At 44.2% G+C, this 72089-nt stretch overlaps 1 protein-coding gene across 3 annotated transcripts; it reads left to right on the forward strand.

Annotated features, from left to right (window-relative positions):
* The first annotated feature begins 13468 nt into the window (after positions 1-13468).
* Positions 13469-31561, forward strand: LOC140690717 (trafficking protein particle complex subunit 9-like). Of its 3 annotated transcripts, XM_072952641.1 has the most exons (4): positions 13469-13644; positions 13948-14074; positions 17789-17859; positions 31034-31561. In XM_072952641.1, exons 3-4 carry the CDS (start codon positions 17812-17814, stop codon positions 31280-31282), a joined length of 297 nt encoding a protein of 98 aa, XP_072808742.1. In that variant the 5' UTR covers positions 13469-13644; positions 13948-14074; positions 17789-17811; the 3' UTR covers positions 31283-31561. The 3 variants fall into 3 exon arrangements, 2 of the variants coding, with proteins under 2 accessions (XP_072808742.1, XP_072808741.1); XR_012065992.1 differs by lacking the exon at positions 13469-13644 and having other exon boundaries at positions 13897-14074; positions 17789-17993; positions 31034-31147; XM_072952640.1 differs by lacking the exons at positions 13469-13644; positions 13948-14074 and having other exon boundaries at positions 17540-17859.
* Positions 31562-72089: the final 40528 nt, after the last annotated feature.

Raw genomic sequence — 72089 nt, forward strand, 5'->3', positions numbered from 1 at the left:
CTGAGGAAAAGAGTGACACTCCCTCTCCTCCTGGTTGAAATTGATAAACAAAGAAATCAATTAAGTATATCGATATTTGACCAAAAGGAGTTAGCGTGCCCAAACTGGCTAGAAATGCACAATGGAAGTTACTGAATTCAGCTTCAGAATGAGGTGCTTTACCAAGTAGAAGCAGCTTAGAGCAATCAGAAAATCAGTAATATGATGAGATATAAATGGAATATTATATCTTTTATTGCTGAAACTTTTCTACGTTAAGTTGTGTAGAGCTAAAATTAAGTTTCAATCACCAGGAGTTAAGAGAGTGAGTGGTACTGTAGGATCGTTATTCACGGATGTGCCTAGACCCTGATAGAGTGGCTGAAGATGGCAGGAAAAGACCCACATCCAGGATTTTCATCCTAGGGTGTCCTCCATAATGGTTCCATGTGGAAGCAGATGATTGGGTTAACAAATTGTAACACACCCCAGTCGCCTCTGAATTTTAAGAAGAAAAAATATGCTTTGATACTGCTTTACAAGCAAGTTCCTGTGCATCCTCACTCCAGACTCCTTGCCTTAAAAAGCAGAGACAATGCTTTGCTTGTGTAGTTGAGGTTTTAGATAGCACTCTGCTGGTTGTAAAGCAAAGACCGAGACCCTCAGCTATAAACGCTGGGCTTGTGTGTTGTTAGATAATGTATTATCCCCAAAACAAGGACCTGGCTGGTCTGGTGGTCTGCTTTTTAATGAACATATCTAAAAATGTATCTTGTTCCCCTCACCCCATGACTTCCCTAAAGATACACTAATCCTTTGTACTCATTGTGTATTCTACAATCTCTGCCTCATCCTGTCTTTCCCAAATTTCCTCCTTACTATCTCACAACTGTTAACGAAGATTTCCTTTGATTATACCCTATAAATATGGGAGCATTTGAGAGGCTCATGGAGATGGCTCCCTAATCCCTCTTGATTTCTTGACTTTTTCCACAGAGCCTTGAATAATCATTCCTTGTCAGTAAGACTTCTTCCAGCCAGAACCCACAGTTCCAGGTGAGAAGGATGCAGGCTTTATCTCTCCTACCGGAGGCAGAGACAGAAGAGAATTGAGATATGCTCCCCCGTGATCCCTTCCTGCCCCAGGTCTACTGCAGTTCACCTGCAGCCTTCTGGCCTCTGCTCAGAGGGCCTCTGTCCCAGGACTGACCTCAGCGTTTTCTTCCCTTGTCAATATTTACTGTGCCTTTCAGAACTTGGTCTCTTCTCTGCAATTCAAACCTGGCAGATGTGATGGTGGTCAGCGTGCTGGTGGGCAGTCCTTTGGGGACCCCCAGGAGCCATGCTGATTCTCCTTAGTCTCTCAATCGGGGTTACAGAACAGTCGAGCACCGAAGGAAGCCCATTCTCGAGATGTCAACAGAGCATTTCATCACTTTCATTTTATTTTTCAATTTTTGGTGGAGAAATTATTTGTAGTGAACTGTTCCAGATATTTGCCGCCTGCTTTCCTCATCACCATTCCTTGTTGTCTCTGGTGCTAGTTTTATAAACCAGGTTTCTTCTCTGGTCATTTCTGGCAGCTGGGCTTGCCGAATCCTTGATCTGTATTTGAAACAGAATGCTTCCTCGTGATGTCAAGGTGATTTTCCTATTTCTGAATATTTCGTGTACACTCAGCAACTGTTTCAAGTGAAATGCTCTTGTCCAATTTCGGTTAACTCACATTTGCTGATCTCCTGCTTTCATGCTGAGAGCAGTTTCTTTTTCCTCTAATAAAAGTTAGCAATTTGCATTTACTATGGAAGATACTGGCCCAAGGTCCTTTTGTTCTTAAGAGTTTTAATACAATTCACCCATTAAAATGTACATCGGTTTTTACTCTATGCCCAGAATTGTGCATCCCATTCAATCTTAGAATATTTTCATCCCCCCAACAGGAAGCCCTGTACGCATAAACAGACATTCCCATCTTCCCCATCCTCCCCCAGCCCCAAGGAGCCACTTTTCTCTCTGTGGATTTGCCTGTGCTGGACATTTCATGTAAATCGAGTCACTTCATATAAGTGGAAACGTCTATTGTGACTGACTTCTTTCACACTGAGTAACGTTTTCAATATTTGCTCATGTTGTGGCCTTAGTCACTATTCTATGCTATGCTATTGCTGAATAACATTCCACTCTATGGCTGGGCCCCACTGTTTACCCATTCATCAGGTGATACGCATTTGGGTTGTTTCTGTTTTTGGCTGTGATGAGTAATGTCGCCGTGAACACTCATGTGGTATTATTTATGTGGATATTTGTTTTCAGTTCTCTTACGTGTGTGCCCAGAGAGCAGAATTGCTGGGTAAGTCAGAAACGAAATGTTCAACTCTCTGAGGCCCTGCCAGGCTGTTTTCCAAAGTGGCCACGCTGTGTTACATCCTCACCAGCAAGGGCTGCGTGCTCCGCTTCCTCTGTGTCCTCTTTAGTGCTTGTTACGTTTTTTTTTATTATACCCTATTGTAGTGAGTGTGAAGCGGTTTCTCCTAGTGGTTTTGACTTGATTTCCCTTACAGCTAATGCTATTGAACATCATTACATTGTGCTTTATGGACATTTGTATATTTTCCTTGAAAAATACCTTTTCAGATACTTTATTAACCTTTTAATTGAGTTGCCTTTTTATTGTTGAGTTGTAGGGTGTTTTTTTCTTCATTTTGAGATACAAATTCCTTACCAGATAAGTGATTTGAAAAAATTTTCTCCTCTGTGTTGTTGTTTCACTTTCTGGATGGTGCCCTTTGAAGCAAAGTTTTAAATTTTGATGAACTGCAATTTGTCTCTGTTTTCTTTGTTTCTTGTGCTTTGGGGGTATTATTTAAACTCTGAGGTATTTTATTTAAGCTTTTATATATAAAATAACTTAATTCTTAGGACCATTATAGGAGATGGGTGCAGTTGTTGTCCCCAGTCTATGGATAGGAGACTGAAATGCAGAAAATTTCACTGAAATGTCAGTGTCACATCTACCTAGTGCTGTGGGATTTCAGACCCTCATGTTTGTCCCCAGCATTTGTGATCTTCACCACCATGCTCCACTACTGCCTGGAATCGTTAATGAAAATGACTTTCATTTTTTGATTTCTTGTTAGTTTGTTTTCTCATTGGGGACCTCATCTCCTTATTTTCCTTTCGGATATCAGTGTAGATTTATTTTAGGTCTCATGTTGGCAGAAGCATTGCTATCAGTTAACTTCTTTATTACTCACTCTCCAGTGATGATTGTTGCTAGTTGACCTAACCAAGTCATGCTTAAGTCTTTCCTGCTAATGACACTAAAAACAGTCATGACTTATAGAATGCTCAAAGAAAGTACTTGATTGATTTTATTTTGCTACCCAATCAAACCAATCAAGTAAAAACCCTAGTGTTGACACAGACTAAAAGCCCTCCAGAATAGGGTCACTGTCTTCCTTGTGTTTCATTTATTTGGTCACAGTGTCTGGATAGTGCTTTGCTGTCCAGCAGTTTTGTGAGGATACTGTGCTCGTGAATATTTGTAAGCACAGAATTTTGACAACAGACTGTGTTGTTCATTTCACAAGGGAAAAGATAATATAGAAATACTGCTCAGATCTATTTTAAAATTAAGCTTGGAATTTTGAGAAGAATTCAAGAAACCATACAAAGCTCTTTTTCACTAATTTTAGATCTATCTTAGACACATATGGTTACATAGCAGAGTAAGTTATCAAGTACATTTGACAATAGGAGTGTAATATTCATTGTTTGTTTTAGTTGAAATATTCTACCTGGGATAAAGTAATCAGTGCCCATAAATGAACAAATATGTTTGTATTTCTATGCAACATGGGAGCAGACTACATATGTTTCTATATAATATATATGACTGTGTGTTTTAATCTGCCTGTCAGTGTTTTTTATAGTTTTTCAGCAATGTTATAACTTCAGAATTCTTCTAAGTTATTCACTCCCGATATTACTGCAGTTTGTACTGTGTATTCTATCTTATGGATGGGATTCCACTGTCCCCTCAGTGAGGAATTTCCTCTACTATTCCGTTAGTAGCAGAGTTAAAGGAACTGTGATTTCTAGGCCTTTGCTTTCCATGTGTTTGCAGTTGGCTGTAAATCACGAATTTCCCTTTCTTGAGTTTTCATTTTTCAATAAGAATTTTTAAAATAATTGTTAATATGTTTCACCAGTCTCCCTAGAAACTTGATGTGTTTGTGCTTTTCAGTTTTCAATTTATGAAAATTGTAAATGCACACTTGTTTTTAAGTAGTCCTTTTTCACTAGATATTTGTTTACCTCTTTATAGTTAAAATAATTTTCCCCAATGAATGAATCGGTGTGCATGTTTTAAAAGATACTTTAGTTTTTATTTTTCTTATTCTAACAGGTATATTCGTTGTACAGAATTTAGAAAATAAGGATAAACACAATAATACCTTAAAAATGGCCTCTAATCTCACTTGTAGATACAGTTGTAATGTTTGAAATTGAGAATTACATGTCCTCTCACTTTGTTCTACTCTTTCAGGTACGTTTTGGTTACTGAGACCCTCGAATTCCCATATGAATTGTAGCAGAAGCTAGTCAGTTATTGATGAGGAGCCTGCTGGGATTGTGATCAAGACCACGTTGTATGTGTGCTTCACTCTGGGGAGCACTGCCATCCCAAGAATATTGTCATGTGATCCAGGAATTTGCGTGGTTTGTCTTTCCAGGTATTTAGGTCTTCTTTAATTTATTTCAGCAATGTGTATGGTTTACATAGTATTATTTTACTTTAATTTTTGCCTTTATACTGAGGACAATTGTGCAAGGTACCAAGATTAGAATTGTATTATAGCCCCGCAACTTGCTGCCACCATGGACGCTGTGGTCACTCTTTGCCCTTTGTAAAATCTCGCACAAAATAGGACCTAAGTAACTCTCTCTTGAAAGAATGATTATATGATTGCTGGATGACGCTTGAGAGTCCTTGTGATGATGTCTTTTTCCCAGACTTTCCCCTCTTCTTAAATATGCCCTTTCTCTTCCTTTCCTCCAGCCTGGGTTTCAGCCTGCCTGTGGCATTGATTTTCCTTGTCTGTGGACTCTTCTTTTCACTAGTTCATGATAATGTTACATGTCGGCTGTGGAAACTTGCTAGATGTCAAGAAAGAGCAAATCCATTGCATGCTAGTATTTTTAGAGTGTGTTATTGAATTATCAATTGAAATTAAATCAGGCTGACCCATTGAGCCATCCCCTGAGCTCTTTTTGCCTTCCTACATGTGATACTGCTCTCGTTGCTGCATGTGCCCTTCCCCCAGACTTAGTTTTGGAGTTGAGTAAATCACCATCACTGGAGCCCTCTCTTTAAAAGATGAAGAGAACATTTGCTCCTTCTCCCTGCTTGGGGACTTGGATGAGATGAGGTAACAGATAAAGAATGAAGCCCCACCTCATTCTGACCACTGCTCTTTCCGTTCATTTCTCCAGGGGAAGAGTACAATTCAAAAATATAAAGATTGTGAGCTAATGAAATATACAAGACAACCGATCATTTATTAAATACACTTTCATGCCAGAAACAAATGTATTATACACACAAAAAGCACATAAATTACGGTAGTACTGTGGTTACAAACGTGGGCCGAGTTCGAGTCCTGCTCTGGAGTGACAAGTCCTGTGAAATGGAGAACTTGTAGGTCGGCTTAGCCTCTCCCAGACTTTTTTCTTTCCTGCAGAGACAGGGCTCGCTAGTCATCCCTCCCCCGTAGAGGTGCTGTGGGTTGTAAACGACGCGCGTGGGCAGGCCAAGCACAGCTGCTCGTTCCTCGTAAGTGCAGGATAGCACAGCTTTTGCGGTTACGGCTTTATGATCGCACCGTGTAGACCCTCAGTGCTCCGAAGGGATGTCTTGCGGATTGGAGATGGGATTCTCACTTCTGTAAATACCCAAAGATTGTGTTATTGAGCCTTGCTGATATAAATCTATTCTTTAGAAAGTACATAATGTAGATATATTTTTCAAACATGCATGCTTTTTTTCTTTTATTATTTATACTTCTACCCTCTCATCACGTGGTGTGACTTTTGATGGAATCCAGGAAACAGTCCTAAGCCACCTGCCTCTTCACACTTCTTCGTGATGGTTTTCTTCCTTGACTAGAAGAGGGTTTTGCATAGGAAATTTTGTTTGCTCCCCTTCTCTTGGAGTCTCCCTGTTTGTCTGCCCATCTCTCACCTGTCCAACTGTCCATTTCTCTACCCACTCATTCTTCTGACTTTTTCCAAGAAGCACTTCAGGCAGCTTACAGAAGAACAGATACCAAATAAACAGGTGAGAAAATGGGGCCAAGTTCACAAATTGAGGCTCGGAGTTGAGCCTGTGTGAGAGTTGCAGGCGTGAGACACACGCCTCTGCCTTGTGACTTATAAGATAGACAGCATCAATGTGCCTGAGGCTCCCAGCACACACAGGGAAGCAGGGTTTGTGGGAGATGCTCACTGGCTGTGAAATAAATAAGTGGCTTAGGAGAAGCCCAGCCTTTCCAAATACTAAGACTTAGGAGAATATTTTGAGTGTCTTCCAAAATCTGAGTATTGCATCTTTTCTTTTTCAGAGTTTTATGTATAGTTGGTTAACATTCTATAACTGGAAATTTCTCCAAAACTGCTGCCCACGTGAGTCCCATGACTCGGGAATGGGGTGGTTCTGCTCATTGACGGGTGTTGGCCAGAAACGGAAAATGACAGCCTCAAAGGAGCCTGGGATTAAGCAGTTATGTTTTGTCAGTGCTGTAGATTTCAGAAAATGCTTTTACCGTTTCTCTCCATCTGAGGAAGCAGCGTGCTCTCTTCCCAGCATCAGGAGTTCAGGGTCTCGGGATGGTGGGGGCTGACTGCACTGCCGTAAAGACAGCTGAGCTAGTCACTGCATGTGTGGTGCTTTCACGTAGTGCATTTCATGTTTTTTTAAAAGGTTTCAACATGTAGTTAATTAACTGAGTTAATTAACATTTAATAAATATGAGGCTTTTTTGAAAAGACAGTTATAGGCAGAATATAAGTTGTGAACACTTGAAAAATGGCTTCATTACTGAAATTTCAGTAAGGAAGATTTAGTTTATCTTATTTACGCCTCTCTTTAAAAGTAACAAAGAAACAAGACAGAAAAAGCAGAGGATTACTTCTGTTCTTCCTCTCGGCTTGCAGGTGCCCTCACCTCCAGTGGCATCCATCCAGACACCAGCACTGACACTGGCCGTGCTCAGAAATGCCTCAGCCCTGAAGACACAACTGACAAATGGAAGGGAGCCGCGTCCTGTTACAGCGGGTGCTCTCACTTTGTGGGTCCTTATGTAACTGCGTGGTGTTATTCAGGATCGCCCTTTCTACACTGTGTGACGGTGCTGCGGTGTCTCCTAGTTATTTGTTTCTGTAACTACTCATGTATTTTTTCCAATGTGTGGTACTAGACATCTAAAAATGCATTTTTCAGATGAAAAATAATGTGTATTTAATATAAAAGTCTGAAAAAAGAGTCAAAAGTGTCTATCCTGGTCCCAGTACTCAAAGATAATAATTAACACTTTAACATCTATTTTCTGTTCTTTTCATCAGTGTGTATCAGCTCTGTCATAAAAACCAGCGAGCACTGTGTGCCTGTTTACTGTGTGGAGACCTCCATTTTCCATTCGGCTTATTACACATTTTTCTACAATATTCTATCTCCCCTGACATGATTTTTAATGACCAGTATAGCATTCTGTTTTGTGGAGGCATCGTCCATTTTACTTTGTACTTAAGTAAATTCCAAGTATACTTAATTGAAATTCTGAAAAGAGAACTGTGGTGGTACCGAAAGTCCCCTACTTCCCTTCCCCTTTTTTCCTGAGAGTAAAAGCTGCTGACAATATGGAGTATATATTTCATGACCTTTATGTCTTTGTCATATATATATACACACATACATACACGTATATGAGAAATCTATGTATATGTGTGTGTATATATGCTTTATTGAAAAATAAGGCCATACTATATGTTTTCTGTAGCTCGGTTTATTCACTAACGTATATATCATAGACCTCCTCCCACTCCAGACTCACCCGGTCCTTTCAGATAGAGTAAAGGGGTCTCCTGATGTGCAGGTTTGGTCTCTTGTGTAACGACACCTTTCGTGGGAGAGTACTGTGGACAAGGCCTTGGACCACGCTGAAACGCTGCAACTTTAGTGCCCACAGCTCTCCGTGATTTACCGCATCCTTGTCTTGATGGTGAACACTTAAGTTTTCTCCATTTTCCACTGTCAGAAAGGGTGTTTGACTGGCATCCTTCTTGTACAAACATTCCTGTGATCTTGTATGAGTATTCCTTTAGCTAAGGTTTCTGGAAATTTAGTCCTTGGATGTGACAACTTCATACATCACAGGATGCTTTCAAGTGAATCTTGAAATTCCTTCTCCTGTGGGGAATGAAAAGATGTAGAATAACTTATGTAACCAATTCTCTATCGCTGGATATGATTTCACTTCAGCATTTCTTCCCACCATTGTAAACAGTGCTGTGCAAATGTTCTGATGAGTACATCTTTTTGAACTGATTTTTTCTAAATGTAACGATTCCTAAAAGTGGAGTTCAGCCTGTGTGCACACACGTTTTTCAGAGTTTACATATCCATTGACATGTCATCCTCCAAAAGATCGCTCACAGTTTGTTGTCTCAAAGATGGACACTAGCTATAATATCTTTTAAACATATTTGCCAATATGAAGAGCAAAATGATTTTCATTATTTTAGTTTGCACTTGATGACCAGTGAGGTTTTGAGCATTTTTCACTCATTAGCCATCTGACTTTTAAAAAGTGAATGATCCCTTTTGTCCTTTGCAAACATTTAAGTGGGGGAGCTTCTTGCTGCTTTGTGACAGCTCAATGTGTATTATGAACATTAACACCTTGTCTTCATCAACATGTATCAGAGAGCTTTTACTTGTCATTTCTTGCCTTTCATTTTGTTCAGTAGGTTCATTATTGTTGTGGCCCAAAATAATCTTAAGATAGTAAATGTCTTCTTTTTGGGTTTTATTCTTAGAAATGATTTCTTATAATGGTATAAATTTCTTCTGTAGGTTTTTTTAATCTCTAAGATGGAGATGATAATGGTACTTGTTACAGTGAGGAGAAGCTGAATTGATATGAGCAAAGAGTTGTATTTGCTCTTATTAGTACTTTCTAATATTTACATCATTTTCTGTAATTTTTCTTGTGGTCATTTTGACGGGAATAGAATTTGTTTTTTCCAGGTATTCTCTGATTGTAACAAGACAATTATTAAATTCATACTTTGCTTTTTAATTTGAAATCCCACCTGTAAAAAATACTTATGTATACTAGAGTCTCTTTTTGAGCTCATGATTTATTTCTGTCAATCTTACTTTCTTACTCTAGCACTATATCTTACATATTGTAAAAATTTATTTAATATATTACAGTGCGAATTTTTTGATTTGCTTTTCGATCCCTAAATTTCTTGGCTTGTATTATGACTTTATTATTCCTGAAGAATTCTAATATAATTTTTTCAAGTTAAAAAAAAACTGATAAGTGTTGTCATGGGATTTTTTAGTAATTTTGAATTATCTTTAGGAGAACGTACATCTTTAAAACTGCTTTCCTCCATACAAAAGTTTGATGTCTCTACTTTCACACTTTTACTTTACCCCTCAGTACAGTCCTGTACTTTCTCCATGTACAACATGGGCATTGTTTTTGAGTTTATTCCAGATTATTGTTGATGTTTTTGTTAATTTTTTAAGTGAGAAATTTTTGCTATTATATTTTTTAACTGTTAAAACTGACACCTAGGAAGGCAGATTCGGTTTGTAAATACTCACTTTGTAACTTCTCATTTAAAATTGTAAGTATTAAGTACTTGTTACAGAATCCTTTCTTTTCTGTTTTTAAAAATTTGTTTCCAAGATTCTCAAAATGGTCATAGCTAAGTAGTATAGGTGGGGAGACAGATGGAGAGAGGTAGTGTGGCTCATGTACAAACTGTGAGCACTTTCATGGCTGCCTTTATGCTGGAAAAGCTGATAAACAGTCCAGCTTAAACCAGGGTGGCTTTGTATGCACTTGAAATCCAGCTTTCCTGCCTGTATGGTGAAGCCTGGTAGGCGTGGCAGGTAGATGATCAAGGTCGAATGGAGGTTATTGGCTGCACAGAGCACTGTGTCTGAGAATTGGAGACCATCGCCATGGGAAATGCTTGGTGCCAGGAACAATGCAGAGGAGCTGGGGAACCTTGTGTTAAGGATTTTCCAGCCCTGGGAGTGGGAATATCAGACTCTGCATTCAGATCTGAGTTTGAATTCATCCTCTTTAGTTTTCTTGTCCTCTGACTTTTGTCAAGCTATATACCGTCTTTAACTTCCTGTTTTCTTGTCTCTCAAATTAGGAGAATTACATCCTGCTGCTAGAGTGTTTGATCAGGTTAAATAATTTGTGTCTATAAGATGTCACATACAGTCACAAGCTCAGTGAGAAATGGGCTGTCGCCTGTTCTTCTGCAGCTCAGTGCTTGACAAGACATGGGGGAAAGCCAGTCCCTAATTTGTGTGTGATGCAAGTAGGAACAAAATTAATGTCTTGCCTTTCCCTAGCAGTATTCTTACAGCTTTGCTTCATTTACTTATTTCCTCCTTTCCTTTCCCCTTTCCCATCCTCCACCAAAAGAGCCTCTCAGAAAAATAGATTCAAATTACTTTAAAGGTTGGCTCATCCTCATGAAATGATAGTATCATAAAAAAACTGTGCAAATCCCAGAATATATTTTATATGATTTACACACACAGATTTGCGTGCAAACACACACACACACAAAATCAGTCTACCTCCCACTTGCAGAGGGAGAAGGTCCACTTTTTCTGAGTTTTCATTCACAGAGAGTGAGAACAATGTCTCTTACACAGACTTTCACCAGGCTTCGTGCATGGTGTTTTTAATTGAATTTCTGTTTGTGGCCATAGATATAGTCTCCTAATAGAAGAGAGAAAGTGGAGACATAGACATTCCGCTGAGATATTGGTGTCATCATATTTTAGTTGTAAAGGACTTAAGACAGCATAGAGTCGCAACATTTTATGGGTGAGAATCCATGCTGTTGTAACTTAGACAAGAACCTGGGTCTTCTGCCATCTTGTCCACGCGGGTGAAGAGGCAACTGTGCAGGGGATAGTAGGGATCCTTCCTGCTTCACTTCCATGTTCTTGCTAGTTTTCATTTCAGCTGCATTTAGTTTATGTTCATGAGGCCACTCATGGGAAGGTCACTCTGTCCTGATAGATTGAGTTTCTTATCAGCGAAAAGCTCTGGACCCACTCATATTTCCCAGAGTTTTCTGCTGACCTGCTGACACTTTATATAATTGAGACCTAAGAAACTACTGAATATAAAATCCTTATTGTTATCGTTTCCCCTCGAGTTCCATAGGAATGGGGTGCTGTCTCAGGCTGTCTAAAGCCAGATCTGAACAAAGATAGGGTGATGGGCTGTGCTGCTGGACCTCCAAAGTCAAAGGGGATTTCCACCTTAGCTTTATATTCAGGCAGATTAGTTCAAATCTTGCCTTTACCAATTATTATCTTTGTGTCTTGGGGGAGAAACTGTACTTTTTTTGTGTCCAAATTTGTTTATCTGTAAATAAGTTCAGTATTTATTTTAAGGTTTCTGTTTTAGAATTGAATGAGCTAATTCATTCATTTATACCTAAAATAGCGATCGCATGGTTCTATGCTGGTGCCTTGGTAGTTGATTACTAAGGGACTCCGCAGTGAGAATGGGGGTGGGGGACCCCTGGATAATAGAGCTTATATTCCAGGATATGCTTGTAAAAGACTGGATGTGCAGTAGATTTTTAGTAAATATCTACTCCTTTCCTAATCTGCATTGATTGTTTATATATCTTTATACAAATATATTAACAATTTTTATTGCAATTTAAATATTTTTGTAGTATTTACATTATGTAGCTATAAAAATACATGAAATAAAATGATTTGACTTTTATTTTCTTTTCAATAAGCAAAACAAAATAAAATAGAAAAGAAAAAAGTCTTGAGGGAGTAGAAATAATTTTATTTCTGTGGAATCAATTCCGTATAATAGGTCTTTGTCATGTTGTTAAACAGCATATAAAATTGATAGGTTGTGACATACTGGAAATGAGGAAACAGTGGAGACATACTACCCCTAATGCAGTCATTTTGTTACCAAGTCCAAACTCGTTCTGCTTGCTGCATGACAGGCCAATAAATGGGGAGATGAGATGTTGGAGTAAGGAATAGTGACTTCATTTGAAAATCTGGCAGACCCAGAAAATGGCATATTGATATCCAGTAGAACTCTCTTCCCCAAAGCAGAATTCAGTCTCCTTTTATACTAAAAAGCGGCGGGGATGTGGTTGGTTGTTGCAAACTTCTCGCTGTACGAATTGTTTGTCCTTGGAATCCTTTGTTCCTGCAGCTGTCCATGGTGGGTCAAATTAAGGTGCCCCCGTAAAACCTCCAAATAAAAGAAAGGTTATTATCTATTTTGCAACTTGCCATCTGTACATAAGTGTAGAAGAGCTAATATCCTTAAAGATCAGAGCCCGGAGAATAGGCTGTCCTGGATATTTCACGCTAAAGGCAACTTTTTTTTACAAAAGGTGCAGAGATAGCAAGTCGGAGCCTAGAAAACAAGGTACAGGTTTAAAGCCAAACGAACACATCTAACATGGAGTCAAATTTGTTCTTTTCTTTTACAATTTCTTTTTCTAACTCATAAATAATTTTAGTAAGAAACATGAGAATTTTTTTTATTTTTGCTTCTTAATAACGGATTACAACTACACTTTAGTGAGCAGGGATGCTGTGCGTGCCTTGGGGTCACAGCAAACTCTTGTTGGGGGTGGTCGACCCTGTAACATACCCGATGTCCCATGAGTGTTGGTGAGGGTCCCCCTAACCAGGGGCTCTCTTCAGGAACCACCATATGGGCATTGACCTCTGGAGACCTCTTTTTCAGCTGCAGGAAATTTTTTCAGATTTTGTGATGGAAAAATCTCTCCAGCTGCAGATAATCAGGGAATAAAGGAAGAGGAAAAGGGCTTGAAGTAGAGTAGAAGAGAAGGACAGAATATCAGGGAGCGTGGGGGCTTGGCAGCGGGGCCTCGGGAGAGAGAGGAGCAGAGGTGTGGAGGGTCCCGGCTACGGAACTAGCTCCTGCACCTTTCCCCGCACCCAAGCCACACAGCTTTTAATAGGGCCCAGGACTCCCTCCTGTCTGGATGTCACCCTGGGCAGAACTTTGAGAATCGAAGCTAAGGGGTGGTCAACACTCACCTAGGGGGTCACTGAGGACTTTGCTCAAGTCCACATTGACTTTTCCAGTCATGTGCCTTCACCTGTTCTTTATCTCAGGATCTGAGAAGCAGGAGCAAGGAACTCATGGAGGGATCCAGGAAGATATCTGACTGTGTTAAGAGACGACAGTCACAGTGACACGTGGAGCGAAGACACTTGCAGTAAAGTAAAATAACTTCACAACTATTGCATCAGAGCTGCAAGTGTGAGAGAACCTAAGCCTGTCTCAGAGTGCAGGGGACAAGAGAAAAGGAATGGTAAAATTATCACTGACATTTGAAATTTTGTTAAAAAGAATGCTACTGTTAATTGTATCACTTGAATGTATGCAGGTGTTTTTCTATGGGCATTCATAGGTTCACAAAACCCCACCAGCCACTCTTGCTCCCATCTGGTGTGGGCTTTCGCAAGCACAGTGCCCTTCCTGCTTGGGTGGGCCACGCTGCTGGTCCTCGCCTGGGGCCGGACTGCTACAGGACACTGAATCCCCGAGGCACGACCTGGGATACATGACAGGAACATCTCTGCTCTTGGCTGAGGGCCTCCGTTTCCCCCTGCAGGGTAAGAATGCCGGTGACTCAGTTAGAAGCATGCATCCAAGCCATCCTTCCGTGTCATCACCATCTAGAAGCGGTGCCTGAATCTTCTGAATTTCTGCAGAATGTTGTTTACAATCACCTTGAACAAGTGAGTGTGTGTCCTCTTTCAAGTGGAGGAATTACTGCCGTTTTCCTGGAACTTACTCACCAGTAGTCCATCTGATTTTTCTGTGCTAGGATTCAGTATAGCCTGCTAATAACTCTGCAGTCAGATCTTGAAACCCTGATGAAGAGGATTATTTATTTTCTTTCCTTATATGATAGTATTCTACTTTCAAAATTCTGAGTTTTCTGTTCTTGGAGGAATTTTTTCGGGGTTGGAGAAACAACTTTGCTCTTACCATCTTTGTGACCTGTTGCTATATGCATCTCACCTGTCTTCTGTCACTTGTGAGGCGGTTCCATTTGTGACCCTGTCCGGGTTATTCATGTTATAAAACATAAAATCTGTAAAAGTACAGAACCCTTTTACTCCGAAGACATTCCACAAATACTCCTTTAATCTGGGTGTGGTTTTAACAAGACACAAACATTAGAACATATACTTGCAGGTTGCCAGTGCAAAATCCCCAAATGAATAGTCAAGCTCAACATCTAAAATCTTTCTTATCTACCTTGGATATGTATGGATAAGTGAAGCAGTTTGCTAAGAACCCAAGACCAGGTTTAGGATACAAACTGATGTAGCTCAGCGGGTCCTCCCAAGCTGATGCTCTGCCAGAGAGTGGGGTTGAGGGGAGAGGGCGTGCCCTGCCCTCCATGAGCTGACAGTTTCATGGCAAACACCTTCACAAGGTGAAGAAATTGGAGTTTCTTCTATGAACAGTGGGTCTGAAAAGAGCCCAAAAAGCATGGGAGTGACACAATCCCATTTGTCTCAAGTAGGGGAGAGTGGCTGTGGGGCCACTTGGGAGACTCGTGAGTCCAGGTGGGCAGTGTTGGTGGCTTCCACTTGAGTGGTAGGATTGTGGGTAAAAGCGAACAGATTGAAGGCATGTTTAGGTGGTAAAAAGAAAGATTTAAAGCTGTCTGTGAAGGTAGGATGGAGTAAGGCCCAGGTTTCTGGGTGGATTAATGAGTTAAATGATGGTCCTGCTGTGTTCTGAGGAGGGAAAGCTGCAGAGGGATTTCTGGGGGAAAACTGATGAGTTCAGCTGTGGGTAAAGTGAAAGGTTGTTAGATGTGTGGTCTGGGATCTCAGGTGAGAACCAGTAGTGAGTAGGGAGAGGGGAGAGAGACTTTCAAATATTTTATCTTGTGAACATACATATAAGGATGAGTAATGACACACTTAACCCCTCTATATTCTGTATTTAAAACCCAGTAACATTTTGCTATATTGGTTGCAGGGGTTCTTAATTTTTTAATACAAATAAAATAAATAGAAACAAAATAGTGGAGTTAATGAATATCTTAGAGTTGATGTGTGTCCTTGTATGTATTTTGATTTCTCATCTTTATAAACATAATCTACAAAAAGTTAACTTGCTTAGAATAAGAGTTAAACACAGGGACATGACACACTCTGTTGGGGGTTGAAGGTGATATCTTTGGCAAATTATATAGCCTCTCTTTGCCTTTGTTGCATCTTCTGTGAATGCCCCCGTGCCCCTCATCACAGCTGATTTCCTAGACTAGAAGTTGGGAGGGAGGCTGCTGAAGAGAGTAAGAGGTGGCAACTGCTAGGAACAAAGAAGACAAAGACAAAAACAGATTAAAGCCGAGAAACTGAGTCCTAATACCCTCAAAGGAAAAATAATCCCGCAGTGTTTTGAGCCACTTATCGTAAGGGAAACAAAATCACGTGGATCCAAATCTCTTGAGCATATGTGTATTGTGGGTGGGAGGGTATCATCAGAAAAGGGTTGAGAAGAGGCTTTTTGGTTTCCCTTAACGTTTTCAGTAAGAATGGGGTGCAGAAGCAAAAACCACCCGCTACACAGTAGAAGGTGTTGTTTTGTGTGAAACTGACCAAAGTTTGGAAACCAGTCATCAGTGGTGCTGGGAAATGAAGAGGCTTCTGGATTGGGTGGGGCACTTGCTGTGACTTCCAGGTGACCTGCTGGCTGGGGTCTGTGAGGCGGGCAGTAGGTTTGCAGTGTGACCTGGGCATAATCCCTGGCTCTGAGGCTGCTGGTCTGACTAGCAGACCTGGGCAGATGCAGTCCTATTGGGGCATCTCGCGATGTGGCCTGGGACACCTGCCATGCTGAGGCGAGAGGAGGGATCCCCTAAGGGGGTGTCCCTGTGAAGAGTAGAAACGTCCTCCTGCAGGGGAGGAAGAGCCTCTGAGCAGCGGGCCGGATGCACAGGCAAGAGCAGCCTGAGCACGGAGATTTCGGGGACCTGGAAGTCATAAAGTGGCCCGAACAGCCTTGTTCCTGAGAAACTGGAGGGAAAAGATGCTGCAAATGCAGGCTAATTTCAGACCCTGTGGTGGGTCATGAGTGATAGGAAAGAACTGGTCAGGCAGGCACGAAAGAACCCTGTGGTTGTCCCAGTTGGGGCGTCACACCAGAGGGAGGAGCAGAGTTATAGACTTTGTCACTTTTTATCTGTGTGACTTTGAACAATAACACCCCACCTCTCTATATATATATCTTCATCTGTAAAGTGACAGAGTGACAACTCGTGTCATCAGAAGGCTTAGTTTAGCTCTGATCCTCATTGTCCAGTCCTGTCAGTGCTGCCCTGCAAGGTTCTGCAGTGGGTGCTCTTACCCTGAGATGGGAGGGCGTAGAAGGGCATTGTAGCACCCGAGGGCAGGAAGGGGTTGCTTTAAAAGCAGACATGTAGCCTCCTGCAGCTGCAGACCTACAGGCAGTTTGGTTTATGGTCTTGGAGAGGACTTTGGAGGTCTTAGCATCGTCTTAAGACTTGTTTTCCCTTGGGGACCTGATTTGCCTTTGCAGATTAATGTTGAAGATTTGGGCTTCTGGCAAAGCTGTTTTCAGAGATGGGTATATATGTAACATATAGTATAAAATGAAAGGTTTTATTTAATATTTGGGACTTTGTAGCTGTAGGGAACAGCTCTGTTGGCCTGGTTTCCACGGAGGACACTAGCAGTCGTCAGAGCGTGCGGGAGGGCAGGCAGCCTGCAGTGCTGCTGCGGGGGTTCTCCCCAGCAGGACGCTCTGCTGAGTTGACCCTTCTCTGAGTTTAGTTGCCAGAGGAGCAGACAGCAAAGTAATGAGTTCTGGTGGGATTGTATAATGACAGGAAGAAAGAGGGAGCCGTAGTTCTTCGGGACTACTACACTCTTTTGGTTCCTGATCCAGTGTGTCCCATTACACAATTGATGAGTTGTGTCTATTCTGGGACTTGATTGAAATAAACATGCAGCCTGAATATTAAGAGTTATGTTTTATTTGTCAGAAGGACTCGAGCCAGGATGACCGCCTCTCAGAACACTCTGAGGGACTGCTCGCAAGAGTAGGGGAGAAGCTAGGATTATATAGGAGCTTTACAACAAAGACCAGGTAGTCAGAACAATAAAACATTGCTTGTTATCTAAAGAAAGTCAGGTATCTCAAGTTCATGAATTTAATGCTTTTCAATATATGGGAGGAAGCCAACATTTGGGCTGACTGAATATATACTTTAGACAAGCACCTAGCTATCTAGGGCCAGTAATCTTCCTTTCTTATTCTGAGTCTGCTCAGAGGGCACCATTGTGAATGGCTGCAGGCCTGTCTTCACTGGGGGGTGGCGGCAGCCGCTGATGACTTGTTTTCAGCATTCTTTGTTTAGTGACATGGTTGCAATATTTTCATTCAATTTGTAGTGTTTTCATTCACAGAAAATTATGGTATTACCCTGATTATGGATAATCTGGAAGCTTGGAATGGAACCGAGATGGAATTACTGCAGGTAACTTCTACTTTAATAAGCCATGTGTAAACATGAACACGGAGGAAGCATACAAAAGGATTCGGTGGTGAATGGGAAGGGTTTCTGCACGTTACAGGAGAAGGCAAGGCAGAATTCTTCTTCTTTGTGGGCAGGTATGTGAGTCCAACTTTCCTTTCTGAAGTGCTTTCTGAGAACTGTTTATGGTAATGAACCAACATTGACAAACGGTGACACACATTGCATTTAAGAGCTGGCTGGCTTCAACTTGGGTATTGGACAGGTGGAATTCATAGGCAGTGGTCAGGTGGATGGGACAGAGTTGGAGCCCAGGCCTGGGCCCATATTCAGGTTGAAATCGCCATTTACTCACCATAGCGCCTTGGACTTGAATGTAACCTCTCTTAAACTGATGGTGAGTCTGTGAAATGGGCATGATAATATTCGTTACTTCCTGGGCTTGTTGTAAGTTCTGAAGATTATTATAGCACACATGAAGCACTTAACACACTGACACTTAGCAGTGTACACTTTGTTCGACCACCACGCTTGGTGTGTGTCAGAGCCTTAAAGGCAGCATGTGTCTGTTTAGGATGCACTGGTAGCCCTTTGGCTACTTTGTGAATTTGGTGATTTCCTTTAATACTTGTAACTCTGTGTGCCATGGGCAGTTATTTTTATGGACAGATGAGGAATCTCAGGGTAAAAAAGACTGTGTAATTTGCCCAAAGTCAGACCATAATTTTGTGTGCAGGGGCCTCGGTTCAGCATGGGCTCCTGGGCCTTCTGCTCTCTCCGTTCAGCACCAGAGCCAGATGTGGGCTCGGCTGTTTCCCAGCCCAGAATATCCGGCAGGCCACAAGACACACCTGGTCCTGTGCTGCTTGAGCAAAATCTCCGGAGGAGAGGCAGTTACAAAAGGGATAAACATAAAAACAGACGACAGCAAATTGTGATCAGCTCTGAGAAGGAAAGGAACACGTCTGGCCGTGCAGAGCTGGGAGCTTTCCCGTCGGGGCTGCTCTGGGGGCGCTCATCTCAGCTAAACAAGCTGTGCTGCTGCACCAAGGCAGGAAGGCAGGGCGCGTGTGGCCAGGTAGACAGGGCCTCGTTGATCGTACTCATTCCCTATTAAGTGGCAGGTGTCACAGGCACTTAACTAATAAACAGATGTTGGCCAGAATCATCACGCATTTTGCTTGGTAGTTTTATTGGCGCCAACTTTGAGAGGAGGTCATTGAAGCTGGGGAGTTTGCTGCATGCCCGTGATTACCATGGAAATACCCCCACTGGTCTTTCAACCTAGACTGGTGTGGCTGTCATGTCCCAGCCCTGTGAATGGCATCGTGCAGCTTCTCCCAAGTGGCCCAAATGACTGACATTGATATGCTTAATTCGTAGGAAATGGTATGTGGCAATAAGAGAAAAAGGTAGTAAGAAATTGGAAAACTAGAAAATAACCAATTCTTCCCCTGCTGGGGGACCGTACCCTGTGTCTCTCACCCCACTCACTGCCTGTCACCTCCTCCCTGCCGACTCCGTGTTCAGAAGCCACTCTGAGCCTTTGAAGAACATTTTGCCTCATGACACTGTTGACTAGGACCTGCGACCTCTCTGTCCCTGGTTAACTCTCTCTTCAAAGCCATTTAAATTTCTTGCAGGCTCCTCCACTCAAATGTAAGAATAGCCCCTTTAAACTTCTTGATGCAGCTCCTTAATGAAGATCTTGGGAAGGAAACCTAGCCAAAACCTGGGAGGTATTCACAGAGTGAATGTAACCTGAGCATTTTTTGACGTTCAGAATCAGAGCGGTGGGAGACACAGGAAGGCCTTTTTAAGTTAGAAAGTGGAAAGAGAAAGGACTCAGGATGTTTGAGACTGAAACATCTCGGTCCCAGCCAGCAAGGCACCTGCGTTCAGGATGGTGTGTGGGGAGTGCAGAGTTCTCAAAAAGAAAGAAGTGGTGGGATGGCAGGGAGGACATTTAGGTACTTAACTGGGGAAGGAAAAAGTTGGCTGAACAATTCATGGTTGAACAAGAGGATTGTGACATGATGTGCTTGTATTTTGGAGAGAAGGGTTTTGTGGAGCCAGGCCTAAGGAGAAATCTCTCTGACTGGGGAGTCAGCACAACAAAAAAACACAGAGAACCAGGCAGACCCCATGGTCCCTGATGGGGGAGAGGCTGCCCACCAATTGGAGACCTGGAGGCTGCTTCTGTCCCTTAGCTGGGGTCTCAGACCTCACTTCACATCCCAGTCCTGTTGATACAAGAAAAAATATGTGGGGCATGAGAAGGGCTGTGTCCCAGGCTTCCGTTGAGCCCCTGGAATGTGCCCCACCAGATTTTGTTCCTTGGCTTCATGCAGTAAAGAATTCAAGAACAAGCCAGTGTTGAGTAAAGGTAGATTTATTCAGAGAGATACATTGACAGGCATGAGAAACGTCACGAAGTATGGGGGTTTGATGCTCAGATTAAAAGTTGGCACACACTCCACAGAAATAGTGTGGGCCTTCTCCGAAGAGGTAGAGAGAGGGGTTCCTGGGTTGTGGCTCTGTGTTGCTCCTTTTCTTGGGCTTCGTGGTTTCATATGCTAATAAGTAGAAGGACCAGCCTTAGGGCAAGGGGCTGGGATTCCAGGGAGTTGGCCATTTTCCACCCTTTGACCTTTTGTGGCTAGCCTTGTGACTGCCATGGTGCCTGGGGCCGTGTTATTCACCATGTTACTATTACAATGGGTGTATAATGAAGCTCAGGATCTACTAGAAGTTAAATCTCTTCATCCTGAGCCTCAAGACCTATTGGGGGTTGAATTCTTCACCATTTTGATGTTAATTGCTGTGGTCTTTCTTGAATGGCTTGCTCTGCCCCCTTCCATCCTGTCTCACTGTGATGACACAGAGAGAGCAAAGGCCGGGCCCTGCGTGTGTTCCTGCATTTAACAGCGGGAGATGTGCGGTGGGCTGAGGATGACTCTGAGTGGTGAGAAATATGTTTCAGATTTTCCCACATGAGACATGGGGACCTGCCAGCAGCCATCGCAGATTTATCTCACGGGCATTATCGCTTGTGTTGTTACGGAAACAACAGGCCAGCCAAGAAATAAGCAGCACTCAGAGGGTGGGAGTACTGAGATTTATTATGCCAGCGGGCTCAGAGGGGCTTCTGTTCCCAAGCCCTGAGCACATCCAAGACGTGCACATGAGGTTTTATAGGGTTAATTACAAGTATGGGGCTTTTAGCCAATAAGGCTCAAACAACAAAAAGCAAGGAATCAGTACACTGAAGCTTATCAATTTGGAACAGATCACGTTACTGACAATTGTTGACCTTGGATTTACGAGTTAGCTTGTTAGCCCAGTAAACTGACACTGAACTTCAGATTTACGAGTTAGCCCAGCAAAACTTAGATCAGTAAACCGACACTTATCACACTTAGATTTGTGACTTAGCTTGTTAGCCCAGCTGGGGTTTTTGTTCACAGTGTCACTCATCTTTTCTATTTTCCTTTTATTTTTAAAGTATTTAATCCAAATTTAATATCAGGATTTTTTTGGAAAGAAATTTCTCTTTTTCTTTTCTTTGGGGCTCTTTTGGGGGGTAGGAAATTAGGTATATTTATCTGTTAGTGGAGGCCCTGGGGCTTGAACCCAGGACCCTGTGCACACTAAGCACACGCTCTACCACCCGCCCCATCATCTTTTTCTTTTTGCTTTAGCTGCCAAGAATCTTACAGCTGAATTTCTAGTCGGCCTTTAACACTTGCCCTGACTTCATGGAATCCATTTTTATGAGTTTACCTCCCCCTGGTTTCATTTAAGTATTGAATCTCCATTTTCTCTTCACTCTCAGTTTTGCCTTTTTGTTGTTATGGTTGTTAAGCTGTGTTTAAAAAATTGTTTAATTTCTCTTTTAGCAGGAGGCTGAAGTAAATATATATGTAAACAAACATCACACTTAAATGCTTTTATATATTCTAAGCTGTTTATTAGTTAATTAAAAACCAAATTGAATATTAAAGGGATAACATTTTTAAATTATTTTTTAATTTTTTATAAAGACATAGCTGATTTAAAATATATGTTTCAGGTGTACAATAGATGCTCCATTTATAGTTACTGTAAAACATTGTCTGTATTCCCTGTGTTGTAAGATACATCCCTCTAGAGTGTTTACATTACATGTTGCAGTTTGTATAAGAAAGTTGGGTAACGCAGAGTCTGGGACGTGGCTGTGGCTGACCCAGGTTCACGCAAACCCTGCCTGTCAAAGCTCAGGCCTTCACTCCTGTCTGCAGGGGAGCGAGTGGAGGCAGCTCTCATCAGCGCTGGCACCACACTCTGAGTGGCAGTGACAGCAGTGACTGTGTGTGGACGTGAAAATTGTTGTTCCAAGAGTTTTACATGCTTTTCTGCATTTAATAATTAAAGCCCTCCTGTGAGGAAGGGTTTTAAGTTTTTAATGAATAATACATTTTATTTTGATATTGATAGACTTCAAAACTCCGGAAAATTTACAGGAGTAGTACAATAAATGCTTAGATACAATTCACCTTAAAGGGCACTATTTGCCCTTTTGTGATGGGCTTATTTTAGCATAAATTTTCAAAGTTCATTCATATTGTAGCCTGAATCAGTACATTATTCTTTTTGTTTGATAATATCCTTTTCCTTTTTTTTCGTTTTTGGTCTATTTAAAAATATTTTCATTGAAGTCTAGTCAGTTTATAGTGTTGCATCAGTTTCTTGTGTACAGCACAAAACTTCAGTTAAATAGGAACATACCTGCATTCATTTTCATATTCTTTTTAAACATAAGTTACTATAAGTTATTAAATATATTCTCCTGTGCTATACAGTATATACTTGCTGTTTATTGTATACATACTCAGCATCTGCAAATCTTGAACTCCCAATTTATTCATTCCACACCCTCTCCCCTCTGGTAACCATAGTTTGGTTTCTATGTCTCTGTGTCTGTTTCTGTTCTGTAGATAAGTTGATCTTTTTGTTCCTTTGTTTTTGTTTTTGTTTTTTTTTTTTGTTTTAGATTCCACATGTGGGCGATCTCATATGGTATTTTTCTTTCTCTTTCTGGCTTATTTCACTTAGAATGTCATTCTCCTGGTCCATTCATATTGCTGCAAATGGCATTATTTTATTATTATTTTATTGCTGAATAGTAGTCTATTGGACATATATACTACAACCTCTTTATCCAGTCGTCTGTCAGTGGACATTTAGGTTGTTTCCATGTCTTGATATTGTAAATAATGCTGCTGTGAACATTGGGGTGAAAGTGTCTTTTTGAATTACGTTTCCTTTCGGATATATGCCCTGGAGTGGGATTGCTGTGTCATCTGGGCCCCCAAGGTTTTGTCTTTTGAGGAACCTCTATACAGTTTTCCACAATGGCTCCACCAAACTGCATTCCCACCACAGTGTAGGAGTGTTCCCAATTCTCCACAGCCTCTCCAGCATTTAGTGTCTATGAACTTCTGAATGATGGCTATTCTGACTGGTGAAAGGTGATACTTGTTTGCAGTTTTGATTTGCATTTCTCTGATAATGATATTGAGCATTTTTTCATGTGCCTATTGGCCATTTGTATGTCTTCATTGGAGAAATGTTTCTTTAGGTCTTCTGCCCATTTTTGGATTGAATTGTTTGTTTTTCTTCTTTATCAAGTGTAAAAGCTGTTTACATATTCTGGGAATTAAGCCCTTGTCACTTTCATTTAATGCAACTATTTTCTCCCACTCCATAGGTTGTCTTTTTGCTTTAATTTTTGTTTTCTTTTCTGTGCAAAAGCTTGTAAGTTTAATTAGAACCCACTTGTATATTTTTGCTTGTATTTCTATTGCTTGAGTAGACTGCTCTTGGAAAATATTGTTGAGATATATGTCAGATGTTTTGCCTATGTCTTCTTCTAAGAGGTTTATAGTGTCTTGTCTACAATTTTAAGTCTTTAAGCCATTTTGAATTCATTTTTTGTATGTTGTGAGGGGGTAGTCTAACTTCATTGATTTACATGCAGCTGTGCAGTTTTCCCTGCACCATTTGCTGAAGAGGCTGTCTTTGCTCAATTGTATGTTCTCACCTCCTTTGTCAAAGATTCAATTACCAAAAGTTTGTGGGACTATTCTTGGTAATTTTGTTTATCCATTCATTGATGGATGGATATTTTTAGTGACTTTTAGCTACTCTGAATGATACTGCTATGAATATTGATGTGCAAGTTTTTGTGAGAATACATTTCCATTCTGTTGGCTGTACAGTTGGCCCACCATATCTGTAGTTTCCACTTCATGGATCCAGATGGCTGATTGCAAAGGGACTTGATCATCCTTGGATTATGGTATCCAGGGTGGGGGGTTCCTGAAACCAACCCCCCGAGGACACTGAAGGATGACTCTACATGTAGGAGTGGAATTGCTCAGCCACATAACTCTAACCTTTTGAGGAAACATCGGGCTCTTCCAAAGAAGCTGCACCATTGCCCCTTTCCAACGGCTGCATATTGAGGGTATCCATTTCTCTGCCTCCTGACTGACACTTGTTATTGTCCATGTTTTGATTATAACCATCCTAGTGAGTTTAAAGTGAGATCTCATTTTGATTTTGATTTCGCTAGTGATGCTGACCATCTTTTCAGATGCTTATTGGCCAATTGTGTATCTATTTAAATCCTTGGCAAATTAAAAAAATTGGGTCAATTTTCTTTGTATTGTTCAGTTGTAAGCATTTGTTTTATATCCTGGATACTAGTCTCTTATTAGATATATGCTTTGCAAGATTTTTCTCCTATTCTGCAGATTGTCATTTCACTTTAATTTTTTTAAACATTAAAACAATTTCTTTATAGGGGAGGTAATTAGATTTATTCATTTTGTTTTTCTTCCTTAGCACGCACTCTATCATTTGAGCTACCCCTTTCCCCTTTCATTTCACACTCTTGATGTTGTCCTTTGTAACAAATGATTTTAATTTGATGAAGTCCATTATATCTATTTTGTTTTATCACTTGTGCTCTTGGTATTGTATCTAGGAAGCCATAGCCTATCCTATGACCACAAAGATTCGTACTATGTCTTCTTTTAGAAAGTTCATATATTTAGTTTTTACGTTTCTGTCTGTGATCCATTTTGAATTAATATTTGTTATATAAAATACGGGGTCCAGATTCCAGATTCATTCTTTTGCCTTCAGATACCCAGGTGTCTCTGCTCCACTTGTTGGATAGACTATACTTTCAATGGAGTGTTGTTGGCACATTTCTGGAAAACTGACTGTAAATGTAAGTTTCCCCCCAGCATTTTTTATTGTGTCTCATAGATTTCTGCATCCAAACTTATGACAGAAGCATAATGACTTGAGTGCTATAGATTTGCTGTAACCTTTGAGTGAGTCCTCCAAATTTGCTCTTCTTTTTCAAGATTGTTTTGGCTGACCTGGTTCCCTTGCTTTCAATATGAATTTTGGGATCAGTTTTTCAATTTTTGCAAAGAAGTCAGCTGGAATTTTGATAGGGATTCCATTAAATATGTAGATTACTTTGGGAAGTCTTAACATTTTTAACTATTTTCTACCATTGCATGATCATGGGATGCCTTCCATATATGAAGATATTTTAAATATTTTTTGGTGATACTTCAAAATATTCAATGTACAAATCTTGTAAACTTTTGTTAAATGTATCTCTCATTTTATTTTTTATGCAGTTGTAAATGGAACGGCTTAGCTTCATAAGGGTGGGACTATATATATCAATTTATGTATTTCTAGGATTCCTACATAGCAAATACACTAGGTTTATATTTGCTACATTGATCTATCCACAATTCTTCCCACCCCCGTGTCATAAGAAACCAAGACCCAGCTTAAGCCATCTGAACACCTATGTGGAAGTGAGAAATGAGACCTTTGGGTGGGGTTTGTGTAGATGATACTGAGATCTTATTCAGGATGGCTTCATCTTAATTTCTTTTAAACAATCCTTTCAGAGTACATAGTCAGATACATTAGGAAAATGCTGTTTTGATGTGCGGAGGAGCTAAGACTATAATTTTCAAGTAATTTCTAGTGAGAGTGTTGTACTTGAAACATAATTTGCATCAATCTTTGAAGATTTATGTTTCAGGAGCTTTGAGTAAATAATACCTGTCTTTATTCAATAACTACAACTAAATGCTCAAGCAACATGTAAGAGTTTGAGCAAACTGCTCCCGCCCCGTAGTGCTGGTTGGTTGCAGCTGTAACTGGAGTCAGCGCTTACCTCGCCCAGTACACTTGTGCTGATCTGCTCAAAACAGTTCGTCCAACAGTTTGTCGGTAGTCTTTTAGACAAAGCCATAAAGCATTGATTTAAGGTTGCTGGAATGTAATCTATTCTTATTAATATTAAGTAAGCACATATTGAGTACTTACTGTATGTTGGGAATTGTCCCTCAGCCTCACATGAATATTACTTCTAATAAAACCTCTCATATTTCCCTGTTATTTGCACTTTACAGATAAGGAGACTGAGGATTAGGTCTTCTCTCTTTTGGGGGGAGCTCATTATCAATGATGGGAAGTTGTAAGGAAAAAGATATTGATTCATCCAGAGAAAATATTTTTCTGAGATTCAGTATTGAAGAAGGTAACCACTGAAGAGGGTGATCATTGTTTGAGTGAGACGAGCCCCGGGTTGTACGGAGTCAGCATCCCTGTCCTGGACGCTGCACGTGTAGAGCTGCGTGGTGGGTGAGGCGGCGCGGCCGTGCAGGGAAAGCGGATGCCGGGCCGTTGGGCTGTGCTCAGGCCCGGTGGGGCTTTCTCCTAAGAGCAGTGGACCGTCATTGACAGATTTTAAGTAGGCTAGTGCGATGCTCTCGTAGATCACTTTTGTCTTGTAGAATGCTTAGAAACATTTAGAAGGCTCGGCAGGAGGTGATGTGATGAGTCAGAGTAGGGTGGCTGCGAGGTGTAGCAGTGTTCAATTTTCAAGTGATTTTCAGTCCCAGGTTTGTGGCTCAGTAGCCGTGTCACTTTGGATGACACACCCAAGGAAGTGAAACAATTTATCTAATCAATAGAAGCAGTGATGTACCGAACTCCCAGGACTGCTGTGTAGATCCAGTGAGATAACGTGTGCACAGTGTGCAGCATGGTCCCCAGCACAGAGTCAGTGCTGAGGGAGTGCCAGTGAGTACCTGGTAGGACAGGTGTGGGTGGTGGATCTCGTTGACTGAGGAAATTTGCCCCTGAAGGAGGGGTCTTGTCACATCTGTGAGTGATTGGCCTGAGCTGGGAGAGGCAGGGAGACCTTGCCCCCGACCAAGGGCCCTGGGCAGGATGGCTATGGGAGGAACACCGTGAAGTTAGCTCTTTGCAGGTGGAGTTGGAGGTGCCCTTGAGACATCTAAGTGCAGTGTCACAATCACAGATGTGGTCTGGTCCCGGGCTGTGCATTTTCCTGCTGAGATATTGATCTCTGAACGCGAAGACATACTTTACAGGACAAGTGAATAGTAGTATCATCTCTCATCAAAGCTCACATCTCTTTATTCATCACTCACTTTGCTAATTGGGTACTTACAGAACACACTTCACTGTCCTCCCCTGGGCTCAGGCTCCACAGAAAAGAGCTGGTGAGTCTCCCTCTTTTCCAGAAGAAGACACACTTAGCTGGTAGACATCTATACCTCACCAGACTTAGAATTTTAGGTTGTTGATTTAATTCTATTTTCTGTTGGTCATCTCCTGACAGGAGAGACGTTTTACCTCATGGTCAGGTTTCAATTAGCTGTTACTGAGAATTGCTGGTCTGATCCATAGTGTATTTATTCTATTAACTTTGTAGAGTACTTATCATTTTTCTGTCTTTGCTCTTTAATTTTGTTTGCCCCTTCAATTTTCTATCTTATTTGGGACCTTATTTTATTTTTTAATTAAAAAATGTCTATTAGCAATTAACAAAACAAAAGCAAAGAAAAAATGCACATGATAGCTAAATTTAGAAAATATCTTGTGTGTTTTCTGTCTCAGCAATGGAGGGTTCTAGAAACTCGTGAAAAGCTTCATTACATAAGTTCCTTTAAATTCTGATTAAGAAATAAAACCTTCCTTCCTCATCTTTCAAGCTGCACAGCTAATTGTCAAGAAAGTGAGGGGAAATTCTCAGAAGCCAAGACAAACCAGAAAGCAGGGATTCTGGGAGATACGTGAGCCTTAGAAGCCCTGGGGTGCCGGTTGGCTCCTGAACTGAGTTTCAGTTGCCCTGGCAGGAGGGCAGGAGGTGAGCCTGTGGCCTCTCACACTGGGAGTTGGATGGCTGTTCTTATATAAGGCCAAGCACATCCTGAGAATCCTGCTTTATAAAAGGTTGAATTAGAAAGAAAAGAATAAAAGCATTCCTCAAGGCAAGGAAGTAAGGAAAGTAAAATTTTTTGGAAGCGGGAAAAAATAACATATCCAAAGTAAGGATTTAGTTTAAAGCTGTTCTGGCATGAGAGTGACCACAAACCCATGGCAGAAAATCACGGCTCCTCCCGGAAAGAGAAGGTGTGTTTTGAATGAATCAGTGGACAGCCATTCTGAAAAAGGCCTCCAGAGTCTTCTGGATCAAGATACTGGACTCAAACACCCCCCTTCCATGGTCTCATTTAAATAACCAGAAAGGTTTTAAAGGAAAGAAGCCATAATCATAGTTCTATTTATTGACATTACTTTATGCTAGGAATTCAAAGGTGACTATGGAGTTGTCTCCTCTTTTATGGACCTTACTTTCTATTTGACATAGTTGGGGAACTTGGTGGAGGGTGGTGTTAGTATGTTGCAATTAACCAGGAGAGGAGTTTAAGAAAGCAGTGAAGGGTTGGTGACATTTTTCGCTGAGGACAGTCCTGTTCAGTTGGCTTGTAATTACAGGCTCGTTGAGTTGTCACTGGAGGGAATTAATCTTAAGGAATTTGGACTTAACTCAGGCCTCTTCAGAATGGACAAGTGAACCTGGAGAAAGACAGTCAAATCTGTGCAGACATTGAAGTTCACTTCAACATGTGGTATCCATGAGCCAAAGATAGGACTAGTAGGCAGCACTTCTTGAGGACAGAGGAGTGGTTTTTAAGGTTCTTCAAGAATGAATCCCAAGGTACCGGGATGGCCAGTTGTCAAACTGTGACTTTGCTCTTTGGACGGTGTATCCACCAAGGGTATTGGCCGTTTATAAGTTTCCATTTCTCCTTAATACATGTCAGGTTATGAGGACGTGGGCATAAACGTTTCACACCTTGTCAAGGTGACTTTGGGTACCTGCCTAGAATCATGGGCACAGTTGCGGCTGCGTCATACATCTTGCCGCACATCCCGCTCCCCGGCTCCGTGATCACGGCAGAGTGGTTCCTTATTGAGCTGTCCATCTCCTCTGTGACATCGTAACCAAACAAAAGATTGGAGAGTATTAGCTTGGCTTTTTTCTTTTCTAACATTCCCTTCAAATTATGATGACTGATAGTGGACCCAGTTACGTTTGCAGATGATTTACAAGTAGGGCTGTCAGTACAAACCTTGTAATCCCCGCTGTGTGATCTAGAGAAGAAAGTTACACTCTTTCCAAATTGTTTTGATGCACTTATGTGGGAAAATGATGTATGTTTGAATATGTATTTCCTCTCTTACTCATCATGGCTAGAGATGAATATTTGTAGACATGGAATGAGTACTCTGTATTTGAACTGTATGGTCCCCTAAATTCTCCCCAGCTTTTTAAAGTCATCACTGGAGTGCTACCTCCAGAGTGCCGCAAAGCATCCAACACTGCCTGCTCTTCGGACACTGTAAGTTTCCAAGTTGGAGAAGGCTGCTGGCTGGTGAGGCATTCTCTCGCACATCTCTGGTTGGGTGATGTGAGCTGAGAACACAAGAATTGGCAGACAGTAACTAACCACGATCAGGTCCATTTCTGGAACACTCATGGAGGATTTTACACCTATGGTAGTGGAATACGTTATTTCATTTAGTTTTCCCAAAAATCATAATTAGATTTTATCACCTGTATTAAAAAGGAAACTGTCAAAGCGAGTGACGTGCAGACTTTGGACTGGAACACGGGTCTTTCTGATCCCTGTCTCTGTTCCCTCCCCGGCCTATCCTTGCAAATGACCAGGAGACTCTTCCTCAGTCTTGAGTTTCCCTCTGATGTTACCGCTCTCTTTGTTTCTAAGAGAGGAAAACAAGTCTAAACTTACTTTCCAGTTGGAAATGGAATGGAGAGTTAACGTTGGAAGCCGGGAGAATCTGTCCTGTGATGAAGTGGTCTCCGAGCCACTTCCACTGGGATGTCACATCACTGTCTGGGCCCCTTGCTCAGCCTGTGCACAGGTGACAGCACAGTTGTGCCGAGCAGTCCTCCCGGACAGGGCAGTGGGTTGGAAATGAGTTTGGGGATTTGGTTTCATTACACAAGTTCCTGAGGGCCTTGACCTGGCACTTCGAGTGGGAGCATTCCCTGTCCCACAGACTGTGCTCTGGGCCCATGCAGACCTGACGTGGCCTCAGCCTGAGTCTCAGGGCCCGTGGTGATGAGGAGCATTTTAGCCCAGGGTCTGCTGGAGGCTCTGAGACTACTGGGCTGTGGGACTTTGTCCAGGATGATAATAATTCCTCCCCGAGTTTCAGATTTCCTTGCCTGTGAGCCGGGGTAGTAGTTGTTTCTGAGATGATTGTAATGATTCAGTAATGGGCGCAGCGTGTGCTGACAGGTAGCTGGGTGCTTTAGGAGCAGAAGTCGCAGTCACTCTGTCAGCCTCTCCCTGTGCGCTCTGTGCTTTGAGAAGTTGTGTGTTTGGTGAAAGTCCCGCCCAGACCCTAGGGTCTAGATGAACTGTTGTTCCTTTACTTTCCCTTCCTTTTCCTCTTTCCCTTCTCTGTGTCCCATGTTTAGGTAGCAGATTCCTCTATTTCAGGGAATACGGGCTTTTCTAGTAAAGGGACAGGTGGAATGCGGAGAGGTGGGGCCCAGAGGGGGTCTGGAGTGTCTGCACAGTGCTGCTTCCCTGCGTTTCTGCATCCGGTCCCATCAGTGCACTAAGTCAGCCTTCCTCTTCCTTCCTGTGTCATCGGGTCTCTGTTTTAAGGGAAAACCATTTTTATGGGTCTTTTTTCACTTACGTGTTTCATTCAGATGCTTGTTGCTTTTCTCCCTGTGCTTCAGCGTTCCGAGGAGAAAATTCAGCCGTGCAGCATCCTCTCCGTGCTCTACGAGTTGATCGGCTTCCACTGCAAGTCCACCTTCTTCAAGCAGGTGGCCCCCGTGCGGCACGCGGCCCCCGGCATCCCGGAGCCTGGCGGGAAGGCCTGCTCCCGACTCCTCCTGCAGACGCTTCCTGGCTACAGTCTGTCACTGGACTTGCAGGACTTCAGCAAATGTGTTGGAACTAAAACATTGCTTCAGCCCCATTAACCATGCCTGGTTTGGGCCCTGCTGTCCTGCCTCATCAGGGTGAATCTTGATTCATTTAGAACAGGGCTCAGCAGACTTTTCCTTTCAAGGGCTTGGGGGTAAATATTTCAGGGTCTGAAAACCTCCTGATCTCTGGTGCAGCTGCTCAGCTCTACTGTTTAGATGCCAGAACAGCCAGATAGTCCACACACCCATAGAGCTTTATTAACAGCGGTGGCTGGGGCTGGATTGGGTGTATGAACTGCAGTTTGCCCCCACAGCCTCCTCAATATTGACACCTGCACCAGAGTGTACATTTGTGACAATGGGTGAACCTACACTGACATGTCATCATCACCCATAGCCCATAGTTGACACTAGGATTTACACATTGTGTTGTGCACTCTGTGGGTTTGGACAGATGTACAATGACATGTATCCACCATCACAGCATCATACAGAGTCGTCTGTCTTAGTGACCTTAAAATGCTCCGTGCTGCACCTCATTCATTGCTCTTTCCCCTCTAGCCTCTGGCAGCCACTGATCTTTCAGTCTCTGTGTTTTTCCCTTTCCCAGAACACCATACAGTTGGAATCAGACAGTTGCTGAAACTTCCCAGATTGGCTTCTTTCACTTGGTAATATGCATTTAAGGTTCCTCCATGTCTTTCCATTCCTTGATAACTCATTTCATTTTAGCACCAAATAATAGTCCATTTTCTGGCGGGACCACAGTTTATTTATCCATTCACCTACTGAAGAAGAGCTTAGTTGCTTCTGAATCCTGTTGAGTATGAATAAAGCTACTATTAACATCTGTATGCAGATTTGTGTGTGAACATAAGTTTCCATTTCATCGAGTAAACACCAAGGAGCACAGTTGAAGGATCATATGTTAGAATTACGTCTAGCTCTGTAAAAAATTGCCAGACCGTCTTCCAAAGTACCTGGGCCATTTTTCATTCCCACCAACAATGCATTATAATTTCTGGTGCTCCACATCCTCACCAGCATTTGGTGCTGTCAGTGTTCTGCATTTTGGCAGTTCTGACAGGTGTGCAGTGGTATCTCGCTGTTTCAGTCTGCATCCCCTTGATGACAGGTGCTGTGGAGCATCTTTCCAAAGGCTTCTTTGGCATCCAGATTTCTTCTTTGATGAGGTGTGTGTTCAGGCATTTTGCTCATTTTTTAATCAGGTTATTCATCCTTCTTGTTGAGTGTAAAGAAATTTTGGTATATTCTGGATTTCAGCCCTTTATCAGTGTGTCCCTGCCCTTCACCTTCAGTGCCAGAGTTGTCCTTTGGGTCTCAGTGGAGTGTCAGATCTTCAAAGAGATTCCCTGTCTTCCCTCAGCCTAAATACTGTCCTTGTATTTTTCACTTTCATTGACTCATTTTGTTCTTTTTAAATAGCATTTCCCATAATTTGTAAGTATATTAAAGAGAAAAGGGCAATGATTGAACACCGCCTGCCCCACCAGGCTGTGTGCCCTGTGAGAGCAGAGGCCCTGTCCCCACTCACCGTTTCCCATGACAGCACATGGCACATGTCCATGTAAAAGTGTGTAACGTGGGGCTAAACCTGATGAGCAGCTATGACGACATGTGTTGTCTACCATTTATTGAGTAGACTTTGTTTCTGATCTTAATTATTAAATCATATGAATGACACTTGGTTGTTTTGAAAAATAAAACAACAAAGCACACCTCAATGTGATTGGTAATTTCTACTTAGATTTCTGACCCAGGAGGGGATGTTCACCATCATTTTGTGGAGGAGGTTGGGAAGGTAAAGTAAGAGAGTGAGATCAAATAAAGTAAAAATGATAACAGTCACTTGGCTTTATTTTCACTGAAATAAAAGTTATTTTAAACCCTATCTCAGCTGTTGTTCTGTTGTTTTAAACATTTCTCATAGAATTAAATGGAAGCCCACTAAACCCTGAAAGGGAAACTGTGTGCTCAGGTCCTGAAAATTGTTTATGTCTATTTCTTGAGATACAAATTTCCCTGCTGGTTACAGAAATTCGAGGCGGGAACACAGTGCACTGCATGTGTCTGCCGGCTTCACGGGCTGCTCAGTGTCAATTTCATTTTCTTCGGTTGCAGTTTAGGACGCATTTCCATGAGAAATATTGCTCAGACATTTCCTGAATGAAGGATTGAATTTTACAAAGGAAATATTATGAATGAGAGTGACAAGGCACAAGGGTTTCCCATAAAGGAATAGTTGATGTAATAAACTCTCACTATGGTGAATATTTTTAATAAAAGCCAGTTGAAAATTTTATCACTAGGTCAAATTGCACAAATCCGTCTGAAGAAAAAATATTCAAATTTTAAAGAAGAAGTGGTTTGAATCAACTAGAAATTATGATTTCTAAACTATTTCTTGTAAGAACTTATACTCAGTCTTATCATAACTGCCGGTGGTAGGAAGTGGATCATTATTTATTTATTAAAAAAAAATCCACAAGGTGCTATTTGCCCCATTATTGATGCGGCAGTCCCGTGGTTAGTTAAGTTGGGACATTTAGGAAACTTAGCTAGGTTTTCAGGACATTGATTTCAGCCACTTTATCTTTACTACAATCTCTTCTTTTGTGTCGGCATATGGTCCATACATATATATGGGGAGGAACAACCTCCAACTCGGTTTTACAGTGCAAACCGCAGGAACTTCAAACCGGCACTAGGAAACAGACTGAGAAACCAGAGTAAGGGTTTCTCCTGCAACCCGTTCCCTTTGTGCTGGATGAATGAACGTCTCTCCACATGCTCAGTTCTGAGAGATAAGTGTGTGTGAAAGCCGTCCTTCACCTAGCTTGAAGGGAACACAAAGTTTCTTTTCAGATGCAAACTCCACTCCATACATATATATGGGGAGGTACAAGCTCCAACTGGGTTTTACAGTGAAAACGGCAGGCACTTCAAACCGGCACTAGGAAACAGACTGAGAAACCAGTGTAAGGGTTTCTCCTGCAAACCGTTCCCTTTGTGCTGGATGAACGAACGTCTCTCCACATGCTCAGTTCTCAGAGATAAGTGTGTGTGAAAGCCGTCCTTCACCTAGCTTGAAGGGAACACAAAGTTTCTTTTCAGTTGCAAACTCCACTCCATACATATATATGGGGAGGTACAAGCTCCAACTCGGTTTTACAGTGAAAACGGCAGGCACTTCAAACCGGCACGAGGAAACAGACTGAGAAACCAGAGTAAGGGTTTCTCCTGCAACCCGTTCCATTTGTGCTGGATGAACGAACGTCTCTCCACATGCTCAGTTCTGAGAGATAAGTGTGTGTGAAAGCCGTCCTTCACCTAGCTTGAAGGGAACACAAAGTTTCTCTCCGTTGCAAATACCAATCCATACATACATATGGGGAGGTACAAGCTCCAACTCGGTTTTACAGTGAAAACGGCAGGCACTTCAAACCGGCACTAGGAAACAGACTGAGAAACCAGAGTCAGGGTTTCTCCTGCAACCCGTTCCCTTTGTGCTGGATGAACGAACGTCTCTCCACATGCTCAGTTCTGAGAGATAAGTGTGTGTGAAAGCCGTCCTTCACCTGCTTGAAGGGAACACAAAGTTTCTTTTCAGTTGCAAATTCCACTCCATACATATATATGGGGAGGTACAAGCTCCAACTCGGTTTTACAGTGAAAACGGCAGGCACTTCAAACCGGCACTAGGAAACAGACTGAGAAACCAGAGTAAGGGTTTAACTGCAACCCGTTCCCTTTGTGCTGGATGAACGAACGTCTCTCCACATGCTCAGTTCTCAGAGATAAGTGTGTGTGAAAGCCGTCCTTCACCTAGCTTGAAGGGAACACAAAGTTTCTTTTCAGTTGCAAACTCCACTCCATACATATATATGGGGAGGTACAAGCTCCAACTCGGTTTTACAGTGAAAACGGCAGGCACTTCAAACCGGCACTAGGAAACAGACTGAGAAACCAGAGTAAGGGTTTCTCCTGCAACCCGTTCCCTTTGTGCTGGATGAACGAACGTCTCTCCACATGCTCAGTTCTGAGAGATAAGTGTGTGTGAAAGCCGTCCTTCACCTAGCTTGAAGGGAACACAAAGTTTCTTTTCAGATGCAAACTCCACTCCATACATATATATGGGGAGGTACAAGCTCCAACTCGGTTTTACAGTGAAAACGGCAGGTACTTCAAACCGGCACTAGGAAACAGAATGAGAAACCAGAGTCAGGGTTTCTCCTGCAACCCGTTCCCTTTGTGCTGGATGAACAAACGTCTCTCCACATGCTCAGTTTTGAGAGATAAGTGTGTGTGAAAGCCGTCCTTCACCTAGCTTGAAGGGAACACAAAGTTTCTTTTCAGTTGCAAACACCACTCAATACATATATATGGGGAGGTACAAGCTCCAACTCGGTTTTACAGTGAAAACGGCAGGCACTTCAAACCGGCACTAGGAAACAGACTGAGAAACCAGAGTAAGGGTTTCTCCTGCAACACGTTCCCTTTGTGCTGGATGAACGAACGTTTCACCACATGCTCAGTTCTGAGAGATAAGTGTGTGTGAAAGCCGTCCTTCACCTAGCTTGAAGGGAACACAAAGTTTCTTTTCAGTTGCAAAATCCTCTCCATACATATATTTGTGGAGGTACGAGCTCCAACTCGGTTTTACAGTGAAAACGGCGGGCACTTCAAACCGGCACTGGGAAACAGACTGAGAAACCAGAGTCAGGGTTACTCCTGCAACCCGTTCCCTTTGTGCTGGATGAACGAACGTCTCACCACATGCTCAGTTCTGAGAGATAAGTGTGTGTGAAAGCCGTCCTTCACCTAGCTTGAAGGGAACACAAAGTTTCTTTTCAGTTGCAAACTCCACTCCATACATATATATGGAGAGATACAAGCTCCAACTCGGTTTTACAGTGAAAACGGCAGGCAATTCAAACCGGCACTAGGAAACAGACTGAGAAACCAGAGTAAGGGTTCCTCCTGCAACCCGTTCCTTTTGTGCTGGATGAACGAACGTCTCTCCACATGCTCAGTTCTGAGAGATAAGTGTGTGTGAAAGCCGTCCTTCACCTAGCTTGAAGGGAACACAAAGTTTCTTTTCAGTTGCAAACCCCACTCCAAACATATATATGGGGAGGTACAAGCTCCAACTCGGTTTTACAGTGAAAACGGCAGGCAATTCAAACCGGCACTAGGAAACAGACTAAGAAACCAGAATAAGGGTTTCTCCTGCAACCCGTTCCCTTTGTGCTGGATGAACGAACGTCTCTTCACATGCTCAGTTCTGAGAGATAAGTGTGTGTGAAAGGCGTCCTTCACCTGCTTGAAGGGAACACAAAGTTACTTTTCAGTTGCAAACTCCACTCCATACATATATATGGGGAGGTACAAGCTCCAACTCGGTTTTACAGTGAAAACGGCAGGTACTTCAAACCGGCACTAGGAAACAGAATGAGAAACCAGAGTCAGGGTTTCTCCTGCAACCCGTTCCCTTTGTGCTGGATGAACAAACGTCTCTCCACATGCTCAGTTCTGAGAGATAATTGTGTGTGAAAGCCGTCCTTCAACTAGCTTGAAGGGAACACAAAGTTTCTTTTCAGTTGCAAACTCCACTCCATACATATATATGGGGAGGTACAAGCTCCAACTCGGGTTTACAGTGAAAACGGCAGGCACTTCAAACCGGCACTAGGAAACAGACTGAGAAACCAGAGTCAGGGATTCACCTGCAACCCGTTCCCTTTGTGCTGGATGAACGAACGTCTCTCCACATGCTTAGTTCTGAGAGATAAGTGTGTGTGAAAGCCGTCCTTCACCTTCTGGAAGGGAACACAAAGTTTCTTTTCAGTTGCAAACTCCACTCCATACATATATATGGGGAGGTACAAGCTCCAACTGAGTTTTACAGTGAAAACGGCAGGCACTTCAAACCGGCACTAGGAAACAGACTGAGAAACCAGAGTAAGGGTTTCTCCTGCAACCCGTTCCCTTTGTGCTGGATGAACGAACGTCTCTTCACATGCTCAGTTCTGAGAAATAAGTGTGTGTGAAAGCCGTCCTTCACCTAGCTTGAAGGGAACCCAAAGTTTCTTTTCAGTTGCAAACTCCACTCCATACATATATATGGGGAGGTACGAGCTCCACCTCGGTTTTACAGTGAAAACGGCAGGCACTTCAAACCGGCAGTAGGAAACAGACTGAGAAACCAGAGTCAGGGTTTCTCCTGCAACCCGTTCCCTTTGTGCTGGATGAACGAACGTCTCTCCACATGCTCAGTTCTGAGAGATAAGTGTGTGTGAAAGCCGCCCTTCACCAAGCTTGAAGGGAACACAAAGTTTCTTTTCAGTTGCAAACTCCACTCCATACATATATATGGGGAGGTACAATCTCCAACTCGGTTTTACAGTGAAAACGGCAGGCACTTCAAACCTGCACTAGGAAAAAGAGTGAGAAACCAGAGTAAGGGTTTCTCCTGCAACCCGTTCCCTTTGTGCTGGATGAACGAACGTCTCTCCACATGCTCAGTTCTGAGAGATAAGTGTGTGTGAAAGCCGTCCTTCACCTAGCTTGAAGGGAACACAAAGTTTCTTTTCAGTTGCAAAATCCTCTCCATACATATATAAGGGGAGGTACGAGCTCCAACTCGGTTTTACAGTGAAAACAGCGGGCACTTCAAACCGGCACTGGGAAACAGACTGAGAAACCAGAGTCAGGGTTTCTCCTGCAACCCGTTCCCATTGTGCTGGATGAACGAACGTCTCACCACATGCTCAGTTCTGAGAGATAAGTGTGTGTGAAAGCCGTCCTTCACCTAGCTTGAAGGGAACACAAAGTTTCTTTTCAGTTGCAAACTCCACTCCATACATATATATGGAGAGGTACAAGCTCCAACTCGGTTTTACAGTGAAAACGGCAGGCACTTCAAACCGGCACTAGGAAACAGACTGAGAAACCAGAGTCAGGGTTCCTCCTGCAACCCGTTCCTTTTGTGCTGGATGAACGAACGTCTCTCCACATGCTCAGTTCTGAGAGATAAGTGTGTGTGAAAGCCGTCCTTCACCTAGCTTGAAGGGAACACAAAGTTTCTTTTCAGTTGCAAACCCCACTCCATACATATATATGGGGAGGTACAAGCTCCAACTCGGTTTTACAGTGAAAACGGCAGGCAATTCAAACCGGCACTAGGAAACAGACTAAGAAACCAGAGTAAGGGTTTCTCCTGCATCCCGTTCCCTTTGTGCTGGATGAACGAACGTCTCTTCACATGCTCAGGTCTGAGAGATAAGTGTGTGTGAAAGGCGTCCTTCACCTGCTTGAAGGGAACACAAAGTTTCTTTTCAGTTGCAAACTCCACTCCATACATATATATGGGGAGGTACAAGCTCCAACTCGGTTTTACAGTGAAAACGGCAGGCACTTCAAACCGGCACTAGGAAACAGACTGAGAAACCAGAGTAAGGGTTTCGCCTGCAATCCGTTCCCTTTGTGCTGGATGAACGAACGTCTCTCCACATGCTCAGTTCTGAGAGATAAGTGTGTGTGAAAGCCGTCCTTCACCTAGCTTGAAGGGAACACAAAGTTTCTTTTCAGTTGCAAACTCCACTCCATACATATATATGGGGAGGTACAAGCTCCAACTCGGTTTTACAGTGAAAACGGCAGGAACTTCAAACCTGCACTAGGAAAAAGGGTGAGAAACCAGAGTAAGGGTTTCTCCTGCAACCCGTTCCCTTTGTGCTGGATGAACGAACGTCTCTCCACATACCCAGTTCTGAGAGATAAGTGTGTGTGAAAGCCGTCCTTCAACTAGCTTGAAGGGAACACAAAGTTTCTTTTCAGTTGCAAACTACAATCCATACATATATATGGGGAGGTACAAGCTCCAACTGGGTTTTACAGTGAAAACGGCAGGCATATCAAACCGGCACTAGGAAACAGACTGAGAAACCAGTGTAAGGGTTTCACCTGCAACCCGTTCCCTTTGTGCTGGATGAACGAACGTCTCTCCACATGCTCAGTTCTGAGAAATAAGTGTGTGTGAAAGCCGTCCTTCACCTAGCTTGAAGGGAACACAAAGTTACTTTTCAGTTGCAAACTCCACTCCATACATATATATGGGGAGGTACAAGCTCCAACTCGGTTTTACAGTGAAAACTGCAGGCACTTCAAACCGGCACTAGGAAACAGACTGAGAAACCAGAGTAAGGGTTTCTCCTGCAACCCGTTCCCTTTGTGCTGGATGAACGAACGTCTCTCCACATGCTCAGTTCTGAGAGATAAGTGTGTGTGAAAGCCGTCCTTCACCTAGCTTGAAGGGAACACAAAGTTTCTTTTCAGTTGCAAACTCCAATCCATACATATATATGGGGAGGTAGAAGCTCCAAATCGGTTTTACAGTGAAAACGGCAGGCACTTCAAACCGGCACTAGGAAACAGACTGAGAAACCAGAGTAAGGGTTTCTCCTGCAACCCGTTCCCTTTGTGCTGGATGAACGAACGTCTCTCCACATGCTCAGTTCTGAGAGATAAGTGTGTGTGAAAGCCGTCCTTCACCAAGCTTGAAGGGAACACATAGTTTCTTTTCAGTTGCAAACTCTACTCCATACATATATATGGGGGGGTACAATCTCCAACTCGGTTTTACAGTGAAAACGGCAGGCACTTCAAACCGGCACTAGGAAACAGACTGAGAAACCAGAGTAAGGGTTTCTCCTGCAACCCGTTCCCTTTGTGCTGGATGAACGAACGTCTCTCCACATGCTCAGTTCTGAGAGATAAGTGTGTGTGAAAGCCGTCCTTCACCTAGCTTGAAGGGAACACAAAGTTTCTTTTCAGTTGCAAACTCCACTCCATACATATATATGGGGAGGTACAAGCTCCAACTCGGTTTTACAGTGAAAACGGTAGGCACTTCAAACCGGCACTAGGAAACAGACTGAGAAACCAGAGTCAGTGTTTCTCCTGCAACCCGTTCCCTTTGTGCTGGATGAACGAATGTCTATCCACATGCTCAATTCTGAGAGGTAAGTGTGTGTGATAGTCGTCCTTCACCTAGCTTGAAGGGAACACAAAGTTTCTTTTCAGTTGCAAACCCCACTCCATACATATATATGGGGAGGTACAAGCTCCAACTCAGTTTTACACTGAAAACGGCAGGCAATTCAAACCGGCCCAAGGAAACAGACTAAGAAACCAGAATAAGGGTTTCTCCTGCAACCCGTTCCCTTTGTGCTGGATGAACGAACGTCTCCTCACATGCTCAGTTCTGAGAGATAAGTGTGTGTGAAAGCCGTCCTTCACCTGCTTGAAGGGAACACAAAGTTATTTTTCAGTTGCAAACTCTACTCCATACATATATATGGGGAGGTACAAGCTCCAACTCGGTTTTACAGTGAAAACGGCAGGCACTTCAAACCGGCACTAGGAAACAGACTGAGAAACCAGAGTAAGGGTTTCGCCTGCAATCCGTTCCCTTTGTGCTGGATGAACGAACGTCTCTCCACATGCTCAGTTCTGAGAGATAAGTGTGTGTGAAAGCCGTCCTTCACCTAGCTTGAAGGGAACACAAAGTTTCTTTTCAGTTGCAAACTCCACTCCATACATATATATGGGGAGGTACAAGCTCCAACTCGGTTTTACAGTGAAAACGGCAGGCACTTCAAACCGGCACTAGGAAACAGACTGAGAAACCAGAGTAAGGGTTTCTCCTGCAACCCGTTCCCTTTGTGCTGGATGAACGAACGACTCACCAAATGCTCAGTTCTGAGAGATAAGTGTGTGTGAAAGCCGACCTTCACCTAGCTTGAAGGGAACACAAAGTTTCTTTTCAGTTGCAAACTCCACTCCATACATATATATGGGGAGGTACAAGCTCCAACTCGGTTTTACAGTGAAAACGGCAGGCACTTCAAACCGGCACTAGGAAACAGACTGAGAAACCAGAGTCAGGGTTTCTCCTGCAACCCGTTCCCTTTGTGCTGGATGAAGGAACGTCTCTCCACATGCTCAGTTCTGAGAGATAAGTGTGTGTGAAAGCCGTCCTTCAACTAGCTTGAGGGAACACAAAGTTTCTTTTCAGTTGCAAACTCCACTCCATACATATATATGGGGATGTACAAGCTCCAACTCGGTTTTACAGTGAAAACAGCAGGCACTTCAAACCGGCACTAGGAAACAGACTGAGAAACCAGAGTCAGGGTTTCTCCTGCAACCCGTTCCATTTGTGCTGGATGAACAAACGTCTCTCCACATGGTCAGTTCTGAGAGATAAGTGTGTGTGAAAGCCGTCCTTCACCTAGCTTGAAGGGAACACAAAGTTTCTTTTCAGTTGCCAACTCCACTCCATACATATATATGGGGAGGTACAAGCTCCAACTCGGTTTTACAGTGAAAACGGCAGGCACTTCAAACCGGCACTAGGAAACAGACTGAGAAACCAGAGTAAGGGTTTCTCCTGCAACCCGTTCACTTTGTGCTGGATGAACGAAAGTCTCTCCACATGCTCAGTTCTGAGAAATAAGTGTGTGTGAAAGCCGTCCTTCACCTATCTTGAAGGGAACACAAAGTTTCTTTTCAGTTGCAAACTCCACTCCATACATATATATGGGGAGGTACGAATTCCAACTCGGTTTTACAGTGATAACGGCAGGCACTTCAAACCGGCACTAGGAAACAGACTGAGAAACCAGAGTCAGGGTTTCACCTGCAACCCGTTCCCTTTGTGCTGGATGAACGAACGTCTCACCACATGCTCAGTTCTGAGAGATAAGTGTGTGTGAAAGCCGTCCTTCACCTAGCTTGAAGGGAACACAAAGTTTCTTTTCAGTTGCAAACTCCACTCCATACATATATATGGAGAGGTACAAGCTCCAACTCGGTTTTACAGTGAAAACGGCAGGCAATTCAAACCGGCACTAGGAAACAGACTGAGAAACCAGAGTCAGGGTTCCTCCTGCAACCCGTTCCTTTTGTGCTGGATGAACGAACGTCTCTCCACATGCTAATTTCTGAGAGATAAGTGTGTGTGAAAGCCGTCCTTCACCTAGCTTGAAGGGAACACAAAGTTTCTTTTCAGTTGCAAACTACGCTCCGTACATATATATGGGGAGGTACAAGCTCCAACTCGATTTTAAAGTGAAAACGGCAGGCACTTCAAACCGGCACTAGGAAACAGACTGAGAAACCAGAGTAAGGGTTTCTCCTGCAACCCGTTCCCTTTGTGCTGGATGAACGAACGTCTCTCCACATGCTCAGTTCTGAGAGATAAGTGTGTGTGAAAGCCGTCCTTCACCTGCTTGAAGGGAACACAAAGTTATTTTTCAGTTGCAAACTCTACTCCATACATATATATGGGGAGGTACAAGCTCCAACTCGGTTTTACAGTGAAAACGGCAGGCACTTCAAACCGGCACTAGGAAACAGACTGAGAAACCAGAGTAAGGGTTTCGCCTGCAATCCGTTCCCTTTGTGCTGGATGAACGAACGTCTCTCCACATGCTCAGTTCTGAGAGATAAGTGTGTGTGAAAGCCGTCCTTCACCTAGCTTGAAGGGAACACAAAGTTTCTTTTCAGTTGCAAACTCCACTCCATACATATATATGGGGAGGTACAAGCTCCAACTCGGTTTTACAGTGAAAACGGCAGGCACTTCAAACCGGCACTAGGAAACAGACTGAGAAACCAGAGTAAGGTTTCTCCTGCAACCCGTTCCCTTTGTGCTGGATGAACGAACGACTCACCAAATGCTCAGTTCTGAGAGATAAGTGTGTGTGAAAGCCGACCTTCACGTAGCTTGAAGGGAACACAAAGTTTCTTTTCAGTTGCAAACTCCACTCCATACATATATATGGGGAGGTACAAGCTCCAACTCGGTTTTACAGTGAAAACGGCAGGCACTTCAAACCGGCACTAGGAAACAGACTGAGAAACCAGAGTCAGGGTTTCTCCTGCAACCCGTTCCCTTTGTGCTGGATGAAGGAACGTCTCTCCACATGCTCAGTTCTGAGAGATAAGTGTGTGTGAAAGCCGTCCTTCAACTAGCTTGAGGGAACACAAAGTTTCTTTTCAGTTGCAAACTCCACTCCATACATATATATGGGGATGTACAAGCTCCAACTCGGTTTTACAGTGAAAACAGCAGGCACTTCAAACCGGCACTAGGAAACAGACTGAGAAACCAGAGTCAGGGTTTCTCCTGCAACCCGTTCCATTTGTGCTGGATGAACAAACGTCTCTCCACATGGTCAGTTCTGAGAGATAAGTGTGTGTGAAAGCCGTCCTTCACCTAGCTTGAAGGGAACACAAAGTTTCTTTACAGTTGCCAACTCCACTCCATACATATATATGGGGAGGTACAAGCTCCAACTCGGTTTTACAGTGAAAACGGCAGGCACTTCAAACCGGCACTAGGAAACAGACTGAGAAACCAGAGTAAGGGTTTCTCCTGCAACCCGTTCACTTTGTGCTGGATGAACGAAAGTCTCTCCACATGCTCAGTTCTGAGAAATAAGTGTGTGTGAAAGCCGTCCTTCACCTAGCTTGAAGGGAACACAAAGTTTCTTTTCAGTTGCAAACTCCACTCCATACATTTATATGGGGAGGTACGAATTCCAACTCGGTTTTACAGTGATAACGGCAGGCACTTCAAACCGGCACTAGGAAACAGACTGAGAAACCAGAGTCAGGGTTTCACCTGCAACCCGTTCCCTTTGTGCTGGATGAACGAACGTCTCACCACATGCTCAGTTCTGAGAGATAAGTGTGTGTGAAAGCCGTCCTTCACCTAGCTTGAAGGGAACACAAAGTTTCTTTTCAGTTGCAAACTCCACTCCATACATATATATGGAGAGGTACAAGCTCCAACTCGGTTTTACAGTGAAAACGGCAGGCAATTCAAACCGGCACTAGGAAACAGACTGAGAAACCAGAGTCAGGGTTCCTCCTGCAACCCGTTCCTTTTGTGCTGGATGAACGAACGTCTCTCCACATGCTAATTTCTGAGAGATAAGTGTGTGTGAAAGCCGTCCTTCACCTAGCTTGAAGGGAACACAAAGTTTCTTTTCAGTTGCAAACTACGCTCCGTACATATATATGGGGAGGTACAAGCTCCAACTCGATTTTAAAGTGAAAACGGCAGGCACTTCAAACCGGCACTAGGAAACAGACTGAGAAACCAGAGTAAGGGTTTCTCCTGCAACCCGTTCCCTTTGTGCTGGATGAACGAACGTCTCTCCACATGCTCAGTTCTGAGAGATAAGTGTGTGTGAAAGCCGTCCTTCACCTAGCTTGAAGGGAACACAAAGTTTCTTTTCAGTTGCAAACTCCACTCCATACATATATATGGGGAGGTACGAGCTCCAACTCGGTTTTACAGTGAAAACGGCAGGCACTTCAAACCGGCACTAGGAAACAGACTGAGAAACAAGAGTAAGGGTTTCTCCTGCAACACGTTCCCTTTGTGCTGGATGAACGAACGTCTCTCCACATGCTCAGTTCTGAGAGATAAGTGTGTGTGAAAGCCGTCCTTCACCTGCTTGAAGGGAACACAAAGTTTCTTTTCAGTTGCCAACTCCAGTCCATACATATATATGGGGAGGTACAAGCTCCAACTCGGTTTTACAGTGAAAACGGCAGGCAATTCAAACCGGCACTAGGAAACAGACTGAGAAACCAGAGTCAGGGTTCCTCCTGCAACCCGTTCCTTTTGTGCTGGATGAACGAACGTCTCTCCACATGCTCAGTTCTGAGAGATAAGTGTGTGTGAAAGCCGACCTTCACCTAGCTTGAAGGGAACACAAAGTTTCTTTTCAGTTGCAAACTCCACTCCATACATATATATGGGGAGGTACAAGCTCCAACTCGGTTTTACAGTGAAAACGGCAGGCACTTCAAACCGGCACTAGGAAACAGACTGAGAAACCAGAGTAAGGGTTTCTCCTGCAATCAGTTCCCTTTGTGCTGGATGAACGAACGTCTCTCCACATGCTCAGTTCTGAGAGATAAGTGTGTGTGAAAGCCGTCCTTCACCTGCTTGAAGGGAACACAAAGTTTCTTTTCAGTTGCCAACTCCAGTCCATACATATATATGGGGAGTTACAAGCTCCAACTCGGTTTTACAGTGAAAACGGCAGGCACTTCAAACCGGCACTAGGAAAAAAACTGATAAACCAGAGTTAGGGTTTCGCCTGCAACCCGTTCCTTTTGTGCTGGATGAAAGAACATCTCTCCACATGCTTAGTTCTGAGAGATAAGTGTGTGTGAAAGCCGTTCTTCACATAGCTTGAAGGGAACACAAAGTTTCTTTTCAGTTGCCAACTCCACTCCATACATATATATGGGGAGATACAAGCTCCAACTCGGTTTTACAGTGAAAACGGCAGGCACTACAAACCGGCACTAGGAAACAGACTGAGAAACCAGAGTAAGGGTTTCTCCTGCAACCCGTTCCCTTTGTCCTGGATGAACGAACGTCTCTCCACATGCTCAGGTCTGAGAGTTATTTGTGTTTGAAAGCCGTCCTTCACCTAGCTTGAAGGGAACACAAAGTTTCTTTTCAGTTGCCAACTCCACTCCATACATATATATGGGGAGGTACAAGCTCCAACTCGGTTTTACAGTGAAAACGGCAGGCACTTCAAACCGGCACTAGGAAACAGACTGAGAAACCAGAGTAAGGGTTTCTCCTGCAACCCGTTCCTTTTTGCTGGATGAACGAACGTCTCTCCACATGCTCAGTTCTGAGAGATAAGTGTGTGTGAAAGCCGTCCTTCACCTAGCTTGAAGGGAACACAAAGTTTCTTTTCAGTTGCAAACTCCGCTCCGTACATATATATGGGGAGGTACAAGCTCCAACTCGGTTTTACACTGAAAACGGCAGGCACTTCAAACCGGCACTAGGAAACAGACTGAGAAACCAGAGTAAGGGTTTCTCCTGCAAACAGTTCCCTTTGTGCTGGATGAACGAACGTCTCTCCACATGCTCAGTTCTGAGAGATAAGTGTGTGTGAAAGCCGTCCTTCACCTAGCTTGAAGGGAACACAAAGTTTCTTTTCAGTTGCAAATTCCACTCCGTAATATATATGGGGAGGTACGAGCTCCAACACGGTTTTACAGTGAAAACGGCAGGCACTTCTAACCGGCACTAGGAAACAGACTGAGAAACCAGAGTAAGGGTTTCTCCTGCAACCCGTTCCCTTTGTGCTGGATGAACGAACGTCTCTCCACATGCTCAGTTCTGAGAGATAAGTGTGTGTGAAAACCATCCTTCACCTAGCTTGAAGGGAACACAAAGTTTCTTTTCAGTTGCCAACTCCGCTCCGTACATATATATGGGGAGGTACAAGCTCCAACTCGGTTTTACAGTGAAAACGGCAGGCACTTCAAACCGGCACTAGGAAACAGACTGAGACACCAGAGTATGGGTTTCTCCTGCAACCCGTTCCCTTTTAGCTGGATGAACGAACGTCTCTCCACATGCTCATTTCTGAGAGATAAGTGTGTGTGAAAGCCGTCCTTCATCTAGCTTGAAGGGAACACAAAGTTTCTTTTCAGTTGCAAACTTCGCTCCGTACATATATATGGGGAGGTACAAGCTCCAACTCGGTTTTACAGTGAAAACGGCAGGCACTTCCAACCGGCACTAGGAAACAGACTGAGAAACCAGAGTAAGGGTTTCTCCAGCAACCAGTTCCCTTTGTGCTGGATGAACGAACGTCTCTCCCCATGCTCAGTTCTGAGAGATAAGTGTGTGTGAAAGCCGTCCTTCACCTAGCTTGAAGAGAACACAAAGTTTCTTTTCAGTTGCAAACTACGCTCCGTACATATATATGGGGAGGTACAAGTTCCAACTCGGGTTTACAGTGAAAACGGCAGGCACTTCCAACCGGCACTAGGAAACAGACTGAGAAACCAGAGTAAGGGTTTCTCCTGCAACCCGTTCCCTTTGTGCTGTATGAACGAACGTCTCTCCACATGCTCAGTTCTGAGAGATAAGTGTGTGTGAAAGCCGTCCTTCACCTAGCTTGAAGGGAACACAAAGTTTCTTTTCAGATGCAAACTCCACTCCATACATATATATGGGGAAGTACAAGATCCAACTCGGTTTTATAGTGAAAACGGAAGGCAGTAAATACCGGCAATAGGAAATAGACTGAGAAACCAGAGTAATGGTTTCTCCTGCAAACCGTTCCCTTTGTGCTGGATGAACGAACGTCTCTCCACATGCTCAGTTCTGAGAGACAAGGGTGTGTGAAAGCCGTCCTTCACCTAGCTTGAAGGGAACACAAAGTTTCTTTTCAGTTGCCAACTCCACTCCATACATATATATGGGGAGATACAAGCTCCAACTCGGTTTTACAGTGAAAACGGCAGGCACTACAAACCGGCACTAGGAAACAGACTGAGAAACCAGAGTAAGGGTTTCTCCTGCAACCCGTTCCCTTTGTCCTGGATGAACGAACGTCTCTCCACATGCTCAGGTCTGAGAGTTATTTGTGTTTGAAAGCCGTCCTTCACCTAGCTTGAAGGGAACACAAAGTTTCTTTTCAGTTGCCAACTCCACTCCATACATATATATGGGGAGGTACAAGCTCCAACTCGGTTTTACAGTGAAAACGGCAGGCACTTCAAACCGGCACTAGGAAACAGACTGAGAAACCAGAGTAAGGGTTTCTCCTGCAACCCGTTCCTTTTTGCTGGATGAACGAACGTCTCTCCACATGCTCAGTTCTGAGAGATAAGTGTGTGTGAAAGCCGTCCTTCACCTAGCTTGAAGGGAACACAAAGTTTCTTTTCAGTTGCAAACTCCACTCCATACATATATATGGGGATGTACAAGCTCCAACTCGGTTTTACAGTGAAAACAGCAGGCACTTCAAACCGGCACTAGGAAACAGACTGAGAAACCAGAGTCAGGGTTTCTCCTGCAACCCGTTCCATTTGTGCTGGATGAACAAACGTCTCTCCACATGGTCAGTTCTGAGAGATAAGTGTGTGTGAAAGCCGTCCTTCACCTAGCTTGAAGGGAACACAAAGTTTCTTTACAGTTGCCAACTCCACTCCATACATATATATGGGGAGGTACAAGCTCCAACTCGGTTTTACAGTGAAAACGGCAGGCACTTCAAACCGGCACTAGGAAACAGACTGAGAAACCAGAGTAAGGGTTTCTCCTGCAACCCGTTCACTTTGTGCTGGATGAACGAAAGTCTCTCCACATGCTCAGTTCTGAGAAATAAGTGTGTGTGAAAGCCGTCCTTCACCTAGCTTGAAGGGAACACAAAGTTTCTTTTCAGTTGCAAACTCCACTCCATACATTTATATGGGGAGGTACGAATTCCAACTCGGTTTTACAGTGATAACGGCAGGCACTTCAAACCGGCACTAGGAAACAGACTGAGAAACCAGAGTCAGGGTTTCACCTGCAACCCGTTCCCTTTGTGCTGGATGAACGAACGTCTCACCACATGCTCAGTTCTGAGAGATAAGTGTGTGTGAAAGCCGTCCTTCACCTAGCTTGAAGGGAACACAAAGTTTCTTTTCAGTTGCAAACTCCACTCCATACATATATATGGAGAGGTACAAGCTCCAACTCGGTTTTACAGTGAAAACGGCAGGCAATTCAAACCGGCACTAGGAAACAGACTGAGAAACCAGAGTCAGGGTTCCTCCTGCAACCCGTTCCTTTTGTGCTGGATGAACGAACGTCTCTCCACATGCTAATTTCTGAGAGATAAGTGTGTGTGAAAGCCGTCCTTCACCTAGCTTGAAGGGAACACAAAGTTTCTTTTCAGTTGCAAACTACGCTCCGTACATATATATGGGGAGGTACAAGCTCCAACTCGATTTTAAAGTGAAAACGGCAGGCACTTCAAACCGGCACTAGGAAACAGACTGAGAAACCAGAGTAAGGGTTTCTCCTGCAACCCGTTCCCTTTGTGCTGGATGAACGAACGTCTCTCCACATGCTCAGTTCTGAGAGATAAGTGTGTGTGAAAGCCGTCCTTCACCTAGCTTGAAGGGAACACAAAGTTTCTTTTCAGTTGCAAACTCCACTCCATACATATATATGGGGAGGTACGAGCTCCAACTCGGTTTTACAGTGAAAACGGCAGGCACTTCAAACCGGCACTAGGAAACAGACTGAGAAACAAGAGTAAGGGTTTCTCCTGCAACACGTTCCCTTTGTGCTGGATGAACGAACGTCTCTCCACATGCTCAGTTCTGAGAGATAAGTGTGTGTGAAAGCCGTCCTTCACCTGCTTGAAGGGAACACAAAGTTTCTTTTCAGTTGCCAACTCCAGTCCATACATATATATGGGGAGGTACAAGCTCCAACTCGGTTTTACAGTGAAAACGGCAGGCAATTCAAACCGGCACTAGGAAACAGACTGAGAAACCAGAGTCAGGGTTCCTCCTGCAACCCGTTCCTTTTGTGCTGGATGAACGAACGTCTCTCCACATGCTCAGTTCTGAGAGGTAAGTGTGTGTGAAAGCCGACCTTCACCTAGCTTGAAGGGAACACAAAGTTTCTTTTCAGTTGCAAACTCCACTCCATACATATATATGGGGAGGTACAAGCTCCAACTCGGTTTTACAGTGAAAACGGCAGGCACTTCAAACCGGCACTAGGAAACAGACTGAGAAACCAGAGTAAGGGTTTCTCCTGCAATCAGTTCCCTTTGTGCTGGATGAACGAACGTCTCTCCACATGCTCAGTTCTGAGAGATAAGTGTGTGTGAAAGCCGTCCTTCACCTGCTTGAAGGGAACACAAAGTTTCTTTTCAGTTGCCAACTCCAGTCCATACATATATATGGGGATTTACAAGCTCCAACTCGGTTTTACAGTGAAAACGGCAGGCACTTCAAACCGGCACTAGGAAAAAAACTGATAAACCAGAGTTAGGGTTTCGCCTGCAACCCGTTCCTTTTGTGCTGGATGAAAGAACATCTCTCCACATGCTTAGTTCTGAGAGATAAGTGTGTGTGAAAGCCGTTCTTCACATAGCTTGAAGGGAACACAAAGTTTCTTTTCAGTTGCCAACTCCACTCCATACATATATATGGGGAGATACAAGCTCCAACTCGGTTTTACAGTGAAAACGGCAGGCACTACAAACCGGCACTAGGAAACAGACTGAGAAACCAGAGTAAGGGTTTCTCCTGCAACCCGTTCCCTTTGTCCTGGATGAACGAACGTCTCTCCACATGCTCAGGTCTGAGAGTTATTTGTGTTTGAAAGCCGTCCTTCACCTAGCTTGAAGGGAACACAAAGTTTCTTTTCAGTTGCCAACTCCACTCCATACATATATATGGGGAGGTACAAGCTCCAACTCGGTTTTACAGTGAAAACGGCAGGCACTTCAAACCGGCACTAGGAAACAGACTGAGAAACCAGAGTAAGGGTTTCTCATGCAACCCGTTCCTTTTTGCTGGATGAACGAACGTCTCTCCACATGCTCAGTTCTGAGAGATAAGTGTGTGTGAAAGCCGTCCTTCACCTAGCTTGAAGGGAACACAAAGTTTCTTTTCAGTTGCAAACTCCGCTCCGTACATATATATGGGGAGGTACAAGCTCCAACTCGGTTTTACACTGAAAACGGCAGGCACTTCAAACCGGCACTAGGAAACAGACTGAGAAACCAGAGTAAGGGTTTCTCCTGCAAACAGTTCCCTTTGTGCTGGATGAACGAACGTCTCTCCACATGCTCAGTTCTGAGAGATAAGTGTGTGTGAAAGCCGTCCTTCACCTAGCTTGAAGGGAACACAAAGTTTCTTTTCAGTTGCAAATTCCACTCCGTAATATATATGGGGAGGTACGAGCTCCAACACGGTTTTACAGTGAAAACGGCAGGCACTTCTAACCGGCACTAGGAAACAGACTGAGAAACCAGAGTAAGGGTTTCTCCTGCAACCCGTTCCCTTTGTGCTGGATGAACGAACGTCTCTCCACATGCTCAGTTCTGAGAGATAAGTGTGTGTGAAAACCATCCTTCACCTAGCTTGAAGGGAACACAAAGTTTCTTTTCAGTTGCCAACTCCGCTCCGTACATATATATGGGGAGGTACAAGCTCCAACTCGGTTTTACAGTGAAAACGGCAGGCACTTCAAACCGGCACTAGGAAACAGACTGAGACACCAGAGTATGGGTTTCTCCTGCAACCCGTTCCCTTTTAGCTGGATGAACGAACGTCTCTCCACATGCTCATTTCTGAGAGATAAGTGTGTGTGAAAGCCGTCCTTCATCTAGCTTGAAGGGAACACAAAGTTTCTTTTCAGTTGCAAACTTCGCTCCGTACATATATATGGGGAGGTACAAGCTCCAACTCGGTTTTACAGTGAAAACGGCAGGCACTTCCAACCGGCACTAGGAAACAGACTGAGAAACCAGAGTAAGGGTTTCTCCAGCAACCAGTTCCCTTTGTGCTGGATGAACGAACGTCTCTCCCCATGCTCAGTTCTGAGAGATAAGTGTGTGTGAAAGCCGTCCTTCACCTAGCTTGAAGAGAACACAAAGTTCTTTTCAGTTGCAAACTACGCTCCGTACATATATATGGGGAGGTACAAGTTCCAACTCGGGTTTACAGTGAAAACGGCAGGCACTTCCAACCGGCACTAGGAAACAGACTGAGAAACCAGAGTAAGGGTTTCTCCTGCAACCCGTTCCCTTTGTGCTGTATGAACGAACGTCTCTCCACATGCTCAGTTCTGAGAGATAAGTGTGTGTGAAAGCCGTCCTTCACCTAGCTTGAAGGGAACACAAAGTTTCTTTTCAGATGCAAACTCCACTCCATACATATATATGGGGAAGTACAAGATCCAACTCGGTTTTATAGTGAAAACGGAAGGCAGTAAATACCGGCAATAGGAAATAGACTGAGAAACCAGAGTAATGGTTTCTCCTGCAAACCGTTCCCTTTGTGCTGGATGAACGAACGTCTCTCCACATGCTCAGTTCTGAGAGACAAGGGTGTGTGAAAGCCGTCCTTCACCTAGCTTGAAGGGAACACAAAGTTTCTTTTCAGTTGCAAACTCCACTCCATACATATATATGGGGAGGTAAAAGCTCCAACTCGGTTTTACAGTGAAAACGGAAGGCAGTAAATACCGGCAATAGGAAACAGACTGAGAAACCAGAGTCAGTGTTTCTCCTGCAACCCATTCCCATTGTGCTGGATCAACGAACGTCTCTCCACATGCTCAGTTCTGAGAGATAAGTGTGTGTGAAAGCCGTCCTTCACCTAGCTTGAAGGGAACACAAAGTTTCTTTTCAGTTGCAAACTCCACTCCATACATATATATGGGGAGGTACAAGCTCCAACTCGGTTTTACAGTGAAAACGGCAGGCACTTCAAACCGGCACTAGGAAACAGACTGAGAAACCAGAGTAAGGGTTTCTCCTGCAAACCGTTCCCTTTGTGCTGGATGAACGAACGTCTCTCCACATGCTCAGTTCTGAGAGATAAGTGTGTGTGAAAGCCGTCCTTCACCTAGCTTGAAGGGAACACAAAGTTTCTTTTCAGTTGCAAAATCCTCTCCATACATATATAAGGGGAGGTACGAGCTCCAACTCGGTTTTACAGTGAAAACAGCGGGCACTTCAAACCGGCACTGGGAAACAGACTGAGAAACCAGAGTCAGGGTTTCTCCTGCAACCCGTTCCCATTGTGCTGGATGAACGAACGTCTCACCACATGCTCAGTTCTGAGAGATAAGTGTGTGTGAAAGCCGTCCTTCACCTAGCTTGAAGGGAACACAAAGTTTCTTTTCAGTTGCAAACTCCACTCCATACATATATATGGAGAGGTACAAGCTCCAACTCGGTTTTACAGTGAAAACGGCAGGCACTTCAAACCGGCACTAGGAAACAGACTGAGAAACCAGAGTCAGGGTTCCTCCTGCAACCCGTTCCTTTTGTGCTGGATGAACGAACGTCTCTCCACATGCTCAGTTCTGAGAGATAAGTGTGTGTGAAAGCCGTCCTTCACCTAGCTTGAAGGGAACACAAAGTTTCTTTTCAGTTGCAAACCCCACTCCATACATATATATGGGGAGGTACAAGCTCCAACTCGGTTTTACAGTGAAAACGGCAGGCAATTCAAACCGGCACTAGGAAACAGACTAAGAAACCAGAGTAAGGGTTTCTCCTGCATCCCGTTCCCTTTGTGCTGGATGAACGAACGTCTCTTCACATGCTCAGGTCTGAGAGATAAGTGTGTGTGAAAGGCGTCCTTCACCTGCTTGAAGGGAACACAAAGTTTCTTTTCAGTTGCAGACTCCACTCCATACATATATATGGGGAGGTACAAGCTCCAACTCGGTTTTACAGTGAAAACGGCAGGCACTTCAAACCGGCACTAGGAAACAGACTGAGAAACCAGAGTAAGGGTTTCGCCTGCAATCCGTTCCCTTTGTGCTGGATGAACGAACGTCTCTCCACATGCTCAGTTCTGAGAGATAAGTGTGTGTGAAAGCCGTCCTTCACCTAGCTTGAAGGGAACACAAAGTTTCTTTTCAGTTGCAAACTCCACTCCATACATATATATGGGGAGGTACAAGCTCCAACTCGGTTTTACAGTGAAAACGGCAGGAACTTCAAACCTGCACTAGGAAAAAGGGTGAGAAACCAGAGTAAGGGTTTCTCCTGCAACCCGTTCCCTTTGTGCTGGATGAACGAACGTCTCTCCACATACCCAGTTCTGAGAGATAAGTGTGTGTGAAAGCCGTCCTTCAACTAGCTTGAAGGGAACACAAAGTTTCTTTTCAGTTGCAAACTACAATCCATACATATATATGGGGAGGTACAAGCTCCAACTGGGTTTTACAGTGAAAACGGCAGGCATATCAAACCGGCACTAGGAAACAGACTGAGAAACCAGTGTAAGGGTTTCACCTGCAACCCGTTCCCTTTGTGCTGGATGAACGAACGTCTCTCCACATGCTCAGTTCTGAGAAATAAGTGTGTGTGAAAGCCGTCCTTCACCTAGCTTGAAGGGAACACAAAGTTACTTTTCAGTTGCAAACTCCACTCCATACATATATATGGGGAGGTACAAGCTCCAACTCGGTTTTACAGTGAAAACTGCAGGCACTTCAAACCGGCACTAGGAAACAGACTGAGAAACCAGAGTAAGGGTTTCTCCTGCAACCCGTTCCCTTTGTGCTGGATGAACGAACGTCTCTCCACATGCTCAGTTCTGAGAGATAAGTGTGTGTGAAAGCCGTCCTTCACCTAGCTTGAAGGGAACACAAAGTTTCTTTTCAGTTGCAAACTCCAATCCATACATATATATGGGGAGGTAGAAGCTCCAAATCGGTTTTACAGTGAAAACGGCAGGCACTTCAAACCGGCACTAGGAAACAGACTGAGAAACCAGAGTAAGGGTTTCTCCTGCAACCCGTTCCCTTTGTGCTGGATGAACGAACGTCTCTCCACATGCTCAGTTCTGAGAGATAAGTGTGTGTGAAAGCCGTCCTTCACCAAGCTTGAAGGGAACACATAGTTTCTTTTCAGTTGCAAACTCTACTCCATACATATATATGGGGGGGTACAATCTCCAACTCGGTTTTACAGTGAAAACGGCAGGCACTTCAAACCGGCACTAGGAAACAGACTGAGAAACCAGAGTAAGGGTTTCTCCTGCAACCCGTTCCCTTTGTGCTGGATGAACGAACGTCTCTCCACATGCTCAGTTCTGAGAGATAAGTGTGTGTGAAAGCCGTCCTTCACCTAGCTTGAAGGGAACACAAAGTTTCTTTTCAGTTGCAAACTCCACTCCATACATATATATGGGGAGGTACAAGCTCCAACTCGGTTTTACAGTGAAAACGGTAGGCACTTCAAACCGGCACTAGGAAACAGACTGAGAAACCAGAGTCAGTGTTTCTCCTGCAACCCGTTCCCTTTGTGCTGGATGAACGAATGTCTATCCACATGCTCAATTCTGAGAGGTAAGTGTGTGTGATAGTCGTCCTTCACCTAGCTTGAAGGGAACACAAAGTTTCTTTTCAGTTGCAAACCCCACTCCATACATATATATGGGGAGGTACAAGCTCCAACTCAGTTTTACACTGAAAACGGCAGGCAATTCAAACCGGCCCAAGGAAACAGACTAAGAAACCAGAATAAGGGTTTCTCCTGCAACCCGTTCCCTTTGTGCTGGATGAACGAACGTCTCCTCACATGCTCAGTTCTGAGAGATAAGTGTGTGTGAAAGCCGTCCTTCACCTGCTTGAAGGGAACACAAAGTTATTTTTCAGTTGCAAACTCTACTCCATACATATATATGGGGAGGTACAAGCTCCAACTCGGTTTTACAGTGAAAACGGCAGGCACTTCAAACCGGCACTAGGAAACAGACTGAGAAACCAGAGTAAGGGTTTCGCCTGCAATCCGTTCCCTTTGTGCTGGATGAACGAACGTCTCTCCACATGCTCAGTTCTGAGAGATAAGTGTGTGTGAAAGCCGTCCTTCACCTAGCTTGAAGGGAACACAAAGTTTCTTTTCAGTTGCAAACTCCACTCCATACATATATATGGGGAGGTACAAGCTCCAACTCGGTTTTACAGTGAAAACGGCAGGCACTTCAAACCGGCACTAGGAAACAGACTGAGAAACCAGAGTAAGGGTTTCTCCTGCAACCCGTTCCCTTTGTGCTGGATGAACGAACGACTCACCAAATGCTCAGTTCTGAGAGATAAGTGTGTGTGAAAGCCGACCTTCACCTAGCTTGAAGGGAACACAAAGTTTCTTTTCAGTTGCAAACTCCACTCCATACATATATATGGGGAGGTACAAGCTCCAACTCGGTTTTACAGTGAAAACGGCAGGCACTTCAAACCGGCACTAGGAAACAGACTGAGAAACCAGAGTCAGGGTTTCTCCTGCAACCCGTTCCCTTTGTGCTGGATGAAGGAACGTCTCTCCACATGCTCAGTTCTGAGAGATAAGTGTGTGTGAAAGCCGTCCTTCAACTAGCTTGAGGGAACACAAAGTTTCTTTTCAGTTGCAAACTCCACTCCATACATATATATGGGGATGTACAAGCTCCAACTCGGTTTTACAGTGAAAACAGCAGGCACTTCAAACCGGCACTAGGAAACAGACTGAGAAACCAGAGTCAGGGTTTCTCCTGCAACCCGTTCCATTTGTGCTGGATGAACAAACGTCTCTCCACATGGTCAGTTCTGAGAGATAAGTGTGTGTGAAAGCCGTCCTTCACCTAGCTTGAAGGGAACACAAAGTTTCTTTTCAGTTGCCAACTCCACTCCATACATATATATGGGGAGGTACAAGCTCCAACTCGGTTTTACAGTGAAAACGGCAGGCACTTCAAACCGGCACTAGGAAACAGACTGAGAAACCAGAGTAAGGGTTTCTCCTGCAACCCGTTCACTTTGTGCTGGATGAACGAAAGTCTCTCCACATGCTCAGTTCTGAGAAATAAGTGTGTGTGAAAGCCGTCCTTCACCTATCTTGAAGGGAACACAAAGTTTCTTTTCAGTTGCAAACTCCACTCCATACATATATATGGGGAGGTACGAATTCCAACTCGGTTTTACAGTGATAACGGCAGGCACTTCAAACCGGCACTAGGAAACAGACTGAGAAACCAGAGTCAGGGTTTCACCTGCAACCCGTTCCCTTTGTGCTGGATGAACGAACGTCTCACCACATGCTCAGTTCTGAGAGATAAGTGTGTGTGAAAGCCGTCCTTCACCTAGCTTGAAGGGAACACAAAGTTTCTTTTCAGTTGCAAACTCCACTCCATACATATATATGGAGAGGTACAAGCTCCAACTCGGTTTTACAGTGAAAACGGCAGGCAATTCAAACCGGCACTAGGAAACAGACTGAGAAACCAGAGTCAGGGTTCCTCCTGCAACCCGTTCCTTTTGTGCTGGATGAACGAACGTCTCTCCACATGCTAATTTCTGAGAGATAAGTGTGTGTGAAAGCCGTCCTTCACCTAGCTTGAAGGGAACACAAAGTTTCTTTTCAGTTGCAAACTACGCTCCGTACATATATATGGGGAGGTACAAGCTCCAACTCGATTTTAAAGTGAAAACGGCAGGCACTTCAAACCGGCACTAGGAAACAGACTGAGAAACCAGAGTAAGGGTTTCTCCTGCAACCCGTTCCCTTTGTGCTGGATGAACGAACGTCTCTCCACATGCTCAGTTCTGAGAGATAAGTGTGTGTGAAAGCCGTCCTTCACCTGCTTGAAGGGAACACAAAGTTATTTTTCAGTTGCAAACTCTACTCCATACATATATATGGGGAGGTACAAGCTCCAACTCGGTTTTACAGTGAAAACGGCAGGCACTTCAAACCGGCACTAGGAAACAGACTGAGAAACCAGAGTAAGGGTTTCGCCTGCAATCCGTTCCCTTTGTGCTGGATGAACGAACGTCTCTCCACATGCTCAGTTCTGAGAGATAAGTGTGTGTGAAAGCCGTCCTTCACCTAGCTTGAAGGGAACACAAAGTTTCTTTTCAGTTGCAAACTCCACTCCATACATATATATGGGGAGGTACAAGCTCCAACTCGGTTTTACAGTGAAAACGGCAGGCACTTCAAACCGGCACTAGGAAACAGACTGAGAAACCAGAGTAAGGTTTCTCCTGCAACCCGTTCCCTTTGTGCTGGATGAACGAACGACTCACCAAATGCTCAGTTCTGAGAGATAAGTGTGTGTGAAAGCCGACCTTCACGTAGCTTGAAGGGAACACAAAGTTTCTTTTCAGTTGCAAACTCCACTCCATACATATATATGGGGAGGTACAAGCTCCAACTCGGTTTTACAGTGAAAACGGCAGGCACTTCAAACCGGCACTAGGAAACAGACTGAGAAACCAGAGTCAGGGTTTCTCCTGCAACCCGTTCCCTTTGTGCTGGATGAAGGAACGTCTCTCCACATGCTCAGTTCTGAGAGATAAGTGTGTGTGAAAGCCGTCCTTCAACTAGCTTGAGGGAACACAAAGTTTCTTTTCAGTTGCAAACTCCACTCCATACATATATATGGGGATGTACAAGCTCCAACTCGGTTTTACAGTGAAAACAGCAGGCACTTCAAACCGGCACTAGGAAACAGACTGAGAAACCAGAGTCAGGGTTTCTCCTGCAACCCGTTCCATTTGTGCTGGATGAACAAACGTCTCTCCACATGGTCAGTTCTGAGAGATAAGTGTGTGTGAAAGCCGTCCTTCACCTAGCTTGAAGGGAACACAAAGTTTCTTTACAGTTGCCAACTCCACTCCATACATATATATGGGGAGGTACAAGCTCCAACTCGGTTTTACAGTGAAAACGGCAGGCACTTCAAACCGGCACTAGGAAACAGACTGAGAAACCAGAGTAAGGGTTTCTCCTGCAACCCGTTCACTTTGTGCTGGATGAACGAAAGTCTCTCCACATGCTCAGTTCTGAGAAATAAGTGTGTGTGAAAGCCGTCCTTCACCTAGCTTGAAGGGAACACAAAGTTTCTTTTCAGTTGCAAACTCCACTCCATACATTTATATGGGGAGGTACGAATTCCAACTCGGTTTTACAGTGATAACGGCAGGCACTTCAAACCGGCACTAGGAAACAGACTGAGAAACCAGAGTCAGGGTTTCACCTGCAACCCGTTCCCTTTGTGCTGGATGAACGAACGTCTCACCACATGCTCAGTTCTGAGAGATAAGTGTGTGTGAAAGCCGTCCTTCACCTAGCTTGAAGGGAACACAAAGTTTCTTTTCAGTTGCAAACTCCACTCCATACATATATATGGAGAGGTACAAGCTCCAACTCGGTTTTACAGTGAAAACGGCAGGCAATTCAAACCGGCACTAGGAAACAGACTGAGAAACCAGAGTCAGGGTTCCTCCTGCAACCCGTTCCTTTTGTGCTGGATGAACGAACGTCTCTCCACATGCTAATTTCTGAGAGATAAGTGTGTGTGAAAGCCGTCCTTCACCTAGCTTGAAGGGAACACAAAGTTTCTTTTCAGTTGCAAACTACGCTCCGTACATATATATGGGGAGGTACAAGCTCCAACTCGATTTTAAAGTGAAAACGGCAGGCACTTCAAACCGGCACTAGGAAACAGACTGAGAAACCAGAGTAAGGGTTTCTCCTGCAACCCGTTCCCTTTGTGCTGGATGAACGAACGTCTCTCCACATGCTCAGTTCTGAGAGATAAGTGTGTGTGAAAGCCGTCCTTCACCTAGCTTGAAGGGAACACAAAGTTTCTTTTCAGTTGCAAACTCCACTCCATACATATATATGGGGAGGTACGAGCTCCAACTCGGTTTTACAGTGAAAACGGCAGGCACTTCAAACCGGCACTAGGAAACAGACTGAGAAACAAGAGTAAGGGTTTCTCCTGCAACACGTTCCCTTTGTGCTGGATGAACGAACGTCTCTCCACATGCTCAGTTCTGAGAGATAAGTGTGTGTGAAAGCCGTCCTTCACCTGCTTGAAGGGAACACAAAGTTTCTTTTCAGTTGCCAACTCCAGTCCATACATATATATGGGGAGGTACAAGCTCCAACTCGGTTTTACAGTGAAAACGGCAGGCAATTCAAACCGGCACTAGGAAACAGACTGAGAAACCAGAGTCAGGGTTCCTCCTGCAACCCGTTCCTTTTGTGCTGGATGAACGAACGTCTCTCCACATGCTCAGTTCTGAGAGATAAGTGTGTGTGAAAGCCGACCTTCACCTAGCTTGAAGGGAACACAAAGTTTCTTTTCAGTTGCAAACTCCACTCCATACATATATATGGGGAGGTACAAGCTCCAACTCGGTTTTACAGTGAAAACGGCAGGCACTTCAAACCGGCACTAGGAAACAGACTGAGAAACCAGAGTAAGGGTTTCTCCTGCAATCAGTTCCCTTTGTGCTGGATGAACGAACGTCTCTCCACATGCTCAGTTCTGAGAGATAAGTGTGTGTGAAAGCCGTCCTTCACCTGCTTGAAGGGAACACAAAGTTTCTTTTCAGTTGCCAACTCCAGTCCATACATATATATGGGGAGTTACAAGCTCCAACTCGGTTTTACAGTGAAAACGGCAGGCACTTCAAACCGGCACTAGGAAAAAAACTGATAAACCAGAGTTAGGGTTTCGCCTGCAACCCGTTCCTTTTGTGCTGGATGAAAGAACATCTCTCCACATGCTTAGTTCTGAGAGATAAGTGTGTGTGAAAGCCGTTCTTCACATAGCTTGAAGGGAACACAAAGTTTCTTTTCAGTTGCCAACTCCACTCCATACATATATATGGGGAGATACAAGCTCCAACTCGGTTTTACAGTGAAAACGGCAGGCACTACAAACCGGCACTAGGAAACAGACTGAGAAACCAGAGTAAGGGTTTCTCCTGCAACCCGTTCCCTTTGTCCTGGATGAACGAACGTCTCTCCACATGCTCAGGTCTGAGAGTTATTTGTGTTTGAAAGCCGTCCTTCACCTAGCTTGAAGGGAACACAAAGTTTCTTTTCAGTTGCCAACTCCACTCCATACATATATATGGGGAGGTACAAGCTCCAACTCGGTTTTACAGTGAAAACGGCAGGCACTTCAAACCGGCACTAGGAAACAGACTGAGAAACCAGAGTAAGGGTTTCTCCTGCAACCCGTTCCTTTTTGCTGGATGAACGAACGTCTCTCCACATGCTCAGTTCTGAGAGATAAGTGTGTGTGAAAGCCGTCCTTCACCTAGCTTGAAGGGAACACAAAGTTTCTTTTCAGTTGCAAACTCCGCTCCGTACATATATATGGGGAGGTACAAGCTCCAACTCGGTTTTACACTGAAAACGGCAGGCACTTCAAACCGGCACTAGGAAACAGACTGAGAAACCAGAGTAAGGGTTTCTCCTGCAAACAGTTCCCTTTGTGCTGGATGAACGAACGTCTCTCCACATGCTCAGTTCTGAGAGATAAGTGTGTGTGAAAGCCGTCCTTCACCTAGCTTGAAGGGAACACAAAGTTTCTTTTCAGTTGCAAATTCCACTCCGTAATATATATGGGGAGGTACGAGCTCCAACACGGTTTTACAGTGAAAACGGCAGGCACTTCTAACCGGCACTAGGAAACAGACTGAGAAACCAGAGTAAGGGTTTCTCCTGCAACCCGTTCCCTTTGTGCTGGATGAACGAACGTCTCTCCACATGCTCAGTTCTGAGAGATAAGTGTGTGTGAAAACCATCCTTCACCTAGCTTGAAGGGAACACAAAGTTTCTTTTCAGTTGCCAACTCCGCTCCGTACATATATATGGGGAGGTACAAGCTCCAACTCGGTTTTACAGTGAAAACGGCAGGCACTTCAAACCGGCACTAGGAAACAGACTGAGACACCAGAGTATGGGTTTCTCCTGCAACCCGTTCCCTTTTAGCTGGATGAACGAACGTCTCTCCACATGCTCATTTCTGAGAGATAAGTGTGTGTGAAAGCCGTCCTTCATCTAGCTTGAAGGGAACACAAAGTTTCTTTTCAGTTGCAAACTTCGCTCCGTACATATATATGGGGAGGTACAAGCTCCAACTCGGTTTTACAGTGAAAACGGCAGGCACTTCCAACCGGCACTAGGAAACAGACTGAGAAACCAGAGTAAGGGTTTCTCCAGCAACCAGTTCCCTTTGTGCTGGATGAACGAACGTCTCTCCCCATGCTCAGTTCTGAGAGATAAGTGTGTGTGAAAGCCGTCCTTCACCTAGCTTGAAGAGAACACAAAGTTTCTTTTCAGTTGCAAACTACGCTCCGTACATATATATGGGGAGGTACAAGTTCCAACTCGGGTTTACAGTGAAAACGGCAGGCACTTCCAACCGGCACTAGGAAACAGACTGAGAAACCAGAGTAAGGGTTTCTCCTGCAACCCGTTCCCTTTGTGCTGTATGAACGAACGTCTCTCCACATGCTCAGTTCTGAGAGATAAGTGTGTGTGAAAGCCGTCCTTCACCTAGCTTGAAGGGAACACAAAGTTTCTTTTCAGATGCAAACTCCACTCCATACATATATATGGGGAAGTACAAGATCCAACTCGGTTTTATAGTGAAAACGGAAGGCAGTAAATACCGGCAATAGGAAATAGACTGAGAAACCAGAGTAATGGTTTCTCCTGCAAACCGTTCCCTTTGTGCTGGATGAACGAACGTCTCTCCACATGCTCAGTTCTGAGAGACAAGGGTGTGTGAAAGCCGTCCTTCACCTAGCTTGAAGGGAACACAAAGTTTCTTTTCAGTTGCCAACTCCACTCCATACATATATATGGGGAGATACAAGCTCCAACTCGGTTTTACAGTGAAAACGGCAGGCACTACAAACCGGCACTAGGAAACAGACTGAGAAACCAGAGTAAGGGTTTCTCCTGCAACCCGTTCCCTTTGTCCTGGATGAACGAACGTCTCTCCACATGCTCAGGTCTGAGAGTTATTTGTGTTTGAAAGCCGTCCTTCACCTAGCTTGAAGGGAACACAAAGTTTCTTTTCAGTTGCCAACTCCACTCCATACATATATATGGGGAGGTACAAGCTCCAACTCGGTTTTACAGTGAAAACGGCAGGCACTTCAAACCGGCACTAGGAAACAGACTGAGAAACCAGAGTAAGGGTTTCTCCTGCAACCCGTTCCTTTTTGCTGGATGAACGAACGTCTCTCCACATGCTCAGTTCTGAGAGATAAGTGTGTGTGAAAGCCGTCCTTCACCTAGCTTGAAGGGAACACAAAGTTTCTTTTCAGTTGCAAACTCCACTCCATACATATATATGGGGATGTACAAGCTCCAACTCGGTTTTACAGTGAAAACAGCAGGCACTTCAAACCGGCACTAGGAAACAGACTGAGAAACCAGAGTCAGGGTTTCTCCTGCAACCCGTTCCATTTGTGCTGGATGAACAAACGTCTCTCCACATGGTCAGTTCTGAGAGATAAGTGTGTGTGAAAGCCGTCCTTCACCTAGCTTGAAGGGAACACAAAGTTTCTTTACAGTTGCCAACTCCACTCCATACATATATATGGGGAGGTACAAGCTCCAACTCGGTTTTACAGTGAAAACGGCAGGCACTTCAAACCGGCACTAGGAAACAGACTGAGAAACCAGAGTAAGGGTTTCTCCTGCAACCCGTTCACTTTGTGCTGGATGAACGAAAGTCTCTCCACATGCTCAGTTCTGAGAAATAAGTGTGTGTGAAAGCCGTCCTTCACCTAGCTTGAAGGGAACACAAAGTTTCTTTTCAGTTGCAAACTCCACTCCATACATTTATATGGGGAGGTACGAATTCCAACTCGGTTTTACAGTGATAACGGCAGGCACTTCAAACCGGCACTAGGAAACAGACTGAGAAACCAGAGTCAGGGTTTCACCTGCAACCCGTTCCCTTTGTGCTGGATGAACGAACGTCTCACCACATGCTCAGTTCTGAGAGATAAGTGTGTGTGAAAGCCGTCCTTCACCTAGCTTGAAGGGAACACAAAGTTTCTTTTCAGTTGCAAACTCCACTCCATACATATATATGGAGAGGTACAAGCTCCAACTCGGTTTTACAGTGAAAACGGCAGGCAATTCAAACCGGCACTAGGAAACAGACTGAGAAACCAGAGTCAGGGTTCCTCCTGCAACCCGTTCCTTTTGTGCTGGATGAACGAACGTCTCTCCACATGCTAATTTCTGAGAGATAAGTGTGTGTGAAAGCCGTCCTTCACCTAGCTTGAAGGGAACACAAAGTTTCTTTTCAGTTGCAAACTACGCTCCGTACATATATATGGGGAGGTACAAGCTCCAACTCGATTTTAAAGTGAAAACGGCAGGCACTTCAAACCGGCACTAGGAAACAGACTGAGAAACCAGAGTAAGGGTTTCTCCTGCAACCCGTTCCCTTTGTGCTGGATGAACGAACGTCTCTCCACATGCTCAGTTCTGAGAGATAAGTGTGTGTGAAAGCCGTCCTTCACCTAGCTTGAAGGGAACACAAAGTTTCTTTTCAGTTGCAAACTCCACTCCATACATATATATGGGGAGGTACGAGCTCCAACTCGGTTTTACAGTGAAAACGGCAGGCACTTCAAACCGGCACTAGGAAACAGACTGAGAAACAAGAGTAAGGGTTTCTCCTGCAACACGTTCCCTTTGTGCTGGATGAACGAACGTCTCTCCACATGCTCAGTTCTGAGAGATAAGTGTGTGTGAAAGCCGTCCTTCACCTGCTTGAAGGGAACACAAAGTTTCTTTTCAGTTGCCAACTCCAGTCCATACATATATATGGGGAGGTACAAGCTCCAACTCGGTTTTACAGTGAAAACGGCAGGCAATTCAAACCGGCACTAGGAAACAGACTGAGAAACCAGAGTCAGGGTTCCTCCTGCAACCCGTTCCTTTTGTGCTGGATGAACGAACGTCTCTCCACATGCTCAGTTCTGAGAGATAAGTGTGTGTGAAAGCCGACCTTCACCTAGCTTGAAGGGAACACAAAGTTTCTTTTCAGTTGCAAACTCCACTCCATACATATATATGGGGAGGTACAAGCTCCAACTCGGTTTTACAGTGAAAACGGCAGGCACTTCAAACCGGCACTAGGAAACAGACTGAGAAACCAGAGTAAGGGTTTCTCCTGCAATCAGTTCCCTTTGTGCTGGATGAACGAACGTCTCTCCACATGCTCAGTTCTGAGAGATAAGTGTGTGTGAAAGCCGTCCTTCACCTGCTTGAAGGGAACACAAAGTTTCTTTTCAGTTGCCAACTCCAGTCCATACATATATATGGGGATTTACAAGCTCCAACTCGGTTTTACAGTGAAAACGGCAGGCACTTCAAACCGGCACTAGGAAAAAAACTGATAAACCAGAGTTAGGGTTTCGCCTGCAACCCGTTCCTTTTGTGCTGGATGAAAGAACATCTCTCCACATGCTTAGTTCTGAGAGATAAGTGTGTGTGAAAGCCGTTCTTCACATAGCTTGAAGGGAACACAAAGTTTCTTTTCAGTTGCCAACTCCACTCCATACATATATATGGGGAGATACAAGCTCCAACTCGGTTTTACAGTGAAAACGGCAGGCACTACAAACCGGCACTAGGAAACAGACTGAGAAACCAGAGTAAGGGTTTCTCCTGCAACCCGTTCCCTTTGTCCTGGATGAACGAACGTCTCTCCACATGCTCAGGTCTGAGAGTTATTTGTGTTTGAAAGCCGTCCTTCACCTAGCTTGAAGGGAACACAAAGTTTCTTTTCAGTTGCCAACTCCACTCCATACATATATATGGGGAGGTACAAGCTCCAACTCGGTTTTACAGTGAAAACGGCAGGCACTTCAAACCGGCACTAGGAAACAGACTGAGAAACCAGAGTAAGGGTTTCTCATGCAACCCGTTCCTTTTTGCTGGATGAACGAACGTCTCTCCACATGCTCAGTTCTGAGAGATAAGTGTGTGTGAAAGCCGTCCTTCACCTAGCTTGAAGGGAACACAAAGTTTCTTTTCAGTTGCAAACTCCGCTCCGTACATATATATGGGGAGGTACAAGCTCCAACTCGGTTTTACACTGAAAACGGCAGGCACTTCAAACCGGCACTAGGAAACAGACTGAGAAACCAGAGTAAGGGTTTCTCCTGCAAACAGTTCCCTTTGTGCTGGATGAACGAACGTCTCTCCACATGCTCAGTTCTGAGAGATAAGTGTGTGTGAAAGCCGTCCTTCACCTAGCTTGAAGGGAACACAAAGTTTCTTTTCAGTTGCAAATTCCACTCCGTAATATATATGGGGAGGTACGAGCTCCAACACGGTTTTACAGTGAAAACGGCAGGCACTTCTAACCGGCACTAGGAAACAGACTGAGAAACCAGAGTAAGGGTTTCTCCTGCAACCCGTTCCCTTTGTGCTGGATGAACGAACGTCTCTCCACATGCTCAGTTCTGAGAGATAAGTGTGTGTGAAAACCATCCTTCACCTAGCTTGAAGGGAACACAAAGTTTCTTTTCAGTTGCCAACTCCGCTCCGTACATATATATGGGGAGGTACAAGCTCCAACTCGGTTTTACAGTGAAAACGGCAGGCACTTCAAACCGGCACTAGGAAACAGACTGAGACACCAGAGTATGGGTTTCTCCTGCAACCCGTTCCCTTTTAGCTGGATGAACGAACGTCTCTCCACATGCTCATTTCTGAGAGATAAGTGTGTGTGAAAGCCGTCCTTCATCTAGCTTGAAGGGAACACAAAGTTTCTTTTCAGTTGCAAACTTCGCTCCGTACATATATATGGGGAGGTACAAGCTCCAACTCGGTTTTACAGTGAAAACGGCAGGCACTTCCAACCGGCACTAGGAAACAGACTGAGAAACCAGAGTAAGGGTTTCTCCAGCAACCAGTTCCCTTTGTGCTGGATGAACGAACGTCTCTCCCCATGCTCAGTTCTGAGAGATAAGTGTGTGTGAAAGCCGTCCTTCACCTAGCTTGAAGAGAACACAAAGTTCTTTTCAGTTGCAAACTACGCTCCGTACATATATATGGGGAGGTACAAGTTCCAACTCGGGTTTACAGTGAAAACGGCAGGCACTTCCAACCGGCACTAGGAAACAGACTGAGAAACCAGAGTAAGGGTTTCTCCTGCAACCCGTTCCCTTTGTGCTGTATGAACGAACGTCTCTCCACATGCTCAGTTCTGAGAGATAAGTGTGTGTGAAAGCCGTCCTTCACCTAGCTTGAAGGGAACACAAAGTTTCTTTTCAGATGCAAACTCCACTCCATACATATATATGGGGAAGTACAAGATCCAACTCGGTTTTATAGTGAAAACGGAAGGCAGTAAATACCGGCAATAGGAAATAGACTGAGAAACCAGAGTAATGGTTTCTCCTGCAAACCGTTCCCTTTGTGCTGGATGAACGAACGTCTCTCCACATGCTCAGTTCTGAGAGACAAGGGTGTGTGAAAGCCGTCCTTCACCTAGCTTGAAGGGAACACAAAGTTTCTTTTCAGTTGCAAACTCCACTCCATACATATATATGGGGAGGTAAAAGCTCCAACTCGGTTTTACAGTGAAAACGGAAGGCAGTAAATACCGGCAATAGGAAACAGACTGAGAAACCAGAGTCAGTGTTTCTCCTGCAACCCATTCCCATTGTGCTGGATCAACGAACGTCTCTCCACATGCTCAGTTCTGAGAGATAAGTGTGTGTGAAAGCCGTCCTTCACCTAGCTTGAAGGGAACACAAAGTTTCTTTTCAGTTGCAAACTCCACTCCATACATATATATGGGGAGGTACAAGCTCCAACTCGGTTTTACAGTGAAAACGGCAGGCACTTCAAACCGGCACTAGGAAACAGACTGAGAAACCAGAGTAAGGGTTTCTCCTGCAAACCGTTCCCTTTGTGCTGGATGAACGAACGTCTCTCCACATGCTCAGTTCTGAGAGATAAGTGTGTGTGAAAACCGTCCTTCACCTAGCTTGAAGGGAACACAAAGTTTCTTTTCAGTTGCAAACTCCACCCCATACATATATATGGGGAGGTACAAGCTCCAACTCGGTTTTACAGTGAAAACGGCAGGCACTTAAAACCGGCACTAGGAAACAGACTGAGAAACCAGAGTCAGGGTTTCTCCTGCAACCCGTTCCCTTTGTGCTGGATGAAAGAACGTCTCTCCACATGCTCAGTTCTGAGAGATAAGTGTGTGTGAAAGCCGTCCTTCACATAGCTTGAAGGGAACACAAAGTTTCTTTTCAGTTGCAAACTCCACTCCATACATATATATGGGGTGGTACAAGCTCCAACTCGGTTTTACTGTGAAAACGGCAGGCACTTCAAACCGGCACTAGGAAACAGACTGAGAAACCAGAGTAAGGGTTTCTCCTGCAAACCGTTCCCTTTGTGCTGGATGAGCGAACGTCTCTCCACTTGCTCAGTTCTCAGAGATAAGTGTGTGTGAAAGCCGTCCTTCAACTAGCTTGAAGGGAACACAAAGTTTCTTTTCAGTTGCCAACTCCACTCCATACATATATATGGGGAGGTACAAGCTCCAACTCGGTTTTACAGTGAAAACGGCAGGCACTTCAAACCGGCACTAGGAAACAGAATGAGAAACCAGAGTAAGGGTTTCTCCTGCAACCCGTTCCCTTTGTGCTGGATGAACGAACGTCTCTCCACATGCTCAGTTCTGAGAGATAAATATGTGTGAAAGCCGACCTTCACCTAGCTTGAAGGGAACACAAAGTTTCTTTTCAGTTGCAAACTCCAATCATGACATATATATGGGGAGGTACAAGCTCCAACTCGGTTTTACAGTGAAAAAGGCAGGCACTTCAAACCGGCACTAGGAAACAGACTGAGAAACCAGAGCCAGTGTTTCTCCTGCAACCCATTCCCTTTGTGCTGGATTAACGAACGTCTCTCCACATGCTCAGTTCTGAGAGATAAGTGTGTGTGAAAGCCGTCCTTCACCTAGCTTGAAGGGAACACAAAGTTTCTTTTCAGTTGCAAACTCCACTCCATACATATATATGGGGAGGTACAAGCTCCAACTCGGTTTTACAGTGAAAACGGCAGGCACTTCAAACCGGCACTAGGAAACAGTCTGAGAAACCAGAGTAAGGGTTTCTCCTGCATCCCGTTCCCTTTGTGCTGGATGAACGAACGTCTCTCCACATGCTAAGTTCTGAGAGATAAGTGTGTGTGAAAGCCGTACTTCACCTAGCTTGAAGGGAACACAAAGTTTCTTTTCAGCTGCAAACTCCACTCCATACATATATATGGGGAGGTACAAGCTCCAACTCGGTTTTACAGTGAAAACGGCAGGCACTTCAAACCGGCACTTGGAAACACACTCAGAAACCTGAGTAAGGGTTTCTCCTGCAACCCGTTCCTTTGTGCTGGATGAACGAACGTCTCTCCACATGCTCAGTTCTGGGAGATAAGTGTGTGTGAAAGCCGTCCTTCACCTAGCTTGAAGGGAACACAAAGTTTCATTTCAGTTGCAAACTCCACTCCATACATATATATGGGGAGGTACAAGCTCCAACTCGGGTTTACAGTGAAAACGGCAGGCACTTCAAACCGGCAACAGGGAACAGACTGAGAAAACAGAGTAAGGGTTTCTCCTGCAACCCGTTCCCTTTGTGCTGGATGAACGAACGTCTCTCCACATGCTCAGTTCTGAGAGATAAGTGTGTGTGAAAGCCGTCCTTCACCTAGCTTGAAGGGAACACAAAGTTTCTTTTCAGTTGCAAACTCCAGTCCATACATATATATGGGGAGGTACAAGCTCCAACTCGGTTTTACAGTGAAACCGGCAGGCACTTCAAACCGGCACTAGGAAACAGACTGAGAATCCAGAGTCAGGGTTTCTCCTGCAACCCGTTCCCTTTGTGCTGGATGAACGAACGTCTCTCCACATGCTCAGTTCTGAGAGATAAGTGTGTGTGAAAGCCGTCCTTCACCTAGCTTGAAGGGAACACAAAGTTTCTTTTCAGTTGCCAACTCCAGTACATACATATATATGGGGAGGTACAATCTCCAACTCGGTTTTACAGTGAAAACGGCAGGCACTTCAAACCGGCACTAGGAAAAAGACTGAGAAACCAGAGTAAGGGTTTCTCCTGCAACCCGTTCGCTTAGGGCTGGATGACCGAACGTCTCTCCACATGCTCAGTTCTGAGAGATAAGTGTGTGTGAAAGCCGTCCTTCACCTAGCTTGAAGGGAACACAAAGTTTCTTTTCAGTTGCAAACTCCGCTCCGTACATATATATGGGGTGGAACAAGCTCCAACTCGGTTTTACAGTGAAAACGGCAGGCACTTCAAACCGGCACTAGGAAACAGACTGAGAAACCAGAGTAAGGGTTTCTCCTGCAACCCGTTCCCTTTGTGCTGGATCAACGAACGTCTCTCCACATGCTCAGTTCTGAGAGATAAGTGTGTGTGAAAGCCGTCCTTCACCTAGCTTGAAGGGAACCCAAAGTTTCTTTTCACTTGCAAACTCCACTCCATACATATATATGGGGAGGTACAAGTTCCAACTCGGATTTACAGTGAAAACGGCAGGCACTTCAAACCGGCACTAGGAAAAAGACTGAGAAACCAGAGTCAGTGTTTCTCCTGCAACCCGTTCCCATTGTGCTGGATGAACGAACGTCTCTCCACATGCTCAGTTCTGAGAGATAAGTGTGTGTGAAAGCCGTCCTTCACCTAGCTTGAAGGGAACACAAAGTTTCTTTTCAGTTGCAAACTCCAGTCCATACATATATATGGGGTGGTACAAGCTCCAACTCGGGTTTACAGTGAAAACGGCAGGCACTTCAAACCGGCACTAGGAAACAGACTGAGAAACCAGAGTAAGGGTTTCTCATGCAACCCGTTCCCTTTGTGCTGGATGAACGAACGTCTCTTCACATGCTCAGTTCTGAGAGATAAGTGTGTGTGAAAGCCGTCCTTCACCTGCTTGAAGGGAACACAAGGTTTCATTTCAGTTGCAAACACCACTCAATACATATATATGGGGAGGTACAAGCTCCAACTCGGTTTTAAAGTGAAAACGGCAGGCACTTCAAACCGGCACTAGGAAACAGACTGAGAAACCTGAGTAAGGGTTTCTCCTGCAAACCGTTCCCTTTGTGCTGGATGAACGAACGTCTCTTCACATGCTCAGTTCTGAGAGATAAGTGTGTGTGAAAGCCGTCCTTCACCTAGCTTGAAGGGAAAACAAAGTTTCTTTTCAGTTGCCAACTCCACTCCATACATATATATGGGGAGGTACAAGCTCCAACTCGGTTTTACAGTGAAAACGGCAGGCACTTCAAACTGGCACTAGGAAACAGACTGAGAAACCAGAGTAAGGGTTTCTCCTGCAACCCGTTCCCTTTGTGCTGGATGAACGAACGTCTCTCCACATGCTCAGTTCTGAGAGATAAGTGTGTGTGAAAGCCGTCCTTCACCTAGCTTGAAGGGAACACAAAATTTCTTTTCAGTTGCAAACACCACTCCATACATATATATGGGGAGGTACAAGCTCCAACTCGGTTTTACAGTGAAAACGGCAGGCACTTCAAACCGGAACTAGGAAACAGACTGAGAAAACAGAGTCAGTGTTTCTCCTGCAACCCGTTCCCTTTGTGCTGGATGAACGAACGTCTCTCCACATGCTCAGTTCTGAGAGATAAGTGTGTGTGAAAGCCGTCCTTCACCTAGCTTTAAGGGAACACAAAGTTTCTTTTCAGTTGCAAACTCCACTCCATACATATATATGGGGAGGTACAAGCTCCAACTCGGTTTTACAGTGAAAAAGGCAGGCACTTCAAACCGGCACTAGGAAACAGACTGAGAAACCAGAGTAAGGGTTTCTCCTGCAACCCGTTCCCTTTGTGCTGAATGAACGAACGTCTCTTCACATGCTCAATTCTGAGAGATAAGTGTGTGTGAAAGCCGTCCTTCAACTGCTTGAAGGGAACACAAAGTTTCTTTTCAGTTGCCAACTCCACTCCATACATATATGTGGGGAGGTACAAGCTCCAATTCGGTTTTACAGTGAAAACGGTAGGCACTTCAAACCGGCACTAGGAAACAGACTGAGAAACCAGAGTAAGCGATTCTCCTGCAACCCGTTCCCTTTGTGCTGGATGAACGAACGTCTCTCCACATGCTCAGTTCTCAGAGATAAGTGTGTGTGAAAGCCGTCCTTCACCTAGCTTGAAGGGAACACAAAGTTTCTTTTCAGTTGCAAACTCCACTCCATGCATATATATGGGGAGGTACAAGCTCCAACTCGGTTTTACAGTGAAAACGGCAGGCACTTCAAACCGGCACTAGGAAACAGACTGAGAAACCAGAGCCAGTGTTTCTCCTGCAACCCGTTCCCTTAGTGCTGGATGAACGAATGTCTGT

Source organism: Vicugna pacos, chromosome 31, assembly GCF_048564905.1.
Source record: "Vicugna pacos chromosome 31, VicPac4, whole genome shotgun sequence".
Lineage (NCBI taxonomy): Eukaryota > Metazoa > Chordata > Mammalia > Artiodactyla > Camelidae > Vicugna > Vicugna pacos.

What these genes read in the sequence shown, in the direction of transcription:
- LOC140690717 (XM_072952641.1), top strand. Translation starts at nt 17,812, where the DNA reads ATGGATAATCTGGAAGCTTGGAATGGAACCGAGATGGAATTACTGCAG. An exon ending in CCGAGATGGAATTACTGCAG is followed by an intron (nt 17,860 to 31,033) that starts GTAACTTCTACT and finishes CCTGTGCTTCAG; the next exon opens with CGTTCCGAGGAGAAAATTCA.